At 45.4% G+C, this 63,846-nt stretch overlaps 6 protein-coding genes across 7 annotated transcripts in view; all 6 read left to right on the top strand.

Moving 5' to 3' along the window:
* The first annotated feature begins 3,223 nt into the window (after positions 1-3,223).
* Positions 3,224-9,276, top strand: LOC130384796 (uncharacterized). Of its 2 annotated transcripts, none has more exons than XM_056593147.1 (12): positions 3,224-3,804; positions 4,152-4,226; positions 4,383-4,532; positions 4,760-4,891; positions 5,675-5,752; positions 5,909-6,058; positions 6,188-6,280; positions 6,450-7,088; positions 7,230-7,334; positions 7,567-7,665; positions 8,103-8,207; positions 8,312-9,276. In XM_056593147.1, exons 1-12 carry the CDS (start codon positions 3,802-3,804, stop codon positions 8,366-8,368), a joined length of 1,686 nt encoding a protein of 561 aa, XP_056449122.1. In that variant the 5' UTR covers positions 3,224-3,801; the 3' UTR covers positions 8,369-9,276. The 2 variants fall into 2 exon arrangements, with proteins under 2 accessions (XP_056449122.1, XP_056449121.1); XM_056593146.1 differs by having other exon boundaries at positions 4,757-4,891.
* A 112-nt stretch (positions 9,277-9,388) lies between these two features.
* nelfb (negative elongation factor complex member B) lies at positions 9,389-16,842 on the top strand. The gene is made up of 13 exons (XM_056593168.1): positions 9,389-9,603; positions 10,033-10,193; positions 10,407-10,506; positions 10,930-11,160; positions 11,359-11,544; positions 11,840-11,952; positions 12,212-12,314; positions 12,923-13,018; positions 13,577-13,719; positions 14,019-14,125; positions 14,436-14,577; positions 14,915-15,023; positions 15,424-16,842. The coding sequence occupies exons 1-13, from the start codon at positions 9,502-9,504 to the stop codon at positions 15,586-15,588; spliced, it is 1,758 nt and encodes a 585-aa protein (XP_056449143.1). The 5' UTR covers positions 9,389-9,501; the 3' UTR covers positions 15,589-16,842.
* Positions 16,843-19,719: 2,877 nt separating this feature from the next.
* On the top strand, positions 19,720-21,161 carry LOC130384790 (P2Y purinoceptor 4). Its single transcript, XM_056593138.1, has 2 exons — positions 19,720-19,771; positions 19,891-21,161. Exons 1-2 carry the CDS (start codon positions 19,755-19,757, stop codon positions 20,876-20,878), a joined length of 1,005 nt encoding a protein of 334 aa, XP_056449113.1. The 5' UTR covers positions 19,720-19,754; the 3' UTR covers positions 20,879-21,161.
* A 452-nt stretch (positions 21,162-21,613) lies between these two features.
* Positions 21,614-34,695, top strand: arrdc1a (arrestin domain containing 1a). The gene is given in 9 exon segments (XM_056592818.1): positions 21,614-21,816; positions 23,850-23,960; positions 25,547-25,597; positions 26,900-27,054; positions 28,573-28,755; positions 28,994-29,108; positions 29,111-29,169; positions 29,883-30,408; positions 33,209-34,695. Coding segments are annotated over 9 exon segments (1,356 nt in total). The 5' UTR covers positions 21,614-21,698; the 3' UTR covers positions 33,247-34,695.
* Positions 34,696-34,951: 256 nt separating this feature from the next.
* Positions 34,952-51,372, top strand: ehmt1a (euchromatic histone-lysine N-methyltransferase 1a). Its single transcript, XM_056592754.1, has 23 exons — positions 34,952-35,067; positions 35,457-35,714; positions 36,048-36,135; positions 36,766-36,845; positions 37,070-37,319; positions 37,974-38,110; positions 38,554-38,697; positions 39,008-39,339; positions 39,729-39,815; positions 40,155-40,243; positions 40,690-40,796; positions 41,779-41,901; positions 42,301-42,402; positions 42,670-42,774; positions 43,300-43,454; positions 44,892-45,059; positions 45,624-45,768; positions 46,093-46,170; positions 46,551-46,666; positions 46,910-46,996; positions 48,872-48,950; positions 50,147-50,322; positions 50,714-51,372. Exons 1-23 carry the CDS (start codon positions 35,020-35,022, stop codon positions 50,898-50,900), a joined length of 3,141 nt encoding a protein of 1,046 aa, XP_056448729.1. The 5' UTR covers positions 34,952-35,019; the 3' UTR covers positions 50,901-51,372.
* Positions 51,373-52,456: 1,084 nt separating this feature from the next.
* Positions 52,457-63,846, top strand: part of cacna1ba (calcium channel, voltage-dependent, N type, alpha 1B subunit, a) — a 91,897-nt gene continuing 80,507 nt past the window's right edge. The window contains 3 exon segments of the mRNA XM_056592383.1: positions 52,457-52,728; positions 54,271-54,376; positions 56,206-56,345. Of these exon segments, the coding sequence (XP_056448358.1) occupies positions 52,466-52,728; positions 54,271-54,376; positions 56,206-56,345 (509 nt within the window). The 5' untranslated portion in view covers positions 52,457-52,465.

The following is a 63,846-nucleotide window of genomic DNA, read 5'->3' as shown; positions in this document are numbered from 1 at the left end:
AAACGAGACGCGTAAATGTATACAATATAAATACGCAACATGTCTTTCCTTCTTTCTTTCTTTCATCATGTCTCTCTTGCACAGAGAAAGTCACAAAGACCATGAAAATATATACAAGAACATCTTGAGGTGTTGGGTTCAGTGTGTGCACGTAATGGAATGGTTCCTTATGTAGTTGTTCCAATACCAATACCGGTATCGGAAATTAGCTACCAAGTCTGGAAAAACATGGACGCTCACTCTCAACTACAAGAGTACAAACTTATTAATATAACTATAAATTATGAATGTAAATTATCAAATTTTCAGTCAAACTATATAATAAAATAGAGTTTTATATTATTAATTAACTGCACATGTATTTAAATTACATCTTCGTCATTTTACAGAGGCTTTGATCCAAAGTGACTTACAATTAGTACATTCCCGTCATCGTAAGAGAACCCTTCAATAAAAACAAGTGCCAGGGTTACTAGTATACAGCTTTTAAAATAAAAAATAAATACCCAGGGGAGGAATAAATGGTATCGAAACATCTGTAGTTCCTTACTGAATGGTTGTAGTTCTGGTTAGAGGGTGATAGTTGGTGCACCCAAATGCCATTATTCAGGTCACAACCCTTTCCCAACCACTAGTTGGCACTGCTTAGATATGGTCTGCACTGTAGATCCATTTAAAACAACATTAAGATGTGCGAGATGGGAACATGCATGGGCATGTTTCCTCAAATTATTGTTTTTAGGGTTTCAGGTTCCAAGTCCTCAGAGACCAAGACCCCGGTTGGTTTTAATAGAAGCACAATCTAGGATTGGATCTTTCTTTGGTTCCAAGCTTGTGGTTCTAACCACCAGGTCATATATAGACTTGAGGCTCTGCATCACCGTTTATGAGAGGATATTCCCACATAATGTGTCTTCACTGCGTTCTCCACCATCTCCACTACCACCTCTATTCCAAGCACACTGTCCCACCACCACCACCACCACCAGCAGCACCAACAACACACCCTCCAACACCACCACTCCACCTTCCAACACCACCACCACCACACCCTACACCACCAAATTCTCAGCCTCTACCACCAACACCAGCACAACCTACTCTTCCACCACCACCTCACCCTCCACCACCTCCACCATCACCACCACCACAACCCCACCCTCCACCACCTCCACCAGCACCATCACCACCACCACAACCACACCTTCCAACACCACACCCTCCACCACCCCTTCCAGCTCCTCCTCCTTTACCACCAACACCACCACACCCTCCACAACCATCACCCCCACCTCCTCCTCCACCCCACCTCCTCCTCCACCACCACCTCCTGGCTGACAGGGAGGGTCACTTCAAAGCATGGTCTGAGTGGCGGGGCCAGTAAGGGCCCGGGACCCGACAAATGCACAAGTTGTAAAACTTAACAAGGTGTGAATGCCCTCTGAGCGGCCTGTGTCCCAGCATGCAGCAGTGGCCCTACCGAGACCCCCCGGCCTCTGAGTGAGACACAACTCATTATGTCCTGCCTTTGAAAGTGGATGAATAATAATAAAAGCAATAATAATCACCTTAATAACTCACTCAATCTACAGAATGCTAAAGATGATTCCTTTCCATTTCTTTACGACTTTTTTTCTTTTTCGCTTGAGAATATTATTGTTTTAATTAAATCAATTTGCCCTATTGATATGTATTATCCTCCTGAAAATGACTACACGGGACACCAATGCATCTGGAACAAATGTACTGGGGAAAATATTCATACTTTGTTTAGTTTTTTGGTTAGTTTATGAGTGACAGTACCATATTATAGACCCTGAAAAGACTTCAGAGAGTCTGAGACATGGTTCGACATAAGTGCTTTGAAACATGGGGCGGTTGTTTAGAAGAGAACCATTTTAGAGCAGAGCCGTCAGGTGCCTTCTTGGACATTTCTGATTTATCTACACTCTGAATTATGTTGGTGACCTCTTGACCTCCATGCCATTTGTGTTGTCCCATCGCTCTGTTCAGTCTCTCTCTCTCTCCTACTCTCTCTCTATCTACTCTCTCTATATATAGGATCTCTCTCCTCTCTCTCTCTCTCTCTCTCTCCCTCTATCTCTCTCTCTCTCTCTCTCTCTCTCTCTCTCGCTCTCTCTCTCCTCTCTCTCTCTCGCTCTCTCTCTCTCCTTCAGCCAGCCAGCCAGCCAGGCTGCAGTGTCATGCACAGTTCGGTTCGAACTCTGATACACACACAAACACTCACTTACACACACGCACGCACGCACGCACGCACGCACGCACACACACACACACACACCACCACACACACACACACCACACACACACACACACACACACACACACACACACACACACACACACACACACACACACACACACATAGAAACAAACAAGCATGTCTATACACACACAAGAAGTGTGCAACCAAACACATTCCTACACAATCTTATAGTCAAGTAACCAAGAAAGTGACACAAGTAATTACGCATCATTGAATTATATTCAGTGAAAGACAAAATAAAGAAAAATAAAAAGGATTACATTCAAACATAACAGATAGTGGCCTTTAAATCACGCATTATCTTAAAAGAAGAAAAAAAACGGTATAATCCCAAATACTTTTGCTGTTTAACTACATTAAAAGGGTGTTGTGAATATAATTATTTTTTCGTTTAGTTTACTGAATCAGTCTATGTATAATTACATTATTTGCCTTTGGACCATTTCCTAAACACAAGGAATATTATACATATTGATAAAGGCAGTAGCAAATGGCATTGTTTATTACTGTAGCGTAAACTTAAATATTCTGAAACCAAACCATCCATGTTTTGACCACGTCAATAACGCAGATGAAGTCGAGTCGAAGTTTGGCTTCAAACGAGGCAATACTGACACTCACTGGCTGAGTGTTTTGGGTATTAGTAACCTGACGACTATACTGACACCTACTGGCAGAGTGTGTTCTTGGCGTTAGTAACCTGCAACCTCGTTTGTGGCGGGAAAGAGGGAGGGACTTCCGAGGGAGGGATAACCGTTTCCGTTATAATTTTCAGATTTTTTTTAAGTCAAACTCTTCGTAAAAAGCCCTCCATATTTATTCTCCTTCTCACTGTCATTGTTGTTTTTGTTTTCATACTCTTCTTCTATGTCTCCTCATCTTTGTGCTGCCGTCTGTTTTAGTGTTTGACCCCGTGGTTTCACCGGGGACTGTAAAGTGACGCACACAGCTCACAGGAAGTAAAGAAAACAGACCGGATGCTAACCGACCATACTAAGCAGCTGCCGCCATTCTAGGATACCTTTTTTTCCTGATAGGGTTAGATATGGATTCCAAATCAATTAAATCTAAACCCAAAAAGTTAATGCGCGGAGTCTGTCGACTATGTGGAGACGACTTCAGTTCGCTTAAAGACCGCTGTGACTTAGTCCCCAGTACCGGTAAGCCATTGTTCACTCTAGCACTTGAAGACATTACGGGACCTGTATCTTCAGAAGACGACCTCACGGCTGTGTGTGTCCGCTGTAAACAACATCTCACTCGTTATTACAAACACAAAACTGATGTGGAAAGGCGGGGAACTGCCATTAGGGACATGGCAGCAAAAAGTGTGTTCACCAAAAAAAAAAGAGGTGCCCCAGCGACGGATATAGCGCCCAAGCCGCCGCGCAAAAAAACAAAGTATTCAACAAGACGTGGGGGTGCTCAGAGGCAAGTCGCTGCAACACTGAGCATTGCAACTCCTGCAGGCTCCAGGGTGCCCTGGCGCAACGACTACCCAGAAGTCTACCCTAATGGTGAGTGACGGTCAATTAGGATTCATGATTATGTTTTATTTTATTTTTTCATTGAAGGTGAGTTGACAGGTTCGAGAACATAAAAAATCTCCTAGTCCACGTTTGGATAATTTTTTTGGTATCTATTGCAATTGTTTTTACATTGCAACATTTTTCAAACGGTGTGTTAGGATTTATTCTGCACTTCCAAGAGCAAATATTTGTTGATAGTGTTATTTAAATTCCCCATTTGATTCGCTGTAGTTTAATGATTATATTCCCCCGCTATTTATATCAGAAAGACGTTGTCAATGCTCGAAGCTATTTTAAAGAAACCCTACTTTTCTCCCATGTATACATGATAATAGGATACTGACCAATCGAAGGCCATACGTTCACCCCCGAAACCGCTTCCTGTCCTTTGGTCTCTGAGGGACGTTAAGGTTTGTCTCTTTACACAGATTACTGACAATGAACAACTCAAAGGGATCAGTTTGGACCAATGAGCGTATCTTCCACTGTGCATCAACTGTACTTTAGTGTTATTATCACACTTTCTCTGCCCCTCCCTCTTCCCACTCCTTTGACATTCCCTAAAGGCTGCCGTAGGGAAGGTTTCTCAGAAGGATGCTGATGGTGCCTCCAAGGCAACATCCACCAACGTGCCAGGGGACCAACCCGCCACGGTGTCTCTGTTGACAGCGCCTCCAGAGTCCTCCATCAGCTCTCCTTCTGCACAACCTGTCCAGGTACGTCCTGTTGATAATGTGTCCAAACACATCGGTCCCCTCTACCATCTAGAAGAGGGTGGGTGGGTTTTGAACAGCCCATTGAGACCCCAGGAGGAACTAGGTCAAATCCTGTTTACTCGCCGTATAATAATATGGTTGTAGATTAGGCTATATTATTTTGTAAACCATGGGTTTACATCCTAACTGTTACTCTTTTTTTTTTTCCTTTCCCTCAACACAAGAAGCAACTGGTGACACGGAAGGATGCGGATGGTGTCTCCATGGAAACGTCCACCGCTGCACCCCAGTTCTCATCAAACACTGTGTATCTTGCGAACGCACTTCCAGAGCCACCCCTAAGCGCAGCGTCTGTCCAGGTCGGTCCTCCACCAACGCTCCTTCTATAGAGTCTGTCCGTCACTCAACACTCCCCAGAGGGCGCCTCGATCAGCATCTTGTTATTGGATGCTAGTGTTGGACGATTAGTTGAATCGGATCATCAGTATCGATGATGATCGGCGCTATTCCTGCCACATTTGGATCTTTAGGTTTTAATTCTCATCAGGTTTAAATCCTAAAACTGCTACATAGTTGACGTGGTTCTCCTTCAGCTAACAAGCTTTTCCGTTGTGCTCTAACAAAAGTGTCACTCGTTGATGTTACAAATAGATAACAAAATGACATTTTTGACCTACCACCTTTTGTCATAAATCCGAATTTTCATAAAAATTGAAAATATGAGCTCAGCTCTGAGTGCACAGGATATTACCCTTTCTTTAGCTGCGTATAAATTTCGACTAATCATGTTTCTAGAGGCGGGCATCCATCAGTGTGTACTTTGGGAACACATGCTGGGCTGGCAGTAGTAAACTGAAAACATTTCTGTATGGGTTTAGAATCAACACAATGTAGACTAGCGACTGTAGAAACATCATTCAAACATTCTGAAAGCTTCATCAATTAATGCAAATTAGTTTTCATCTGCACCATATCTCCGTAAGGAAATTGGACACAAGGGGAATTCCACAACGTAATTCCTTGATTCTGGCCAGACCCTGTTCTGTCTCCCCCCGGAAGTTCTGCTAGAACATAATAGGACTGTTGGATCCGGTATTACACATCACCCAACCGTATTTGATGCTATTGTTATCTATCAACAGGATAATGTTGACGGAACTAAGGCCACAGTGTCCACACCCAAAAAGCTTCCAGTCCTCTGGTCTCTGAGGGATGTTCAGGTTTGTCTCTTTAATACACAATGATGCCAATGAACAACACAAGCAATGGATCCGTTTGGACCAATGAGCATATCTTCTGCATCTTTTGTACTTTAGTGTAATTCTAACACTTCCTCTGCTCCCCCCTCCTCCCCACTGCCCCGTTCTTCTCTGAAGGCTGCGGTAGGAAAGGTGTTACAGAAGGACGCTGGTGGTGTCTCCCCAGCAACATCCATCGCTGAGCCAGGGACCTTGCCTGCTGGCGTGTCTCTGTTGACAGCCTCTCCAGTGTCCCCTCTAAGCGCTCCTTCTACACAATCTGTCCAGGTAGGTCCTCCATCTCTGCTCCTTCTAAAAAAGAAGTTCCCACACTGTTAACTCGGCCTCCACAGCCTTTTTGTGATTTGATGCTATTGTGACGAGCGCTACTTCTCTCCCTTGTCTACCCTATTTCAGGAGGACACGGTTGGCACCACGGCCAGGGAGTTCTCCGTGCATCCGCCACCTAAAATACACGATACCGGCACAGGTCAACGGTCAACCGCCAGGGTTAGTGTTGCAGTGGCTTGACAAACCTCTCATCTACTAATATTTGGGTTCATTAAATAAAAGTGTACTAATGCGAGCAAAGAGGATTATGTGCTCCTTCATACTATACAATTGTAATGACAACTCACACATTGTTTATGGAGAAACGTTTCCCTTTTTTGTATTGAAGATCATCGTGACTACTCCCAAATGGAAGCATTCACGAATCATCACCGGGCCGCTTGAAAGGGTAGCAGACGCCCTAGTCCGGGCCGAGCACTACAGACTTCCCAGGTGTCTCATGAAGATCCCCGGCATGGATAACATCATGATCGACGAGGTGTTGAAACGGGTGAAAGACGAAGCCATAAAACTAACGAGCGTCCGGTTTGGATCGGTGCTGCGGCAAACCACCCAGGACGCGTTGGACAAGTTTGATCTGAGCGACGTCGTGTCGGAGTGGAAAGCAAACGCACCCACCTTCCTGAAGTTCCTGGAGTGCGTCAGTTCAGCGTCTTTCGACGGACTCCCTTCCTCAGAGTCCTCGTACACCAAGACCAAAAAGGGTGCGACGGTGATGGGCGGAGCCACCCTTCTCCGCGCGCGCGTCCACCAGATGAACGCCATGCAGCACCGCAACTCGCTGCTCCTGCGCCAGGGAGGAACCAACAAACGCTGCCTGGCGAGGCTCTCGAGGCTGGGCTGTTGCGTTTCCTCAAAGAGGAAGATGGCTACGAAGAAAACCAATGTCATCCACACCGTCAATCACATCGGAGAAGGACAAGAATCGGAAGTGGTTCTGCACGAGCAAAGCATGGCCGGGGAGCAGGTGTGTAGAATGTATATGGGAGCGTGACGGACCATGCACATTTTGATGAAATGTTCTCCAAAAAAGTGCTGTACTTGGTACAAAGGCTATTTGATATCCCATATACTAGATGGATTGATAGATTGTGTACGTTCCCCAAAGGAACATTCTGCCGACGGGACACAGCCAGGGGTCCAGGAACACCCACCAAGTGAGGCAACGTCTCTGGAGGCTCTGCTGGGGCTTGAGGAGAGTGGAGGCGACCAGGTAGTTGTTATTAAGGTTATCAAAGCATAAGAGGGGAGGGGGATGTTTTTTGGCTTGTTTAGATCCAAATTATTGCTCTTTTCTGCTCTTTAACCTTCTCTCTCTTTCTTTTTTTTTTCTATGAAAAAAATCCTACTTTTAAAACGTACTTTTAACACAAAATGTCAAACTGTATTTCGCCATGGTCTATTTAATATGCCCTATGCTAATGGTATGTGTATGTTCTCCAAAGGAACATACTGGTCCACAGCAAGGGGTCCAGGAGCTGTCCGCCAGCGAGGTCACCTCCCTGGAGGCTCTGCTGGGGCTCGAGGAGGGAGGCGGGGACCAGGTAGCTCTATCTATCGATTGCGTTATCATGAATAGTGGTCATAACACAAGCGTTGATCAATTATTTGTCTGCACGGCCTGTATCCCTCAAGGGGTGTCAAGGCATAAGAAGGAAGAAGTATATTGTACATGCTGAATTGTAGCGCAATTACGTTTCCGAAAATATCACTGATGATAGAAATGAATGGAGAAACAGTAAATTGGTATACGAGGTAATTGAGGATGTCGTTTTTAGCTGTGATTTCAGTGTATCAGTAATTCCTAGAAAGTCGTAATCTTTCTTTGCTTGATGGGAGCATTGCTCCTCTTATACCAAGCGCATACAAAGCGCATTTTGATGAAATGTTCCTAGTTTAAGAAATATGAAATCGAATGCAGTAGTCGCTCAAAGGCTATTTGATGTCCCATATACTAACAGAACGTGTACGTTCCCCAAAGGAACATTCTGCCGCCGGTCCACAGCCAGGTGTCCAGGAACTCCCACCAAGTGAGGCAACGTCTCTGGAGGCTCTGCTGGGACTGGAGGAGGGCGGAGGGGACCAGGTAGCTCTCTAGACATTACTAAGGTTTCCTGAATAGTGGTCCCAACACTATTCACTCTTATGATGGTCATACAGAACATTTACCATGTTTTTTCTCATTTCCAGACCACTGTGCCCTCATCAGTCGACGAACAGGTGCATAAGAAGACCACGACAGACTAGGAGGACAACGGTTCATGCCTACCCCTATGTTTTGTCATTGTCAAGTATTGAAAATACTGGTACAGGATATCGATTTACACTTATTGAATTAAAAGGGTAGTTATTTAAAGTAGTATTGAGGATTGTTAACTATTAATAATAATATTAATAATATAAATGTATAAATGTTTAAATTAAAACATGACAATGAAATCCAATCAATTATTGACATATAGAGGTGACGATAATTGACGACTTCCTCTAATGGTCGAGTCTTCTGTCGGGAAGATAGTGCGTAACAGCGACATATTTGAAGGATGGGGTTGCTTAATGAGTGATCCCACAGCGTTGCTTGTCTTCTATAAGCATAAAGCAGGAGTTATGCAATGTTTTTTTGTTGGTATTTGACCCATTTTTCTGTGGGCGATTTGCTTTTAATAAATGAAATGAAAGGTCATTTGTTTGACAAGCCTTTAGTGTAATGGTACATGAACGATCCCCCTTTTTATTTAAGTAGAGCACATTCTAAACCGTTGTTCTAACTGTCATCATTGTGATTTCATAGATGAATAATATGATAAGGTACATTATTTGTCTGTATTATAGTATATGATGGTTTATATTATCTCGGTTAAATAGAATGCAGATGTTGAAATGAACCCGCGCGCACATTGTCGTCCTATCTTGAGAAGTGTCCTTTAGCGGAAGCGCTACGTCTGGCCTGCAGACCGCTGTGGGGAAACCCTGATAAGCCATCTGATTATTTACAAGAACATGAACCACTCAAAAGTCATGATCCACATTGGTTCAAAAAAATACATAATTTAGGATGATTCGGCATCAGTTGGACGATGGGTCGGTCTGACGAATCAGATTCGACAAAGCGAAATCTTAGCTGCGGACACCACTAATTGACGATGCATAACAAGTTGGTGCTTGCTTTTATAACCCTACTCAGGAATCATTCATATTAAAGCTTTTTTGGGAACTCTGGCCCCTTCCTTCCGTGTTTTTACGAACTGATGCCGCAGTACCCGCCCACACCGGAAACTGGTGTCACAGCAGAAAGAGCCCGAGTCCAGCGGTGTTTTTGAAGCGTATTGTTGCAACTTTTTCGATGTTTCTCGCTGTTAATTTAAATTAATCGATCAAAGATGTTTGCTGGACTGCCTGAATTGGGAATATCCAATGGCGAGGACCTCAAAGAAACGCTCACAAACTGCACAGAGCCTTTGAAAGCTATTGATCAATTCCAGGTAATGTGATCGATAATCTTTCACGATATTTATATTCCATGTTATTCTCTTACGTGCTATTCATATTTATAGTTCATGTTTGTGTGATTTAAAGTAGAATTCGCATACATGTACATAACATGCGTTTTAATTGTAAGCTCCATCTCTCTCTGCATGCATTTGCATACATAGTAATATATATTGTAGTAAATATATAAGTACTAACGTTTGTACATAATATACATATAGGTAGGCCTATACAGTCTAGTATAGTTAGTATATGGTTGTTGACTCCCAGCCGTAATGTACTGGGTTCAATCCCCAATGTCCACATGTTACCTGCCGAGCATTCAATAAGTAATAAGTCCGAAACAACAATGACAGACAAGTATCTGAATTTAAACCCAATATGTTATGCTGTCTTGATGACTTGGATGTCTGGTCTTACAGACGGAGAATGGCATTCTGCTGCCGACCCTGCAGTCCGCCCTGCCGTTCTTGGACCTTCACGGCACGCCGCGGCTTGACTTCCACCAGTCGGTGTTCGACGAACTCCGAGACAACCTAACGGAGAGAGTGGCCGTCATAGCAGAGGGAAAGGAGGAGGACCGGTATGCGGTGTAGCGCTTCGGCCCCAAGCGCAATTTTTCATGATGTTTTATCGCCATAATTCACATTCGTTATTTTTGTCTTCTTTATCTATTTTCTATATCTTGAGATGGGCAATTTTGTAACTGATCAAATTATTATTACGGTTATCCTGCTAATGAACGAAAAGAGGCGGTTGAGAGAGAAAGTACTGTAATTGTCTGTACTCTTTCCAGATTTGGGAAGCTGGAGGAGTTGTTGGAGAAGAGCTTTCCATTGGTCAAGATGCCCTCAATTCAGCCAGTGGTCATGCAGGTGCTGAAACATCTACCAAAGGCAAGTATGACTTGGTTATTTATGTCTTTGCCAAATGTTGAGATGTATTAAATTACTCATCATAGCCTGCCCTAGCCTATATTCAAAACAACAAAAACTTATAAGGAAATGGTCAAATAATATGTCTTAATAGGTCATTAAGGAGCCTGTAGGGTTCAGGTGGTCATCTTGCTCAAGGATACTTTAAGACATTTGGGATCAAATGTCTTAAAGTAAAAGTTCTTAAAGTAAAAGTTCCCCAGCCACTTTCAGCTGGGGAATACAACACCCACACACTAGACTGTGCCCCTCGATGGATGCGTTCGATCACTCCTACTATTCTACCATTTAGGGATATGGCAGACATTTCATACTCCCTTACCACCAGTCTGTCCTGCCCCCTCCTAACACTCTGCTGGTGGTGGTGGTGGTGGTGCTGTGCAGGTGCCGGAGAAGAAGCTGAAGATGGTGATGGCGGACAAGGAGCTGTACAAGGTGTGTGGCGTGGAGGTGAAGCGGCAGATCTGGCAGGACAACCAAGCGCTGTTCGGGGACGAGGTGTCACCGCTGCTCAAGCAGTACATCGTGGAGAAGGAGGGGGCGCTGTTCAGCAACGAGCTCTCGGTCCTCCACAACTTCTTCAGCCCCTCGCCCAAAGCCCGGCGCCAGGGAGAGGTGGGAACCACCGCACTCTCTCCCAGTTGTTCTAGTGTAGTTTACTGAACTATCTTCTCTCTCCCAGTTGTTCTAGTGTAGTGTACTGAACTATCTTCTCTCTCCCAGTTGTTCTAGTGTAGTTTAGCGAACCGTTTCCTCTCTACCAGATGAGCCACCTGACTGTCGTTCTTGAGGTAATGTTCTCTTACCCTAAAGGTGGTTTTGAAGCTGACCCAGATGATCGGGAAGAACGTGAAGCTGTACGACATGGTGCTGCAGTTCTTGCGCACGCTGTTCCTGCGCACGCGCAACGTGCACTACTGCACGCTGCGTGCCGAGCTGCTCATGTCCCTGCACGACCTGGACATCAGCGAGATCTGCTCTGTGGACCCCTGTCATAAGGTACTCTTCAAACCTTTATTTCAACGAAGGATTCGCTGGTTCTATCCTCTTTCCCGGGATTGTAAGTGCCAAGGGTTCCTTGAGCAAGACACTTGACGGGGTAATCGTTTTCCACAAGTTTGTTGACACACACAGACAGAAATTCTTTCGGAACAACTGTTGAAATTTGAAGTTTTTGATAGTAGATACTTTTCCAGTTTGGAATGGAATTTAGATACTTGGAATAAAAAAGAAAATCTGAGTATAAAAGATAACCCTCTGTCAATGCGTAAATCATTTTTGCTTGGATTGACAGTTCACCTGGTGCCTGGACGCCTGCATCAGGGAGAAGTTTGTGGACGTCAAACGAGCCAGAGAACTGCAGGGCTTCCTGGATGGCGTTAAGAAAGGACAGGAGCAGGTTCTAGGGTGAGTGTCTTACGAGCTGCCTGCCACTAGTAAGAAAGACTAGTGTAGTTATTTTTGCCTGTTGAACTAGATTGTGCTACAGGCAACAAATTATTTCATGGCCTCACTCCTTTCCCTTACGGTTAAAAGCAATTATTTTTTAAATGTGAATGACTTCTTCCATCATCGCCTTCAGAAGCACTAGTCTCAAATACAATTTTCCTTCCAAAATCATCAATAATGTGGCATGATTGTAATCCTTCTTTGGTTCCCCTACCAGGGACTTGTCCATGATCCTGTGCGACCCGTTTGCCTGCAACACTCTGGTTCTGAGTACAGTCCGGAACCTGCAGGAGCTCATCAGTCAGGACACCCTGCCCAGAGTAAATAAGATGTCATAGAGTACCCTTACACCTTGCCTAGAGTCAGCATGATGTCGTACAATATCTTTACACCCTGCCCAGAGTCGGTACGATGTCATACAGTACCCTTACAGCCTGGCCAGAGTCAGCATGTCATACGGTACCCTTACACCCTGCCTAGAGTAAGCATGATGTAATGCACTATGTGACATCATGCTTACACAGAGCCGGCACCTTGAAAATCACCTTGAGCCCTGGATAGGTCTTACGAGCGCGGACGGTGAAGGTTTCGGGGCGCCCTGGCGATTGCTCCCGCGCCCCCTCCCTTCTCCGTTTGTTTCGTATATTTTAATTGACTAATTAAGGGCGCCACCAGAGGGCGCCCCAAACGCTTTCGCCTAGGTCGCCTATGCCGAGCGCGGGCCCTGTGCTTACACTATACCCACTATACGCTATGCCTTATTTTCCTAGGATGAATAATCAAATCGAATCAAATATCTGCAGTTTAGGAGTCAGCAATCTCCCACAACACCCTATGCATATCCGGTGACCCCAAGTGGGGTCCCGACCCCAAAGTTGGGAATTCCTGCTGTAACTGGTCCTCTATGCGCCTCCCCTAACCTAACCAGGAGAGCCCAGACCTGCTGCTGCTGCTGAGGATGCTGTGTCTAGGACAGGGCGCATGGGACATGATTGACAGCCAGGTGTTTAAAGAGCCCCGACTGGTAAGGAATCCCAAGCTGATGTTTATACTCAGACTTGTGTTGCTGCTAAACCAAACTAGCTAATGGCGAAATGGTTGAGTGGTTTTATTAGTCAGGCAAAGTCAGTGGTTTCCAACCAATGGCATATACATATACATCTGGGATCCAGCCGTGCTACTGTGTGTTTAACTTTTGGGGGTAGGCGGCACAGAGCCTAGGTCGAACCCGAAACCTGAAAGGGAAAGGGTTGCGCCTTGTTTCCGGTTTCGCTACCGAGATATTCTATTGAAGAAAATTCTTTTCTGCGAGTGGATGAAGCCTTCAGAAGTGGATTTTAACAAATTAGTAATTTAATTCATCATGTGTATTTCTGCGTGGTGCGGGAATGAAAGTGTTCCCACCACCCTGAACACTTTTTGCTGGTCTTCGCTGCACAGCAATATAGCATACAATCTCTCTACATGTAGAGTGTGTTTTACTGTCATGCATAGAATTGCGGAAAAACTAGTTGCCGTTTCTTGCTATTTCTGGCTGAGATCGTTTGTCAACTGCTGTGTAACTTAACACTGTGCCCTCTAGGACCCGGAGGTGGTGACACGCTTCCTGCCAGCCATGATGTCGGTGGTGGTGGATGACCATACGTTCACGGTGGACCAGAGACTCCCCGGGGAGGAGAAGAACTCCCCTGCCTACCCCACAGCCCTGCCCGACTCCTTCACCAGGTGATCACCTCAACAGACATCACTGTTGGAGAGCCCATCCAAGATGTATCCAGACTAGAACACCCCTCAATGATTGATATCCCATCAGCAAGATATCGTGATACAGTATTTGCCATGACTACACTATTTGTATCACTGAATAAAAATGCAACGTGCATATATGCATGTATCCAGGGCTGCTTAATAAAGAGTTTCATATTCATCATACAAACCTCTTATGTGCAACGAATAAGTGTTGCTCTGTCTCTCTATTGGTAAACCAGAGTCAGGTGTTAAGGGTTGCTTCTGCTGGTCCCCAGGTATCTGCAGGAGAACCGTGTGGCCTGTGAGATGGGGCTCTACTTCGTCCTCCACATCACCAAACAGAGGAACAAGAACGCCCTGCAGAGGCTTCTTCCCGCTCTTGGTGAGCAAGCATTCATCCGTTCATCCGATACGCTCACCACTGATCGTCAAGGAATCATCTTCGTCATCTGTCGAGGGAAATGAGTGAGAGCCTATGGGTTTAGTGAGGCTTCTGATCGGCAAATATTGGTCGCTTGACCCACTACCGCACTTACCCTATCGGCAATATAACGACAACTGGGTGTTTCTGGATTCCCAACTGCTCTCCTATGTTAGATGTTATCTCCCTCACTCACTTTCCTGTCCATCTTCACCTTCGGAAGATGCATTTTACCTCTTAATTACATTGTTTGTGTGTGTGTGTGTTATAGTGGACACACACAATGACATGGCCTTCGGGGACATCTTCCTGCACCTGCTGAGCGGCCACCTGACCCTGCTGTCAGACGAGTTCGGATCCCAGGAGTTCTGCTCCGTCATCTTTGACCGCTTCCTCCTCACCTCCTTCTCAAGGTCTGTTTCTTGGCTACGGTTTAAATTAAGTTCTTTGAATTAGTTAAATAGCGTCTTGCTTTGTAGTCTATTTAGTCTTCAGTACTTTACGATTGAGTCATTAAGGAGACGTTCATATCCAAAAGGTGAATCATCTTTAGATCCACTTCATTAATTAGGTATGAGTTAGGGGGCATCCCGCTCAAGGATGTCTACCGTGGACGCCAGGGATCGAACCAGGAACCTTCTTTCGCCTGGGGGACAAACACCCCTAGCCTATCCTACCTCCGCTGGTCCTTTACACCTTGTCCTTATGCATACCATTTTATCAACACAATCCTCCATCCTCCTGGCCCAGTAAGGAGAACGTTCACCGCCACGCGCTGCGCATGCTGCTCCACCTCCACCACAAGGTCCTGCCCTCCCTGATGGAGACCCTCGTGAAGACTCTGGAGCCCCCCAAACAGGTGTGTGCTCTCTCTCTCTCTCTCTCTCTCTCTCTCTCTCTCTCTCTCTCTCTCTCTCTCTCTCTCTCTCTCTCTCTCTCTCTCTCTCTCTCTCTCTCTCTCCTCTCTCTCTCTCTCTCTCTCTCTCTCTCTCTCTCTCTCTCTCTCTCCTCTCTCTCTCTCTCTCTCTCTCTCTCTCTCTCTCTCTCTCTCTCTCTTCCTCTCTCTCCCGTCTGTCCATTTTATTTGCTTCATTGGCAAGACAAAAGGTGTGGCATTTTTAAAGCCTACAAAAGCAAGTTTTCTTATTAGCATTCACCTTTCTCTATCACCTTAAGTACACTGATGAAAGGGAAAGAATGTTTGTAATGTATGTAAATATAATACAAGAAAACCTTCCCTTCTCATCTTGCAACCGCAGCAGAGCAGTGAGCCAGTGAAGGAACTTTTCAATCAGCTGACGGAAAAGCTGGAGGCCCAGAAGAAGAGCCCGCCCCAGCCAGAAGAAGCCCCGCCGTCTCTGGACCTGGGCCTCCACCCAGTCACAGTTCCCACGACGACCCCGACGACCACCGCTGCGCTCTGAGAGAGGGAGAGAGAGAGAGTCCCATTGTAAATAGACCTCCATTGGACTGAACGGACATTTTGACATGTTTTCATACTCGTACTGCATTCCTGAGTTGGCCAACAGGGATTGGTTAGTTAAGCACCTAGAAGGGCTGGTGAACCATTTTTTTAAAGGAGACATATTACACCATCAGGCGTGAGTGTGATTAGCCTTACAAGCCGGTTCGAAAATCTGCCCCATCTGACATCACTAGTGGGCGTGTCCACCTAGATCTGTGCTGGATAGTTCAGTCTACCAGCCTACCTAGTGGACTGAAGTAAAAGTTGCTCATCTATCCAGCACAGATCTAGGTGGACACGCCCACTAGGGATGTCATATCGGGCAGATTTTCGAAACGGCTTGTAAGGCTAATCACACTCACACCCGGTGGTATAATATGTCTCCTTTAATTAAATGTGTGGTTTGGAATTATTATTATTATTATTTAGGGCCAAATATATTTTTCAGATGTTGTCAGGCCCATATTCTCTGCAATTGGTCTTGTTTAAAAAGCAAAAGTTGCCTTGCAAGAAAAACTCTGTAAATAAATATATTGTTGCGAAAAACCTTTTAATAATCTAACATAATTCTACCCGAATCCATTCCTTATTTTGAGCCAAGCTATCCCTTGTTTGTCTCCATCTTCTTAGGATCGTTAAGCTCCTCTTTGTTTGTCTCCTCCTCGTTAGGCTCGTTAAACTCCTTGTTTGGCTCCACCTCGTTAGGCTCGTTACGGTGCTTGCTTGGTTTCACAACGTTGGGTTTGTTAAGCTCCTCCTTGTTTGTCTCCTCGTTATGCTCGTTAAACTCTCGCTTCTCATAAATATCCTCGTTAGGTTCCTTATTTCCTCTCTTCTGCCTGCTAGCTTACTCAATCCTACAGAGGCAGTTCCTTGTGAGAGTCAACCATAAACATATATACATTGACTTCTCCGACCCATAGCTGCGTAACTAAAGTAAAATGTGTAGCTGAGGTTTTTCTGGATGAAAAGCACTAACGTTTACATTTCTTCAATGATGAGTATATACATAAAAAAAATTATATATATTTGATATAAAAAAAGGGTTGTGAGAAATCTCCCACAATGCGAAAAATAATTAAATAGAGAATCAAGAAGAAATCCTAGGCAAGATGGCGGCGAAAGATGCGACAGGATGGATAACCACAAATGTTAGTGTTTTCTTCGTTAATAAACGTTACTAAAAGAATTATGACCATCGCATAATCATTATTCCGTTTCAATGTAGTATCGACATTTTCTTTTTAACAAGCACAACCACAAAATGGCTTGTTAGCAAACTTGCTTGTGTCATGGTTAATACCCCACAATCTGAACAAGATTAAGGCTTTATCACCACCGGCATAAAGTAACAACAAAACCTGAGTTGGTTTGCAAAGAACTCCGATCATCAGGCTTCGAGTTATATACCCTAATTGTGTGGCTTCCCCCTACATGCACTTGGCCAACCACATCGCTGTAAACTACGGGGCTTGAATTTGGACACCTCTTGTGTCTCCAACTCCCGTTCCCCATTTACTTAGCATACACTTGCCCTGTATTCCCAGTTTATTACAATGTAAAGACGTATAAAAAGAAATACAGTAAAAATAAGTTACATCTTAAACATCTTAATCATTACAGTGTAAAGAAGTTACATCTTAAACGTCTTGATCTTTACAATATAAAGGAGTTCAATTTTAAACATTATAGCTGTTTCCTATGTGAGATAGAGAAATACTCCGTGAGTAAAATGCACTCGTCACCTTGTGCATTTGTTGTAACTTATGGTAGCATATGGGGGGGTCATCCCTATGTTCCCCAGAACCTATGTTCCCCGGGTGCAAAGGGTTAGGGTCAGATTTAGGGTTATGGGTTAGGGGGAGGGTTAACCCAAGACCTAACCCTAACCATAACCAATAGGAGGAGAGCCATTCTAACCAATCACAGGCGAATCAGAGACGAAAATGGCGGTACTTGCCCCTAACATCCTACGGAAAAAAGATTTGCTCACAGGGTCCTATGTTTCCCGGTCACATACAAAGCGGGGAACATAGGACCTGGGGAACATAGGTACGCTCCCCATATGGGTTAGCTGTGTTGGTTTCACGTTGCTATCGACGGTTTCCGGTTGTCCAGATTTGCGTGTCACCACTTCTACCTGCACGACAGAGATGGCAATGCAAATTTACTCTAGCCTTCCCTGTAAATAGACCTGTAGAAACAAGCGGACGTGTTTACCGCATTCTCTCAAGCCTGTGATGCCTCACAATCTGGTAATTCAATGAAATACAGGTCCACGTGACAATTTACAGCAGTTGGGGTTTATTTGAGGTATCTTGTTTATTATGAGTCCAATAAGTCTTGCCATTCATGTTGGCATGCAAATGTGCCAGCACATGAATATTCAAATACATTATACCACTGGAAGTTCCGACCAACCAGCCGCATCGGTCAACGAGAACGAAATTAACATATATAACCTATTGCTCACATCATACAATGTGTAACGCAGGTAATCACTGAGATATACATAGGTTAAGTCCTAGGCTGCTCTTCACTGTAGCCTATCTTTAATTGTTTGATTATATTGCTTGGATTAAAGAGCAGTCTACTAAATTACAAAGATTATATGTGAAGGAAATGTGTTATGTGCAAAAAATATCATACATTTATACCTAGTCTTATATTATACACCGGTTTACAAGTAGCCGGACATCGACGTTAAACTCCTCCGTTTTGGGCTCCTTCTCGTTAAACTCTTGCCTCTTGTTAATATCCTCGTAGGTTCCTTATAACCTCTCTTCTGCCTGCTAGCTAACTCAATCCTACAGATGCAGTTCCTTGTGAGAGTCAACCATAGACATATATACATTGACTGCTCCGACCCATAGTTGCGTAACAAAAGTAAAATGTGTAGCTGAGGTTTGGCAGGTATTTGTTCCTGCCAGAGACAGTGATACTTCTGATTGTGATTGTTGGATAGGTGTGGTAGAATACCATATATGAAACTGAAAAAAATGCGAAATGAAAGTTCATGTCACTTGGTAGATGTGATGTGACACCCCTCAGTAGGCTCTTTTCATAGAAGTGACAGAGGTAAACGGTTCGTATCGGCTGCTTCTTCTGGGTGAGTTCATTTACTGTTAGCCTACGACTTCGCCTACAGAATCAAGCCAGACCTTAAACCCGTACTTTATTACAGGATAGTGGAAGAATATACAATAAGCCTAAAGTAGAGGAAAAAACGACAATGAAATTAAGTACAAAATAATTATCCAACTTTAATTGGAGGGACTTTATTCCCGAGTCAGTATGCATGTACTATTGATAGTCAGTCTCCTAATTAGCAGAACCATAGGCAGCTAAAATTAACAATGAAAAATAAATAGGATAAATATAACTATGAACATCCTTACTGTACCGACAGATATATTGTGGTTTCTCTTTCTTCTGACAAATGTACTTATTGGAAGTCGCTTTGGATGTATCGTTGTAAAACTAATAGTATAATAAACGGAACTGAAAAGCATCTCTTCCCCATCAGACTTTGATCCAAATGTTAAGAACGTGCATTGGAAGTTAGGTGGCGGTGGCGCGAAACCCCAACTGTTGGTCTACTCATTGTATTTAGACATTAGGTAGGCAGGCAGGGATTTTGCTTCATATACATGTGATGAGCGGGTAGGGGCTAGGCCATGGCAAAAGTCATAAGGATGCCTACATGTACACTGCAGACACTGGGTTTCAATCCCAGAACATATTGGCTGAGGGGTGTGAACAAAAGCCTGATTGCTTGATCCAGCCAGGGAGTCTGGGTTCTCTGCTCTGCGGGGGGGGGGATTTTCCTGGCATGTTCTGCGTCAACATGACGGAAGGGTCACCCCTCAATATTACATTAAGTCATTCTTGATAGAAGTGCTACCCCTAATAAAGAGGCTATGAATTAAATACAAGTACATTTGGTGAAGTATTCCTCAAACTACTCTGCAGCAGCTTGTTTACTAAGCCAGTCTGAACACGCCACAAGGGGTCACTCAATGGCTTCTGTACCGGCAGGCCAGACGTGTGTAAGCGATGATGATCAAGAACTGCAGTGACCTGACTCTGTGCTGGGAGAAGCTGGACCAATCGGATGTCCAGTCCATGGGCCATAACTCAGGGTGGGTAAACTCAGGTCACCCTGAGGCCATACGTTTCTGCAGAAATGCCTGCTGTCTTTTTCTTCTTATGAATACTTGTAACATGCCCTGATGTCGTTGCCATTTCCTTGATATTCCAGATTTCCCAACTCCTTGATGAACATATCTGGAGGGAACAGAAGTGACGCTGGGCCTTGCCAGGTTCTACCCCAATACTTGTCTCTCTCTGTGCTCCTGTGTGTGGTCTTCCTGCTTGGCTCCCTCCTCAACGGAGCCAGCCTCTGGGTGTTCTGCTTCCGGACGCCAGAATGGAGCACCGGGACGCTGCTGCAGTTCCATCTGACGCTCAGTAACATCTTGGCCACGCCCCTCGTCCCCATGATGGCCAACCTCGCCCTGGGCAGCCACTGGCCCTACGGCCGCTTCCTGTGTCAGGCGATGATCGCCCTGCTCAGCTCCCACTTCTACGGCGGCACCGTGTTCCTCATGCTTATCAGCGTGCACCGCTACACGCTGGTGGTCCACTTCAACAAGGACGCATGCATGAAGCGTAAGCCCTTTGTGAGGAGGCTGTGCGCGGGCATGTGGTCGCTCCTCCTGATCCAGGCGATCGTCCTCGCCGTCGTGCTCCCCTCCAGCCTGGAGGAGAAGGAGGAGCATTGTCTCAGCATCCACCATGTGAAGCTCAGCGTTTCCCTCCTGTACATCACTCTGCTGCTCTTCACCCTCGGGTTCCTGCTGCCGTTCTCGGTGTCCCTCGGATGCTACTGGTGCCTGGCGAACACGCTGGCCCGTCTTCAGAACCAGTCCGCCCGAGGCCGGGCCAATCGGTACAAATCCCAGAGGAAGATAGCGGCGTGTCTGGTGACGTTCGCCGTGTGCTTCCTCCCGCTTCATGTCACCAGGACCATGGGGGTGGTCCTGAAGACGTTCTACCCCTCAGACTGTCCCGGTCTCCTGAGGGCTGAGACCGGATACTACGTGTCCTGGGTGTTGACCGGGGTGAACTGCTGTCTCGACCCCATCTTGTACGGCTTTGGCTCACACAACTTTGCGCACACCTTGTCGTTAATGAGGTTTGGTCAGCGAGTGGTCCAGCAACAAAATCCAAGCTTTTCTGCGAACTAGAAACTAGTTAGAGTCACTTATGATTTGAGATTCACTTACTTTTAGAGTCCCTTACTTTACTTTACTGAGCTGCACTTACATATTCACTTCACTTTTATATACAAGCATATTTAATCACATTCTGCTGTTGGTTAGATCCATATTTTATCCATGATTAGAAAATTTCTGTATGCTGTAATTTGTGTTTATATTGTTAGCTGTGTATAATATTATTTTAACCTTGATGTTGCTGCCTTCATTTGAGCAACTATAACAAATTAACTCTTCTGGGCACAATAAAGTTATCTGTTTCTGTATCTGTTATTGTTGGTTTGAACAGGTATGAGCAGGTTCTAGGCGGTGATACTTAAAAATACAGAATCATCAGAATTTTTACATTTATTGTATGCGTTGACCGTTGCTGAGCAATCAAACTAAGAGCAGAAATCAACGTACACCTCACTTATACCGATTATATTCGCCCACTGGCCCTTAGGGCACTACATTGATAATAATGCTAAATACAGACAGGCAGATACATTTGCTAAAAATGTCATCATTTTGTTTGGTGACAATGGTGACAATGAAGTGCAGCCGTACTGATCGGGTTGTGGTTTTGGAGAAAAATGTTAGATTCCTATCAATAACCTTTTTGTTGTTTACCTGAACTTTGGAGACTTGCGTGAAGAGTGTGGCCCTCACGTCACGCCAAGGGGTGGGGCCAGGTGACGTCAGGCCGAGGGGTGGAGCAAGGGGCAAAGTATCCAAGGCGCGTCTTTCTTGAGCGCACAGGTGACTCAGTAAGATTGGTGCCACCCGTGTCGTGGTGGCCTGCAGAAACATGGGGAAAATCCAGGAGTTTGAGATTACCTTTGACAAAAACAAAGTGGTTTATAGTCCAGGGGATTCTATCTCCGGCACCCTGAAATTCAAAGTGACCCAATCGATGCCGTGCAAAGGTGAGTTTCCATGTTGTTTCGCACCTGCAAACACCAGCGTCAAAACAAGGAAGTGCGACGACCATCCGTTTGATGGGTGGAGTGGACTGAATACAATTACCACCCAGGTTGGACGATGGGCCAGGATTCTAGTCTGTTCAATATGGCTTTTTTTTTTTTAACTTGTTCATTTGTTTTACAAAAATGTTTTCGTTTTCCGCGTCGACTATCGTATGCCTTTTCCCCAAGTCGACCTGTATAGCCGAGGTGTTTTAAGGTGTATAAGGGTACATTCGTAAACGTCCTAAACACGGGGTCCCATAACGCACAGGTGTTACATCTGACCCCGTGTGTTCCTCTCGACAGAAAAGAGCTAGCACTCGTTGTTGATATCCGCCGTCCAGTTCCACACCTTTAGTTATCATTAGGGGTTCAAAAAAGCTTTAACTTTTTTTTTTTCGTTTTAACTTGAGCAATCTGCAATGCAATATAATATGCGTAAGTTATAGACCCTTGTTGATGGTAAACATCTAGAGTAGGATGGTTTATGAAGTTGGCTTCATTAACCTGCTGAAAATGACTAGCTACAAGAGAAGGAAATGGTGAAAACGTATTTCAAAGCTGGTTGAGAGTTTGTTTAAATGTCCAAATGGGTGCTGTATTTGTAGTGACGTCAAATTAAAAAAAATAAAATGAATTGGATCATTTGCTATAGGCAGATATAGGCTGCGTTGGCTCAGTAGGTCTGGTCTGTGTACATTCCTGGTCTGGAAAAGCCGGTCTTGGGTACGTGTCGTGAAACTCATGTTCTTGACGATCTGTTTACCTCTGGTTTCATGAGCCAGGTATAGCCTAACCGTGACATGTGACCCTGACCTTTGTTACAGTTGTTCTAGCTTACGTTTTCTCCCCTCAAACCCCCACAAAATGTATAACGAGCCAATGCTGGATTTGACGAGGGTCAATTGGGATTTTCCTAAAATCGTATTCTTTCGTTGTTTGCATTGATGAGGAAGACTGAAATCAAAGCATCTCATTGGTCGCCAATCGTATGCCTTTGCCCCAAGTCGACCTGCATGTAGGCTATAATAGCCGAGGTGTTTTAAGGTGTGTAAGGGTACGTCAAGGGCTCAAACTACATGTCATTTGGATTTAATCATTTACATTTACTTTTGTAATTTTGCTTGGAACAGTCAGACACCCAGGCAGACAGACACTCACACACACACCGACACACACACACACACAGACACACGCGTGCGCACACACACACCCACACCAGAAGTTATAGTGTGAGTGGTAAAAGGGTGTTAGGGAACTGCCCAAGAAGTTTCCACTTCTTCCTTTCAGATTCCTTTTCAAGGAGTGGAGAGTAGATGACCTCACAAAACCATATCGGTCATGGCAACCTTCATGGAAATGGTTGCCAGTCAATGCTCACCTGTGCATAATGGAGTCCCATTATCCACATAGAATACAATTTTAGTTAGGCTTCATACGGTCTGAAATAACAATTCTGGATTATTATTAATCTGGGTGTATATTACTGTTATTGTTATCGTTGCACTGTCCCATGCCTGCTTGTGTCTGAGAAGGTTGTAATTTACTTGTTTACCACTAGTTATGGAATACAAATAGTATTAATGTCTCTGTTGAAACTGGTGTTATTGTGAGAGTTGGGATTTCATCATTAAACTTAATGGATAGCATGGTTTTCTGGATGGATAGGAGTTTCCTTGTTTTTATCCCTTTAATCACGGTGGAAACATCCGTTGATGTGGTTTTAAATATTTAACCATCATTTTAAACAGTATTTGACAGTACATTTACGCTCGGTTTAAGTGTTTAACCAGGGTATAAACAGGGTTTAAACAAGTGTTTAAACTAGTGTTCAAACTATTGTTTAGCCTGTGTATTAACTAGTGTTGTGCCACAGTTGTAATTACGGTTTTCCCAGTGTTTTTAACCATGGTGTTTTTTTTAGCCAATTCTTATACCAAAAGACTGTTTTTTCAGTGTTTGATACATGGTTCTAACCAGTGTGTTCCTCGCAGCCATCAAGTTAAACTGTAACGGATTCTGTGGCGTCACCACCAAGGCCAACGACACCGACTGGGCCGTGGAGGAGCAGTACTTCAACAGCACCGTGTCCGTCGCTGAGAAAGGTAGACACAGATAAAGATAAGGGGCCACGTCCATGAGGAAGGATAATGAGAGGGGAGGGGACGGTTTGATCGCCATGGGGGACTGGTCTCGGGCAAGCACAAGATCACAGACGGAGGGGAATTGGGTAAAACGTATATGTGAAGATGTGAATGGCATCTTCACTGTGTTAACATGTTTTAAAAGATTCACGTGTTCCTGTCCCTGTTAGCCCTGTAATAGTCTGCAGCTGTGGCTCATAGGTTAATTGAGCCACACCCATTCTGGTGCTCCTTAAGAGGGCTAGAGTACTAGACTGGGGAGGGAGGCTTGAGTTGTGTAAGTGACTCGACTGTTGTGGTATTGTTTTTAAGTAAAAATATGTTTTTACCAACAACATTGTGCCTCGAGGAAACTCTTTTTCACAGTATACAACTGGAGGGCAAATAAGGAACATAATAAAACACAGTAGTATACTAACAATCGCACAGATACCCTGTGGCATTCCAAAGATGCTAAGAGAAACTGTTTCTGGAAGCGGACTTGATTTCAAGTAGGATTGAGCTAGTTTGACTATCAAATACTTCCTCATTCTTCTTTCATCACCAATCCCTTTTAGTCAAATTGATGGAAACACTAGTGCAGTGGCCATTCAAAAAATGCCTGTAGAGAATAGGCTAACTGCTCGGCCTCCTGTAGTTCTACTTGCAGCGTTCTCTGCGAGCAGCTCTTTTCAGCTACTCATCCGTGGGTTCTGAGCAATTCAACCCGTAAATGTGGTTGAGTATATCGCGAACTGCCGGGGGTTACTTCGAGAAAAAAATCGCAAGGACACAAAAACACTTTACAGAGGCTCCTCTTATTATGGAGTTGGCATCAGAGCAATGTTAGAATATCCAGCCACCAAGTACAGTGACCAAGTGAACGACAGACAATGAACGCGGCTTGTGTAGGCCCGTCGCCGACGTAGTGGAAGACATGCTGGAGTCTGTCGGAAGCCCCCCCCCCACCCACTTCTGCCAGGAGCACCACTTGTTGTTTGTTTTGTTCAAAGTTTGTTCAAATTGAATGTGTGTCGTCTGTCAAAATAAGTCGACACTGCACTTCATTGGATCCCCACCAATGCACACACCCAGTGGGAAGTAGATCAGATGAATGGTTCGAGAGAAATGCAGGGGGACATATATTCATTCATTCAATCATTCCCAAATACATACATGCATACAGAGGTTCCTCTATTAAATAGTAGATTAGGGGACAGAAGGCGGTTAGGGGTCTTCTTGCTCAACATGACTACAGGTAAACTGTGGACAATGGGATTCGGGCCAAATCCCATTTTGCTGCGAGTCAAACGCCCTATTATTAAACCCAAAATCATACTTGGGAAGAAAACATGTCCGGAATAGTGTGCATGTGTGTGTGTGTGTGTGTGTGTGTGTGTGTGTATGTGTTTGCGTGCGAGGTCACCACGGGAACACTGTGGTCTCTGTCCCAGCCCAAAGGTGAATCCCGTCGTCACGGTAACCGGGACCAACAACAATACTCCCCATTGTTTAACCCTGAGACAGCTAAACAGATGCTGGCGTCTGTTTTCTTCCATCTGTCCCAGGAACGCTGAAACCCGGAGACCAGAGCTTCCCCTTCAAGTTCCTCATCCCCGGTAAGAGCAACTACCACCTGTCACATTCCTCCCCCCTCCGTCTGCCCTCTCCCTGGTGCTCAAAGCCCCTGATCTTTCTGGTCCATTGGACATGTTGTGGCATGTTACCCCCGACACAAACACATACACGCAGTGGTTTAGAAAAGCCTTTCCAAAATAATGTGCATTAATATTGTCAGCCATGGCTTGGTTATTGTGAAGGAGCGTACTCCAAATAACGACTATTAGAAGCTCACCTTTTGGTTTTTATATTACTCAACCATCACTATAAACACAAACAGTCTGAATCGTGTTACAGTATAGAACCTTACACATTCCTTGTTAGAAATATCACTGACCCTCTTTTACAAAAAATCCCATCATCTCTCTCTGTCTCTGTCTCTCTCATTGCCAAATCACAAGATACAACAAGATGCAACATAATAATAACTGCACAAACTCCTTTCACGCACAAATTTTGTCTCTCACTTACTCACACGGGTTAGGTTTACTTTTTTCACTCACTGATCGTGATCAAACAGCACTGCGTGTTTAGTTTTTAAAACACATCAAACCTGTTCTGCTGTTCAGAAGGGAGCAGAATCGACTCATGGTTTCACCCTGCGCCTGTGAGCGCCTGTGAGCGACCTGTCACCTGGCATTCAATGTTTCAGGACAAAATGGACAGACCAACGGAGGATATCTATAGACGATTGTTTGTCTGCTCCTGTAGTCGTACCATGGTTTAAAAAGCCCAGCCCATTGTCATGCAAACAGTTATGAATGTTCTATTGTTCTCAACTTTATCATGCAAGCTCATTTCACAAAGGCACTTACCGAACCTCAAACCAACATCTGAGCAGGGCAAAACCGGTTCCCTTCGCTGTGACGTGCGATATCGGCTCACTCTCTCTTCAAGTTTTGCTTTCCAACTATTCGTACTACTGTAATACTAACTACTAATGTTATGTAATAAAGTTGTTGTTTTTCCCATAATAATTGGATAGTTCTTTCTGTAGTGTGGCAAATACATGTTAAAGGTTTTTGGAGGTACTAACCTATGTTATGTCAATTATTTTCATTGATTCCTTAATATTTAAAAAATAAGCACGTAACAAATGGTTTGATAATATACTATATGTAATAATTAAATGTTTTTTATTTTGCCACTACCTGACCCGGTGTGTGACAATATAGTTTTTGTTTCCTTGGTGCTTATCGTGGACAGGGGTTAGCAAACTTCGGAAAACAAGCACAGCACCAGGTCTAACCCTATCAACTTTATTTAGTATTTGAACCTCTTATCTTTTTGTGTGTCCATAGCCGTTGCGCCAACGTCTTTCGAGGGGACCTACGGGAAAATCATTTACCGTGTGAGGGCGTTTGTTGACACCCCGCGGTTCACTAAGGACTTCAAGACCGAGAAGCCATTTTACCTCCTGACCCTCCTCAACCTCAACGATGTGCCGGAAATCCGGGTGAGCAAAGACCACAGCCCTGGGTGTACCGCGGTTTGATTGTTAGTGTGATATGTTGTCTTCAAAAGTGATGTAATCTATTGTTGAACTTCAATGACGTAGTTGCTTGTCATTAAAGGTCAGCACTATGGGTTGCTCAATCAAATCCATGACGTTGTAATGCGGGATCATGAGAAACTATCTGACTCGGAAATGATGGTCACTGACGGGTTCAAGTATCAAAGATGTATTCACGTTAAGATTAGTCTCCTTTTGTCATTGCATGCAAATTAAAGTGCGGAGAGTAACATATCAATGACTTGCCAGCTTGCCATTTAGATGAGCCACCTACCCAAACAGCTATAGATAATGTTTTGTTGGGTGATGGGATGGGACTGCTCCCTAACCAAGAATGACAAGTGTGACATAATTCACACATTCATACCAACAGCCCAAATATGTCCTTGCCAATTAGAGAGGCTACTTGCTCAGGCTAGGAAGGGATCCTGAGCGTAGGGAGGCGTCCGTGTCTTTGGCAATTAGAAAGGCTTCTTCCTCATCTTTTGCGTCTTTTCTCCTGAGCCTTGGGAGACGTCCGGCTCATGCATCATGCGTCAATTCTAGAGAAACGAGCGGCCCAGGTAATCGAGAAACCCAGACACCCAAGGCCACAAAAACAAGTGTAATTCCCGCACATAGCAACAAGAGGTCAGCACCAAGCCACAAACCAAGTTGCAATGCAAACACATAGCCGCAAGGGATCAGCACACAGTACACATGCGAATCAGCACACAGTACACATACGGGTAACCAGGAGGCGGGTGTTCAGCACCATATTTAGCCATTCAGAGCACGTTACTGAGTCCACGCCTGCCCAGTATTAAAGTCACAACACATAACCCAGGGGGCCAGAACGCTCCAGGTAACGCATCCATCAGATGCGTTACCTGGAGTGTATCTCCACGCGTGCTTAATGCAATTCCTCTCCTTTTGCTTCATAGCTATCATAGCGAACCAAATAAAGTGAGTTACAAGCGACCCTGACTCTGCAAACTTTTTCCAAAAAGAACACTGCACAAGGCAACTCTAAGTTTTATCTACCACTATATATCTCAATCAAATCTTGAATAAATCAGGCTCATAAAGTACTCCTAAATCATGGCTCAAAACATTTGTGTTAGTAAGTATGACTACACTGGCTTGTTTTATTAATTACCTATTAAACTTTTATATGACATTGTTCTTTTAATGATTGTCTTTGCACTGTGAATAGCCTTTGTCATAAATACTTGATACGTTTAATTCAGTGATTTAGGGCATGATCCTATCTGAAGTGACGTATACAGAAGTCGTATACATTACATTTAAGAGAGGGTTGGAGAATCTTGCTCAAGGATGCGTGTAGGGACATTTGGGATTGAACCCCGAAAAACCTCAGCTGGGGTGTGACTATCACACCTCCCATCCCCTTTTAATGATTGCCCCCTGAATGTCCCCTCTCTCTGTCTGTTGTCTAATAAATCAGCCCTTCATTCTCAGGGGCCCAACGTGTCCGCGGTGACTCGGGAGTTCACCTACCTCCTGGTGAAGTCTGGCAGCATAGTGCTGAAGGCGGAGAGTGACATGAGAGGCTACACGCCCGGCCAGGTCATCAAACTCGCCGTCAACATCCACAACCAGTCCGGCAAGACCACCAGCATGGTGGTGGCTAGCCTCATGCAGGTAACATTCAACCTCCCTCTTGCCTACCTACCCATGGCCATTGTACATGATCCAGGTTTATGTACAATCAATAGTAGCACATACTCTTTGTATCTATATTTGTTGGATGTGAACAATAAGGAGTGAAATCCAACTCGCCTTAATCGCTAAACGAATCCTTAAATGTATTGTGTACGGGTTTGGTGGTGTTTGATTTACCCACCCTTGTGTCCCCCCCTCCCCCCCTGCCCCCAAACAGAAAGTGAGCTATGAGACCAAGAAGCCCACCCATGACCTGCGGGCGATAGCAGAGGTGGAGGGCTCTCCGGTGAAACCGGGGAAGGAGGCGGACTGGACGGAGCAGATGATCGTCCCACCGCTCCCCAGTCCTCCCTGGTCGGCTGTGACCTCATCAAGATCGAATATTACATTAAAGTAAGAAACCAAGCAGAACCCTAACCTTTTTCAGGTCATTGTTAAGTCCAGTCTCTGTGTAGTGTTGGGTCAGTATGAAGGCTAGTCCCTGCGGTTCAGGTCAGTATTAAGTCTAGTCTGTGTGGTTTCTGGTCAGTATTAAGTCTAGTCTGTGTGGTTTCAGGTCAGCATTAAGGCTAGTCTGTGTGGTTTCTGGTCAGTATTAAGTCTAGTCTGTGTGGTTTCAGGTCAGTATTAAGTCCTAGTCTGTGTGGTTTCAGGTCAGTATTAAGTCTAGTCTGTCTGGTTTCAGGTCAGTATTAAGTCTAGTCTGTGTGGTTTCAGGTCAGTATTAAGGCTAGTCTGTGTGGTTTCAGATCAGTATTAAGTCTAGTCTGTGTGGTTTCAGGTCAGTATTAAGTCTAGTCTGTGTGGTTTCAGGTCAGTATTAAGTCTAGTCTGTGTGGTTTCAGGTCAGTATTAAGTCTAGTCTGTGTGGTTTCAGGTCAGTATTAAGTCTAGTCTGTGTGGTTTCAGGTCAGTATTAAGTCTAGTCTGTGTGGTTTCAGATCAGTATTAAGGCTAGTCTGTGTGGTTTCAGGTCAGTATTAAGGCTAGTCTGTGTGGTTTCAGGTCAGTATTAAGTCTAGTCTGTGTGGTTTCAGAATAGGTCAGTATTAAGGCTAGTCTGTGTGGTTTTAGGTCAGTATTAAGTCTAGTCTGTGTGGTTTCAGGTCAATATCAAGTCTCCAGAGGTCACCCTGGTGTTGCCCATTCACATCGGCAACGTTTCGCTGGACAAGAAGGGGACCTCCAAACCCACCACCACTGACTCCACCTCCACCCCCAGCGCCACCCCCACCTCCACCCACAGCGCCACCCCCACCTCCACCACAGACGGAGAGCCCAACCTTCCCCCGCCCACCGCCCCAAAGCCTGCCCCTCGCCCCAACCTGAGGAACCGAGCATCCCTCCATGTCCCCGCCAGCGCACCTCCCGACGACGGGGGGCAGGGGGCCACGGGTGGGGGGTGGCCCCCGTACGGCGAGGCCCTTCCCGCCAAGAGCTACTCCCAGATGGGGTACCTGAGCCCCCACACGCCCGTGTCCCCCAATTCGTTCAGCTACGCCCCCGGACTCACCTTCCCCCAGAACAACAGGCACAGCTGTGGACCCATCTTCTCTGAGGGCAACGCTAACATGCCGTCCCCTTCTCCTCTCATCCTGCCCCCGGATTATCAGTCTGCCTCCTACCCTAATGGTTAGTACCCAATCGGTCGGGGTCGGCGTGGTTACACTACGAGAGGGGATTTTTAAATTGTATTATGTCTACGATTCGGCCGAATAACTTCACGCTACAAACAAATAAGCGGCAGCATACGGCCAGCATACGGAGTTGTGGTTTCCACACCAGCCGTGTTCCAACTGTTCCGCACAGTGTATCCTCAAACAGTTAAAGGTATTTGTTATTTCTGCCGCTAGGGGCCTCTCAATCAAAGCAATAACAAAATAAATGGTTAGATGACTTGAAGTAATGTGGGTGGTTGTCTTCACCACCATTGCTGGTGAAAATCAATCTGACGCGATAACAAAATCATGTTCACCGACGACTCAATGTATTAAAGTTGTATTTGCGTAACGATCATTCACTTTAACGTCATTTAATACTGATGTAAGGTTACACCGCATAACATAATGATTATATACAGCTGTAGATAATGTCACGTGGGGAATTAATCCTGGGGAAGAAAAGTTCTGTTAACCGTGGTCATCACAGACAAAAAATTACTTTATGAACATGTTGAACCTTGTTACTGTTAACTTTATTAAGTTACTGTAAGCATTACCGTGTTCCCCGTCCATTTTGATTACACTGATTTTAGTTGTTTTTTTAAGCAGGAAAGATATAGGATATTCTATAGATATTAACTCTGAATTACTGCGATGTGAGGCATGGAATTAAAGACTTGATCATGGCTATGAGTCCTGTCTGTTTTGCAGTGTTTACCTGCCAAGGAGACGGTCGGTCAACAGCACTCTAAAGAGCCGTCATTGTGTCAATAATTATACACAATTTGAAAATTACAAAGTACCTTTCCCTAAACAATAGCCGAACTTAACCGGAGATGTCTCAGGCTTCAAATGGTTCCAAATAGATTAAAATGGCTGTTCAGACGTATATGCTGCTGGTAGCTCTACAACAGAAGAGAGCAGGAAAAGAACTGCAGAACTGCAACCGCAGTCATGGATTGGTGTGGCTGTAACACACATAGACTGTATGTAACAAAGATTCAGCAAACTTTCCACATGTGTACTTTGGTGGAAACTTTCGCACACCTTTTATCACAACAACGCTTAGCAAAAAAAAAAGTAGTCTGCGCTAAAAAAAGTCAACAGAAACCACAGAGATGGTTCTCTTGTAGAGATGCAAAACATAACTAATAAATAACCGTCAGTAAAGTGCAGCGCAGTAAGCTAGATCGGAATTGAAATGTATCAATAAATGAGGTCTCCAGGGATACAAATGTTTTTGTGTGTTTCCCCGGAGGTTAGAGGGCAAAGGACATATGACGCCATTGACATGTGCCAAAATGTAAAGGCCCGTGACCATGACTAAAACTATGGGATTCCTAAGGTTTGAACATAGTTAAAATAATTGGGGATAAAGGGTAAGATATTTGACCGAGGAAATGTTACATGACATACCTTTTTTAACTAAGCAAACATGTTAACGTTGTCAGTAACGTAGTACAAGTAGCTTCCTTTTGCCGCTTTTCCACTGCATGGTACCAGCTCGACACGACTCGACTCGACTCAGCTCGCCTTTTTTGCGTTTCCACCGCGATCTAGTACCTCAAGTGGCTGCTTTTTCTAGTACCGCCTCGCTCTAGGTTCCAAGCGCTGAGCCGATGCTAAAAGGTGACGTCGGCAGACGGCCGGCCACTGATTGGCCAGAGAGTGTGACGAAGTCACGAGAGCGACATGGCAATCATGCTGGTAACAGCCATAGCAGCGCCGCAGCCAACATATTCCACTTCTTCAACATGCCAGCTAATAATACGAACACGAATACCATCGCATCGATGTTCTCCATTGTTGTTATGTGGGTTCTGTCCATGTGTGGGTTACGTAGGTGTTGTTTGCGTCGCGTACAAAAATACATCACGGCCCTTTCGCGCAGACGACCCCGCCCACGTCCCGGAGGTACTATTTGCGGTGGAAAAGGACCCGCGCTGCTACCGTGTCGAGTCGTGTCGAGTCGTGTCGTGTCGAGTCGAGCTACATGTGCGGTGGAAAAGCGGCATTAATAAACTATTCCTACATAGTAAGACTTAATCGTTTCAAATAAATATTCTAAGCTTGATATCTTCACTCTCCAAGAGCTTTTTCCATCAGTAAATACAACACTAATGTTATTTTCTTTTCAATTGAGGTCAGAATACGGCCTCTGGGCAGCCCTACTCTCATAGCTCTGTTCGCTCTAAAGAAATGACCTTGACCTCATGGCTGGCTACTACGGGCATGGATGGGCCTAGAACCCACACAATGTTATGTGTACTGTAGTCAAATAAGCCATAAATCCTCATTAATATGTCAAATATTTCTCGCTATTTCTGGCTCACGCTCTCTCCGTCTCTCTATCTCTCGCTCTTAAGTTGGATTGAATGATCACCTTTTCTGTATTTGACCACACTATAATTATTAAATCATGAGACAGAAGGCATGTAGTCGTGCACATATATCTTTTTATAGATAATGTTTACTGTGATCATCTCCTGAGCCACTCCCTTCAGTTGTTTCAAGTCAGGGACTCGTCGTTTATGTCATGTGACCCACAGTTTAAAACAACAGCTTTTACAGTGTGTAGCTTGTGTGTTTACTTGGCTAACAAGAGTGTTAATAACCTGCTAGGTAAAGTGAAGGCTTGGGATGGTTATGTTATGAGCGGGAATAAATGACGATGTGAAACTGTGCCTATGCAGCTCTATCGGCCACTGAGAGGAGTCGGTGGCCGATGAGGACTGAGAGCACAATTTGAAAAGCTTTTTTTCTGTTTGCAGAGGCCCCACCTTCCTACAACCAGAGTTTCAACACATGAGCCAATGGCAGCGATGCAGGGAGTGGTCTCAAGCACACGAGCCAATGGCAGCGAGGCAGAGAAAATCATGCGCAAAGAAACTGTTTGAGACGTTTTAAACATTTTGGAGATTAAGAATTCCCACTTTTTTATTTTTTTGAGCCCAGCAAACTATAAGTAAAAACACAAATGGTTCTTTTATATACAAATAATGCAAAACTTTTCAAAGTTGCTAAATGTTTTATAGCAGTTTTTGTTAATATACAGTTGGTGTGAAGTCTTTTGAGACAGTTGAGACTCGTCCTGCACCCCAAAACTACTTTATTTTACACAATCTTAGCACTTTAAGTTGAGTGTCGTGTTTAAGTTCTCTTGCATGAGAAAATGCGGAACATGAGGACTTTCTCAAGGCAACATTTAACTTTCCTAAACGCCACACTCATAAGCCCAATTCAGATAATGCTATGTCGATTTAAAATCCTATCTGTTATACGTTTTAGTAGGTCAAATGCAAACAAAAAATAGTAACTGCTGTTGGGATGTGGTGGGATGGAGGTGAAATAATAATCGGCATTTCAGTGTGTCTTGTATTTGGCTTTGTTATGTTTGATTGATTGATGCTGGTGACAGGACTTCAAACAATTGAAATGTGATTCAACTATAGCTGTATAGCCTGTTAATGCTGATAAGAAATCTAAATGTTAATTGATTCTTTCAGTACAAATCAAACACTACAGATAATATTCTATGTACTTCCTGAAAGTAATATGACCAAGTCATTTTAGTTTTACTTGCATCAATTTACTGAATGTATGCGAATATGTTGTGATGCTGGTTTTAACCCTTTTCCCCGTTTTAAGATGTACTGCAGAGATCTTGGTTTTTTTCTGTTATCCTCCTTTAATTGAACTTCAGTGGATTTCACTTTGGAGTTTCCTTTCGTGTTCGAGCCTATTGCTCATGGAATGACGTTCATACTGTTTTGGTTATTTATTTGTGAGTGTTTATTTTCCAAGCATGCTATCAAGTGTTTCTAATAAATCTAAGATGTTCTTGATTTAAAATGATTCAAACTCTTATTTAAGGTCTGTTCCCTCTGCTTATGTCTGGAATCTTGAGTTAGGTTACTTTAACAATGTCTTGATTTCTATACGTAAAACATCAGCTTTGAGTTATGAATGTTTTGGTGATAACTTTATCTTTCCATGGGGCCATAGTAGGCCTGCATCATCCACTTTCTGGTTATTGTAATTGTTTTACATTTGGCTAAATAGGCTCTCTTGTCAAAAGGAAATCGAATAATGGTGCACAGATCACATTTACCACTTGGTGACACAAAAATGAATTTCATAATAAATCCAGTGCAAAGAATTAGAACTTGCACTTTAACTGAAAATATTAAGGTATGTGGGGTGGACATAACTACTTTTTACAGTATTATGTTTAGTTTATTTGAGAGAAAGGACCTTGCAAATTAACAAATACACAATGTATAACAATGTCAGAATGACATTAAAAAAAAATATATATACATATATGAGTAAAAATACAGAAAAATGATTTGTTCTATTTCTGATTGATTACGGCAATGCATTGCAACCATTGAAACAAAAGTAAGACGCACTTCCACCTGTTGCCGCATGGTGTCACTCAACCTGAACCCAGCTCCGTACTCTTGGAGCGAGTACTCCCGCAGCGTTCCACCAATCACAAGTTGCAGCCTCGTCACATGACATGAGCCCTGTATGAGTGGAAGCAACGTTATGGCACAGCCTCGTTGGTTATGAGTTCCGCATGTCAAGTCTTCCTTTAATAAACTACATTCCTATGAGTGTGTTGAAGGTAAAACCAAAAGCTTTTACACCGGGCCTTGCCCAGATAATCACTTATTTTACTTTCCTCTGGTTCTGCACGATTTACAGACTCCCGCGTGTGTGTATGTGTGTTCTCTCTGCGGGGGCCATTGTTTTTGTTTACTTTGTTTGCAACTTTATACCACTTTATTTGAATGCATATTTGTCTAGATGGACCGCGCGTAATTGAGCTACATGATTTTCTGCTTAAGTTACTTTGAAAAGTGAAATGTTACAGCTCTACTCATGGGCCGAATGCAGCGAACACTGACCAACTTCCATGGAAAAAGTTTAAATCGATGATCAGATAGTATCGTATAAATAAAACATAAATAATCATTCCCAGGTAGGATAAAAACAACCATTCTCCTCCAACAGATGGACCGAGGAGCTGTAAGCGATGGATCTGCAGCAACCGGACGCCGATCGTCTGAACCTACCAGCAAAGGCAAGGGGATGAAGGACCACAGATCTCAACTCCCCAGCAAGATTTCCACTTTCCACAACTCGTTCACCGGCAGCAATGATGGTTTAAGCGGCAGAAAGGCGGCCGCATCCACTGCGAGAACACAGGGGAGTCCCCAAAGTCTGTATTTCAGATCGCTGGCCAGATCTTCCAGTCAAGCTGAGAACCAGGTGGGGTGTTAACATTGTTGACCACAAAATGTTAGTTCGCTCTATGGATCCGATGGAAATTCTTTCCATTGCACGTTTTACTTTATTGTATTCTGTTTTGTAGCCATGAATAGGTAATTGTTGTACGTCTATTTAGTGTGTGTGTGTGTGTGTGTGTGTGTGTGTGTGTGTGTGTGTGTGTGTGTGTGTGTGTGTGTGTGTGTGTGTGAAGACCGTGTTTCAATGTTATCTGCTTGAGAATAAACACTGTGACTTACACTTCCTTCCAAACTCATGAAAAAAGTGTCGTGCTGTCTCTCTTCATGACCCTGTCTATCTCTCTCTCTGAGTCAGACCAGAGACAAGTTGTCGGCCCATCCCTCCTCTGTGAAACAGAACCAGAAGGCCATGGACCAGACCTCCAGCAGCAAGACTCAGTCAGGTAGCAGGATCTTATGTGCTCTATTAAATAAACAAAGCAACATGCAATCTCTGGGATATCTTCTGTGTCTGTGCTAGTGAAGCCCCACCATGGTGCGTGATTGATCTTCTTACAGACAGTACTCTTCTTGCATACAAAATTACAATTTGTGACCAAATCTATGCACCACGTTGTGCTTCTATCTGAAGCCCCACTCAAACTTTACCTCACGCTCCCCGTTGCACTGCTGCCTGCAATTGGTCAACAATCCCATTTGAATGATTGCGTCTGTTGTCTTCTGATGAGTCTCCACGCAACTCGTCATTAAGTCTACAATCCAGACGCCACGTTGACTATATTTTACCTCGTTGAAACAACTGTCTTCAAAAGCAGTTGGACAGCATATGCGATCATGATGATTTCAGGGGTCTAAGACTTTCTTTTAGTTTGTCCGTGGGAGTTAGTCTGCCATGGTTAATGATAGATAGTGAGTCTGGAGTAGACCCTCCAGGTTACTTAGTCCTTTCGGTTAGTCTTTTTTGTGTCTGATAGTTAATCTGATTCTAAGTCTGTCTTTAGTTAGGTATAAGCTTGTCAGCTCGTGTGTTCGTGAGCCTGTTGTTGCTGACTATCTGTTGTTGTGTGACATAGTGAAGAGGAAGAAGAGGAAGATGGGGATGTACAACCTGGTTCCCAAGAAGAAAACCCGGGTTCTAAAGCAGCCGGAGAAGGTTGGTCCATACGTTTTTATCTCTGCGGTTACGGAGTTCACACTACAATACTGCCAATGAAAATGAGAACAACCATCTTTAGAACCTAGAAATACAACATTTTGAACCAAGTCAAATTCTGTGGTATAATCCTAGAAATGGAGGATTGTATTCATAATCTGTAATTCATTTATATTGCATGAAAGTCTGTAAGGCCGTATTAACTCCATATTCTCCTGAGGTAGAAAGACGAAGAGGAGGAGGAAGAGGAGGAGGAAGAAGAAGAGGATGAGGCATCGACAACGGACACCAGCTTGGTTCCAGACACTGAAAGTGTGGAGGGGGACCCGGCGAGTACCCTAACCCCAGGACCCCCCAGCCCGCTGGGGCAGGAGGGGGACGCTGAGCAGCCCCGGAGCAATGAGTACACAGAACTGGCTTTGGACTCTCTGGACCTGAAGGCCCAAGAGGAGCTCCTCTCCCCCCAACTCACAGGTAATAAGCCCTCCCCTTATCTCAGGAAGCCCCTCCCATCTATCTGGTGACTCCTCCCAGCTCTTATCAAGACTCCTCCCCCGTCCTACCCAGATTTTCTGATCTAGCAGTGCTATGATTTACCCTTCATTCATCTTAGCCGACAATTTTACAGTGAACTCTCGATGCATGACGTTCAGGTTGCTCTAGCCATTACACCAGGGGTCACCAACCTTTTTGAACCTGAGAGCTACTTCGTAGGTACTGAGTCATACGAAGGGCACCGAGTTTGATACACTTCTGAAATAACAACTTTGCTCAGTTTACCTTTTAGTTTATTATTAATGTTTAATGATCATCATCTTTATGTGAAGACACTGATCATGTTAATGATTTCTCACAATTATTATCAACAATGACTTAAAAAAGGTGGGAAAGAGTTGTTCAATAATGAGTTGTGCTATGTTTAGAACAGGCCTGCGGGCGCCTCATTTGGTGCTAGCGGGCGACCTGGTGCCCGCGGGCGCTGTGTTGGTGACCCCCTGCATTACACTATCCCGGGCTGGTCGCGGTAGTTTCAAAATAAAAGCGTAGGTTTTAGGATGCTCTGATGCCTGTGTTTGAACCCTGCCGCCGTTTCTGTTCCTGCTGACAAATCTCTCTTGTCGCGTGCAGTGGATGCAGACCTGGGGGGGGGCGACCTGGCAGAAGAGCATCCACTGTGCTGCTGTCGGATTGAGACCCCCTCCAGCAAAGAGGGCACCTCCGCGGGGGAACAGACCTGCATGGCCATCGAGAGCTCAGACGGGATGGTAGGGGACATGCAGAAAACCGGATTTATAGGAGAAGATGTTCTGATATTTACTTCTTAATGCATGCATGGATCGGCCTGTCTGTGCTGAAGGGCAAGGCACTAGAAGCTGACCGGGAGACTTTGATTCACATTTATTTATATTTTAAACTTGTTGCTAATCTTCTATTACTAAAACGCTGCATGCTTCATCTTTCTGTTTTAGTTTTTTTATTATTATAAAAAAAAAACATTTGTTGTTTACCAATTTACCACAAGAGTTCAAGAATGAAACAAATTTAAATAAAATAATAATTCAACATTTAAAAACATGCGAGTAAAGAGGCGAGGAGAGATCGCTGTTTCGTTTTTTTTCATGTCCTCGCCTCATCTTCATCGTCTCGTCATCTTCTCGAAAGTGTGGACTCCTGATGTCTTCACTTCCTGTCACCTGTCACTCTGCAGATGAGTCGCTGCCAGCGGCGCGTGCTGAAACAGGAAATGATGCGTCCGTCCAGCAAGGTGCACCTCATGGTCCTGTGCGAGGACCACCGGGGGGGTATGGTGAAGCACCAGTGCTGCCCGGGGTGTGGACTCTTCTGCCGGGCGGTGAGGCCACACAGGGACTGGGGAGTGGACAGACAGACAGACGCACAAATAGAAAAAGACGCAGACGGACAGAATCAGATGTATCGACAGAGACGTACAGACGGACAGACTTCCAATAATTCCCATCAATAAGACTGAATTAACTACTGACATTACATAACATTTGTCTTGCTTACTATTGATATGACATGATGTAATTAATAGCGAGGTATAGATATATGTTGGTACTTCAGCTGTACATTGTTATCTGGGTCAGTCCTCTCGCTGACCCCTCCTCCCCCTTTAACCCCGCCCCCCCCCCCCTCCCCAGGGTTCATTCCAGGAGTGCCGACCTTACGGCAGCATCTCCCACCGCTTCCACCACGGCTGCGCCTCGGTGCTCAAAGGCCGCCTCTTCTGCCCGCACTGCGGCGAGAACCCCGGCACCACCCACGAGGTCACCGTCTCCACGGCAACCGCCAGCGCCCCGCCCAACCCCCACGGGACCCCTGTGCCCAGAGCGGTGGAGCGCTGCCCGCCCCTGTTGCCCGCTGCCTCCCCCGCTGCCGCCGCCGTCGCCATCGCCACGACGACCAGATCCCCCGCGCTACGGGCCAAGAAGACCAGCGAGCCGTGGAGGACGAGGGGCCGGGCGCCGGACGGGTAAGGACCTGTGTGTGTGTGTGTGTGTGTGTGTGTGTGTGTGTGTGTGTGTGTGTGTGTGTGTGTGTGTGTGTGTGTGTGTGTGTGTGTGTGTGTGTGTGTGTGTGTGTGTGTGTGTGTGTGTGTGTGTGTGTGTGTGTGTGTTAAGAAAATTCTGTATTGCTAATTATTTGCTTGTATATACTGTATGCATACTTTCATGCACATATATTTGTTTATGTTCTATGATCACTATCAACAGAAGGAGCCTACAGGCATGTGACGACCTCAGGCATCTGTGGTTGTACCTGCCTTGAATACTTGTATATACCACCCCTTGACACACATCAGAAGGCAAAGGAACCGCTAACAAACAATCTGTTGTACCTTGGGACGTAATGTGTCTGCAGGAAGGGGGGTGAGGCGGGTCTCGGTGGGGGAGGCGGAGCACGGAAAGACCCCCTGGAGGGCATCCGGCCGGCCCTGGACGATGACAGGTGAGTCGGCAGTCAGTCCTTTCAGATCACGTGACTTAATCATCCCAAGGGCCAGTGGCTGTCACAGCTGCTCACCTCAATAGAAAGGAATAAACAAGAAATATATAAAAAATGTATATATACATACTCGTGCACGCACATAATAACAAGCTGTGAAGTGACTCTAATGCTAGGATATTGGCCATTAAATTGAAATATGACATTGAGTTCACATTGAGTGTAAGTCAGGTGGGTAAGGTGAATACTGCAACTAAGTGGAGTTACAGGTACAGAGAGCAGGTGTGAGCTCTGCCATGAACTACGGACTCAACGGATCTGATTTGGTTTCACTTTCCTCAGCTTGAAACATCAGAAGGTGAAGTTGGCTTCGAGGATGCTGTACATCTCTGCCAAGGAAGGAGATCTTCAGAAAGTCATCCATCTCCTTGGTAGGTTCACTTAAGTGGGTGTGTGTGTTTGGGAAGGGGGGGAGATAGAAATATAACAAAAATATTACAATATAATTTATACGATACATATAGTTGTATATATGATGAGTATATTATAATATATATATATATACATAATAGTATATTATAGTAAAAAAATATTATACTTGGCTGGTCTGAACTATTCTATTGGGTGTCTTTAACTCAATCTCTCAACAGTTTGAGATGATTATGATCACATTTACATTTAAGGGCATTTACCAGACGCTTTTATCCAAAGTGACGGTTAATGCACACATTCACACACCGACGGCGGAGTCAACCACCTCAACACACAGCTAGGAGGAGCCGGGGGATCGAACTAGCAACCTCCGGGTGACCAGACAAACCCACTCTACCTCCTGAGCTCTGCTCACCTCTGATGATTAATGTTGTGATGTCCTCAGTGGACGGTAAGGACCCCAACCTGCCGCTGGAGGAGGATCACATGCGCACGCCGCTCCACGCCGCGGCCGCCGAGGGCCACCAGGAGGTCTGCCACATGCTGCTCCAGGTACCACGGCCTTTAACCACCTTTTGAAGTCATCTGCGCCCCAGCCGTCGTACCAGGTTATAACAGAACCTCTGGGCGGAGACGGCACAGAGCCCGGCCCGTAAGCGGTGCAGAGTTACACCTCGTTTCCTGTTTGTAGCGGAGATGTTCCACCGAAAAAGGAACTCCTTGGGTCGAGTGGATGAAGGCTTTCAGAAGGGGATATGAATTAGTGTGTTTCTAAAGTGGCCAGGCTGCATGGTGGTGATTTCAAAACTTTACAGAGCGTTTCCTTTTATACAGTTTACCATTGCCAACCGAGTGTTTGCTCCCCAACGCACGCTTACAGTTCATCGCCTCCAGAAACGTCTTAACAAATATGTCAAAACAAATGGAAATTGTAAGAAAGTGAAACGTTGCCTCACCCAGAATTGAGCGAGCCTGGCATGACTACAGATTTATATCTAAAGTCTGTTTTGTAAGATGACATTTTACCTTACAGTGTTTGGCTTACTTTTTTTTTTTTTATAGTTTGTGTTGGAAGATTTGATCCTGGCTACAGGTGTTTGCACTGGTCCTCCTTTATGAGCATTACAAATCAATCCATTTATTTTTAACCTTTTTGAACAAGGACCAGTCTTGCACACTGGATGAGTGATAACTAGGCGAGAGTATAACCATGGGAAAAGCTACAGGACCCAAGATGCAGCCCTAAAGTCTTCAAGTACGTCCAGAAGAATCAGGGATTCCTAGAGACCGAAAGGAGGGAGGAGTGGCTAGCCAGCAATAGTTTGACCATATAAGGTGAAGACAAGGGATCAAACTAGAGAAGAACTATAATACACTGAAAGGAGAGATCTAACAACGTCAGCAGGTAAACTATGTAAGCAAACCACAACGTGTGTGTGTGTGTGTGTGTGTGTGTGTGTGTGTGTGTGTGTGTGTGTGTGTGTGTGTGTGTGTGTGTGTGTGTGTGTGTGTGTGTGTGTGTGTGCTCTCGCAGGCTCGAGCTAACCTGGAGATGTTTGACGACAAGCTGAAGACGCCCCTGATGTGCGCGGCGGAGAACAACCGTGTGGAGGCGGTCAAGTACCTGCTCTCAGCTGGCTCAGCCGTCTGTAATAAGGTACCAGTAATGAGGCACTCGCAAGACTCCCCCTCTGTTGTTCGTCGCGCGCCTTCGACTCCCCTCAAAGTGTGACTCTTCTTCACATCCTACTTTGTGTGTGTCTTACCACCGGTTTCATCACCCTCCAGTTTGCTTTTGATCCGAGCCAGTTGCAAGTCGCGTGACAAAAGCAACGTCCACCTATACTTCTGGTGATGCCCGAAAAAAGTTGTTCAATTAAAAAAATCCTTTCAAATTTCTAACGTAAGTTCGTCCAACGCATGATTGAACACGTCTCTGGGGAAATGCGCGTCTGAGGGGGTTTGGTGTTTGAGTTGCCGGTGGTGTAGCTGAAGGATTTGGCGTAGCTCGTTGTCTTTTGCTGACGGCGTGATCTGCGTCGCCCTCGCCCCGCAGGACATCCAGGGCTCCACCTGTCTTCACCTGGCGGCAAAACTGGGACACGACGATGTCGTTCAACTGCTGCTCACCAAGGCTGCGAAGTACATCAACTGTCAGGTAGACACACATTGGCACACACGCACACACCACCACCACCACGGCATGGGCACACACTAAAAAGTGTCTTCAAAGTTTAACACTTTTGAACTTTAATCTGTGATGAATAAACACCAGAAAAAGGTGAGGAGCATCGAAAGGCAGCCGCTCAGCACAGTCGCTGCTGCTGTACCATTGGGAAAACAATGGTAAAGTAGGTGTAACACTGTTCTGTGTGTCCCCTGATTGCTGATGCAGCATAACATTGTGTGTGCATGTGTTTTATAGGACATTGGGGGATGGACTCCCATCACATGGGCCATCGAGCACAAGCACCACTCACTGGTCCATCTACTGGTCACCAAAGGAGCTGACGTTAACATCAGAGACAAGGTACACACTAACTCACAAACGCATTCACTCACTCACTCACTCACTCACTCGGTCTCTAACATACTCTCTCACTCACTCTCAAACACTCAGTGTATTCACAGTGTACACTCACGAGTGTATTCTGGTCTGTGATGGTCTTGTGTATGAGAGTGTATTCTGGTCTGTGATGGTCTTGTGTATGAGGGTGTATTGTGGTGTGTGATGGTCTTATGTATCAGTGATGAGAATGTATTCTGGTCTGTGATGGTCTTGTGAATGAGTGATGAGAGTGTATTCTGGTCTGTGATGGTCTTGTATAAGTGATGAGTGTATTCTGGTCTGTGATGGTCTTATGTATCAGTGATGAGTGTATTCTGGTCTGTGATGGTCTTGTGTAAGTGATGAGTGTATTCTGGTCTGTGATGGTCTTGTATAAGTGATGAGTGTATTCTGGTCTGTGATGGTCTTGTATAAGTGATGAGTGTATTCTGGTCTGTGATGGTCTTGTGTATGAGTGATGAGAGTGAGTCTGTGCCGGTTCCCTAGGAGGAGAACGTGTGTCTGCACTGGGCGGCCCTGAGCGGCTGTGAGGACGTGGCCCAGAACCTGCTGGACGCCCGCAGCTACCTCCACGCCGCCAACATCCACGGGGACACGCCCCTTCACGTCGCCGCCCGCCAGAACCACCTGGAATGTGTCATGTACGTACTGCTACTGTGTTGTATGCAAGAGACTCTAGACCAGGGGTTCTCAAAGTTTTGAAAACTGAGGGCCAATTTAGGAACCCAAAATTTGACTGAGGGCCACTAAAGGAAAAAAATAATTGGCGGGAAACGCCGTCAGCATCCCAGTGGTCAAAAAAAACATTGCACTGTGGACCTCCGGGTGGGAGGTCAAGTGAGGTCTAAATCACGAAACTGAGGTTCAGCCTTTCTAAGTAATGTACAGTCGGATTAACACTAACAAATGTAAAAGGATTTAATTGAAAGCTAGAGAGAGTCGACTTTTCTCTTTATATTTATTTATATTTGTTTAAATTAATATTGATATAATAATAAAAATAAACCTTTTATTTTTTTATTTTTTACTTGCATAATTATGTATGTCATTGCGGGCCGCCAAGAATGATTCCGCGGCCCGCCATTGGCCCGCGTGCCGCACTTTGAGAACCAATGCTCTAGACTCACTAGTTCACCTGGACCCCGCATAGCTTCCCTCCTTACCCCCCCCCCCCCCTCCCCAATATTCCTCCTCCTCCCTAACTCTCCTCAAACACCCCTCTAACACATATTGTATGTTGTACGTCCTGGGACTTATTGTACACATTTATAGTATGTTGTCGTCCTGCCATTTGTTGTACGTCCTGGCACTTGTGGTAATGCACTTATTGAATCCTGTATGTCCCGGCACTTATTGTAATGCACTTATTGTATGATGTACGTCCTGGCACTTATTGTACACACTTATCGTATGTTGTACGTCCTGGCACTTAATGTACGCACTTATTGTATGTTGTCGTCCTGGCACTTAAAAATAGTCCTTAGCATCTTGTCCTAGCTATCTTTATTGCATACAGGGAATGGGTGAATCTATTGACTGTAAGTGCTTGCCACTTGTTCTATGAATATCCTTAATTTATCGAAAGCATTATATTGTTGTTTCGCTCTCTTCTGACAAATTTATAACGTATACATTTGTGAAACTTACTTTTTGTAAGTCGCTTTGAATAAAAGCGTCTGCCCAATACCCTAAATGTATGCACAATGATTCGTTAGGTTTCCCACTTTTATCCCAAGAGACCGGCAGTGAACGTAGACTGATCGTTAAGTTGGAAATCAACCACCCTGACTACTCTCATGTTATTAACATTACCAGTCAAGATAAAATTGAAAGGCTTAATACAGCAACATTAAGGTCCAACATTGAGGCTGAGAACGCTCAAAAGAGCGCAATACAACTTGTAGCAAATACAATAATTAAAACATTAAACCACAAAAGATTAGCAAGTTCCTAAACGACGGAAAGAAATACAATCCTCCCATTATTCCGCGCATATCTCTTTGAAAGAACGCCCTTCCTGATCTTCACCTTCCACCTTTTGCTAATCGTCTGACCCCGTGCCGACCCTCTGGCGGCAGGCTGTTCCTGGCGCGCGGCGGGGACGTGACCCTGAGGAACCGCGACGGTGAGACGGCGCTGGACTGCTGCGCGTACGGATCCAAGGTGTGGTCGGCACTGGCAACCAACAAGAAGCTGACGGACGCACGCAGACAGAGTGACGGACGCAGGGAGACGCTGCTCAGCAGGTGAGTGTGTTTGTGTGTGTGTGTGTGTGTGTGTGTGTGTTTTTAAGCAGCGACGATGCGTTGGTCCACTGCCAGCCAAAAGGTTGTAGACATCCTGTGGGCAGAACCTGGAGGTATCCTTGAGCACGACTCCCCCTAACCCCTACCTGCATCTCGATCTGGCATCACTTTCACTTTGTATTCAAGAGCTCAGATGACTCATTACTCATCAGCTCACATTTTTTTTGTATACACGTCAAGGGTATATAAAGAAAAAAAATCGTCCAATGTTTACTATATGTATTTGTAAAAGCCTGCTAGCTTTTCTCCATTTCAGTATTGAGAGTTAGTGTTCATTTGAAGACGGAGCGGTTTACCTTATATAGTCTAGGTGTCCTTCATGGACCGGCCCGTGAAGACACAGGAAAGTGGTTCTTACTATAAGCGAAGGGAATGAGAAATGAGAAAGGGCTGCGGCTGCTATAAGGAATGTCGCCTGCGTGCTTATTGACACACTAGTGGGTGGAGACACTGAGCCGGTCCGCTAACCACATTCTCCTCCATCCCCCCCCCCCCCCCCTCCAGGGACATCTCGCGGGGCTACGAGGCGCTTGCCATCAGCTGTGTGAACGAGGTGGACGCAGAGCCCTGCCCCTCGGACTATAAATACGTCTCGGACAGCTGTGTCACCTCCCCACTCCACGCCGACACGGACATCACGCACCTTCAGGTGAGCACCCACCCAACCACACACCCGGCCACACCCCCACACACACACACCCTAGTTTGGGTGTCAGACTCCCAGTCGACCGGTTCTGGGGGTGCAATCCCCCCGAAGATCCATAATCAGTCACTTTGGCTAAAACTTCAGTCCAACATGCTTTAGCAGGGTTGTGTTCTGGTTTAATTAGGGGTGTGTGTGTGTGTGTGTGTGTGTGTGTGTGTGTGTGTGTGTGTGTGTGTGTGTGTGTGTGTGTGTGTGTGTGTGTGTGTGTGTGTGTGTGTGTGTGTGTGTGTGTGTGTGTGTGTGTGTGTGTGGTCCTGTCTCTTGCAGCACTGCTCCTGTCCAGAGGACTGTGGGTCAGGCACCTGCATGTGTGGGCAGCTCAGCCTGTGCTGCTGGTACGACAACGTGAGTCAAACGCCTGGAGACGGACGGAACATTTATCATGGGTCGCATTCAGACGCACACCACGAAACGACAGTTCTCCACACATACACACACACACACACACACACCATGCTACACAACAGTACTTGACACACACCAGGACACACAACAGTACTCAACACACACAGTTGGCTTCACGACAGTACTTAACACATATCAAGCCGCACAACATAATAGTTTAACACTCCAAGCAACACTTCATGAGACAGCCCCAGATACACAACACTTCTACGGTCTTAAACACAACCAAACTTCAGCCGTGGTTTTCCCGTCAGAGTAAATGAATGAACGAATCCTAATTAGTAATACTGTGAGACTAATATGGTCGTGTCCCGGTGCAGGAGGGTCGCCTGCCGCTGGATGCCAGCCAGCGTGAGCCCCCGGTTCTGTTTGAGTGTAACCAGGCCTGCTCCTGCTGGAGAACCTGCCGGAACCGCGTGGTCCAGAATGGACTCAGGTGATTGGACGATGGGGGGAACCACATGACGAGCGCCTTCATCTCACTGTTGCAACAGTGGACCTTGTTTAGAGATCCTATGTTGTTATCGGGGGAGTTTAGGTTATTTTGTGTTAAATTAGAAGAAATTAAGAGTTTAATGCACCAAAAAAAATGTGCTTCATTCTGCTTGATTAAATTAATAAGTTATGGGGCTTTTATTTTGAAGTATCATTGACACTTAATTGTGCTTTTATTGTGAAGGGTGCGTCTGCAGCTGTACAGGACACAGAAGATGGGCTGGGGGGTCCAGGCTCTGCAGGACATTCCTCAGGGAGCATTCATCTGCGAGTAAGAGACACACGCACAAATATGCACAAACAAACAGATACACAATACATACTTTAACGTACGCCAAGCTACACACCAGGGGCCGTATTCACAAAGGATCTTAGGGCTAAAAGTAGGTCCTAACTGGCGAATTTAGGAGTAACTCCTAAAAATAATGGGCGTGTCACTCTTAAATTTAGGACTCCTAACTTTTTTCACTAAGAGCAATTCACAAAGTATTTTAGGACTAAAAGTAGCACCTAAGTCTAGGAGAGCTTAAAAGTCCTCAAGAGGACTCCTAACTCAGTAAGACCTATTCACAAAGAATCTTAAAATGCCTGCGAGACGAAATGTTAGGGTATTCAATTTATTGTGGAGTTAATGCGCGATGCAATAACATCCCCGACTAACAGGAATAATCCGATTAGTCCCGATATAAAATGTTATAAAAATTATAAATTATAAAAAAATATATATAACTTATAAAAAATAAAAATAATTGCGCCATCAAAAGACGTGTTCGTCAATAGGAAGAAAGTGCATTCCATCAACACGCAGGTTGTTTTTGATGCAAATGTTAACATAGCCTACTGGATGTTGTTGCAAAGTGGCCTGGATCTTCAGCTACCCATGATTCGCGCATTTTAATGGTGAGCGGTCTGAGGCAGCTTTTTGAGATGTAGCCTACCAGTTGGGTGTCACTTGCTGGGTGACAGTGACTCTATCCATGCAAGACGTGGCTCTAGACACCCTACCTCAATCCACAACCGGGAGCACAGTTAAAGTATAACATGTAAGTGATTACGCAGATTACGTAATAGTCCTATGCGTAAAACACATCGTATTGGCTCTTTGCGAGCACACAAACATACACGAAATGTTGTGGAGAGAGGAATTGGGCAGATGAAACGTCGGTTTCATGTCCTCCACGGCGAAATACGCCTCACCCCAGAGAGGGCAAGCACAGTAATCACTGTGTGTGCCATTCTACACAACCTCTGCAAGCGGAGGAACATTCCACAGCCAGACGATGATGATGATGATGATGATGATGATGGCGTCAACATCAACATTACAAGGAATTTGGCCGTGTGGAACCGAGTGGACAGGCATTTAGGGATCACTTTGAAAACACATTTTAGGTAAACACCTTGGCACAAATCAGTCAACACTTGGGTAGTTCGTAACATTTATTTTCTTTTAGATTTTACGTATTTTTATTGTTTGCTTTCTCTCTCTCTTGAACGCGCAGGCTACAACGTCATTATCGTGGTCTGCACAAAATTGTCATCATGCGTGTATTCTGCTAACTGCACTATAACTACTTAATAGGAATTCATTTCTAGCCTAGGCTATTTCCTTGTTTTTCGGTGATTCAGTGGGCTCGTCTGAACAACCAATCACCGAACTGACCGCTTCTAAACTCGTGCACGAGAATTGACGTAATCCATAGCAACGGCGCGTCACTCTTAGTTCACTCTTTGTGATTTATCCTTAGTAAGAGTAGGTCTCAGCGGCTTTGTGAATAACTTTTAAGAAAAAACTCCTACGTAAAATGTTTTAGCGCGAGTTAGGAGCACTCCTAGCGGTAAGATAAAATGCTTTGTGAATACGGCCCCAGTACTTTAAGTTTACAGGTACAATCTAAGTACCAAGTTACGACCGGTGGGTTGACCATGTGGGTTGGGGTTGTTTTGATGACCGGTGGGTTTTCATAGCAACTAGTGGTTCATCCTGATGACCGGTGAGTTGTCCTGACAACTAGTGGGTTGTTCTGATGACCGGTGGGTTATCCGGGCAACTAGTGGGTTGTTCTGATGACCGTCTGGTTGTCCCGGCAACTAGTGGGATGTCCTCCCCTGGGTCGTCCTGACGCTCTCGTCTCTCCTCTCTCAGGTACGTCGGGGAGATCGTCACGGATGCAGAGGCGGACAAGAGAGAGAACGACTCCTTCCTGTTCACCCTGGACAACAAGGTGAGGTCACGTTACCAAGCAGGTCGGCCATCCACCTGGGAAGGTTAAGGTATTGTCAGATAACACCAGGCCGGAAGCACACAGAGACAACAACAACAACAATGACGTGGGAACCCTATTGCCGTTTGCCCGGTGTGCTGACAGACCCTCGGATACAAAGAGGAGTCGTTACCCAGCTGGCTCCACTCATTAGTGCTGCTCAATGTTGATGACACAGATGTTTATGGCTAAAGATAATTGGATGCTGATGCACTCATTTGCCTTCCCTCCGGTCTGAATAGAACACCCTATATGCATATCGGTGGGTCGGATGCACGCACAGGGATCAATGCCCTCAGAATGTTTGCCAGTCAAGCTCCTGGGGTTGTATGACAGATCCGAGCACAAATGCATCTTGGTAGCATTTACACCTGTTTTTTGTTTTTTTTGCATTTTGGCAATATCCGATTTGTATCCCATTGCCCAAAAGGCATGTTAATGCCAGGTGTCAAGAGCGTCTTAAGAAATGGATTCAACCATGTTAGACTTTACTTGGGTTACATGGCAATGTAACCTGTAACCTGATGTGTATTACGGTATTGTCGTTTGACAATGTAATCTGTACGTTCGGTTTTTTTATTTTATGTTGAAAGTTTAAGTTGAATCTTTCCCAGGCAGAAATGTTTTGCTAATTGGTCATTATGTCGGTCTCCAGTTGTTTTGCATTGAAGCATTGATAAAAAAATGATTCAATCCAGTTATCTGTATCTCAGTAGCGAATGTTTAGGATTATATCATCGCTCTCCCCTACTGCACCCTGTGATGAACATATCCTGTTCTGTCAGGAGGGGGCGATGTGGAGCTAATTTGACACACGCACACACCCCGACGCACACACACAACCAAGGGCACACATTGAACTATATTTAAATGACCTGTCCTGGTCCTCTGATGGACACACTGACCAAGGCTGCTGGCCTGCTGCCTACAGACTCTATCCGTCCCTCTGTCGGTCTCTTGGCTCACGGTATCCCATTTGTCTCACATCTGTCTCTGTCTGTCTGTCTGTTTGTCTATCTGTCTGTCTGTCTCTGTATGGTCCCCCTCACGGCCCCCTTTCTTCCTGTCTGTATATCTGTCTGTCTGCTCTTCCTCTCTGCCCCCCTTCCCCCTTTCTTTCTATCTCTCTCACTCTCTCCCTTTCTCTCTGCGTGCAGGTGGGGGAGGTCCACTGTATCGACGCGCGTCGCTACGGTAACGTGGGGCGCTTCGTGAACCACCTGTGTGACCCCAACGTGGTGGCGGTGCGCGTCTTCACCTCCCACCAGGACCTTCGCTTCCCTCGCATCGCCTTCTTCTCCTGCCGACCAATCAGAGCCGGCGAGCAGATTGGGTGAGTGACACTATATGTTATCTGTATCAGTATGATGTATCATATGGTTTGTTGGCTGGTGCTGCATTGCATCTTGGGGCTGTGAAGCATTTCCCCACAGAGGTAGCTTTTAAACTGCATTTGCATCGAGCTTTCATGGTTACCCCAAAGATTGGTGAGCTTTCCTTCATATATGACATGAATTTCTAATGTGACCGCGAGGTGACCACAGTCCATATTGCCATATACATAGATCTTCCTATTAACTATTTGACTATTTCATTTCTTATCAGAAAAGTTCATTCACTTTGAGATGCATGTCATTAATGATCCGAATCGGGGTTGGGCGCAATTTTAAGAAGATGTATTTGAATAATTCTCATAAACGAATTGGGTTGTGGTCTCTTGACAGGTTCGACTACGGCGACCATTACTGGAGGATCAAGCGTCGCTTCTTCAGCTGCCAGTGTGGCTCCCTGCAGTGTCGCCACTCCTCCTCCTCCTCTTCCTCCTCCTCATCCGCCGCCACTCAGAGAGGGCGGGGCTCGGACGCCACAACTCATCGCCTCTTTGGCGACGGCAACCAGATGGAGAACTGACCGCTTAACCTGCGCTAGTGAATCTCTCTCTCTCCGTCTCTCAGCGGAAGAAATTAATCATGTTATGAAGAGGAGATCGATGGGTCTGTTGATTTATTATCTGTTGAAGCAAAAAACATGAGCATTAACATTGGCTTTTAACTGTATTTTTCATGTCCGTCTAATAAGTCGACATGTGTGTTTTTTTAACCATACTTTTAACTCGGTATTCAATTGTTTCCGGGTGCAGTACATTGAAGCGCATTAGAAATCTGTTCTATGACATAGAAAGCTTACTAAAATGATGTGAATGCGATCATGGGTCATCTAGTGATCGGAAGAGACTACCTTTGCATTTCCCATAGCAATAAGACACTGTTTATACAAGTTGTTGTATAAACTGTAGTCATTTCTGATCTTATTGAAGCTGGTTTTGTTTATAAAGCAATTAAATGCACTTTATAAATGCCTCCCTATGGTTGTCTCCTGGTGTTAATTTTTTCCTTGTCATTCTTATCTTATTTTAAGCATCTTTAAGTATTGAATAAACCCAGCCTTGGCTGAGCACTCATCATAGAAGAGACGATAAATTAAATGAATGTGGACCACTGTGTGTCATTTGAATGTAATGTTGGCATTTGAAATTTGGGTGGTTTATTTTACTTTAATTAGGTATTTCATAATGCGGCCAATAGGCTGCATAGACACAAGCCTCACCTTCACCTTCTAATCACCCCCAGACACACGCACACGCACAATGTCTCGGCTGCTATGGATACAGAGAGGGTACAGGTGCAGCCACTGGCTGGCTTGTCAATGGTCACGTGGTCGCTTCCAAAGGAGAGAGAGAGAAAGTGGTTTCACACCGACACAGATTTAGCGGAAGAAGGGTTGCGGAAAGACGAACCTGTATTTTAACTCTCCGGGAATAAATTAAACGAGGCGGGATTAAAAAAAAAACTAAGGTGTGTCTCATGTGCAACACGAGAGAGGGCGACTTTTTTTAATTTTTAAATCGCAGTCGATAAGTCGAGGCGTGAACCCGAAAGGATTCTGCATGTATTTTCTCTGGGTGTTGTGCGGAAGAGTGCTGTAGATGCAGCCGTCGTGTTGCTCTGTTGTTCACGCATGATGGGAAATGCTGCCACAGAGCCGTGCGTGGTGAATTGTCAGTGTTGGTGAGGCTTCGCCGGGGCAGCGGCGGTGCGTGCGGTAGACCCCATCCTTCCATCCATCCAACCAACCAGCAAACAGCCAAAACAACACCAAGGGAATATGATGCACCATAAAATTGGGAAATATAAACTTTGTGCGCGGGGCTCAGCGTCTTCTCAGCGGCTGGGACATTGAAAGCATGGACAGCTACAACAAGAACAGCGAGGAGATACAACACGAATGTTAAGGAGTGAAGAACATGCCCGGTGTTTTGATTGTGTGAATATTCTGCTGGACATTACGCACACCCTCAGGGCATTACGCACACCCAGAGGAACCTGTAGCCGGGACGCCTGTCTGTGTTGTGATGCGTCTCTCTTTCCTTGCTAGTCTCAGTTTTGATTTCTACAGCAGCACCGCGCTATCCTACCATGGCTCGCTTCGAGGACGAGCCTTCCAGCCGGTATGGGGGGGGTTGTCCCCCGGGGCTCGGCCGCGGAGGGGGTCGCCAGCCGGGCCCTCCGCCACCAGGGCCGCGGGTGTACAAGCAGTCCATGGCACAGAGAGCCCGGACCATGGCTATATACAACCCAATCCCGGTGAAACAGAGCTTCCTCACCGTAAACCGCTCCCTTTTCATCTTCAGTGAGGATAATTTCATCCGAAAATACGCCAAAAAGATTACCGAGTGGCCATATCCTTTCTTATCCTAACTGCCGGCCGCTTGTTTGATAATTGTTACATTATTTTATATGGGTGACCACTATCTAAGCTACCTATTCGAGATCCTACATGTTTGAAGTTGAGTTACTTCCGCTGAAAGCCAAAAAATCATATTTTGAAAGTTGAATCACCATATAAAGCGCGCAAGGTACTTTGGATTACAACATATTGTTTATTTTTTTTGCACTTTAAAAACGGTATTTTCATTGGGTGTAAAACCTCACTGGTAACCGTCCCGGCGCTGTCCATGGTGCTCAACTCGGCTTCCCCCCCCCACCCCCCGTCTCCTCCAGGCGGCAATGCTCTGTCGTTAAACTAATCAGCCAATAGGATCAATTGGATCTATTAGCCGTGGTTCCCCCCTGTTGCGTGTTTTTGTGCGTGTGTGTTCACTACGTATAGACCTACATGAAGCGGTGAGTGAAGGCCACCTGTGGAGCTCCATGTGCACCTCCATGTAGGCCTCCCACACTCGGTCTAACACAATGTAGGCCTCTTTTCACATTAGTCAAGATAAGCGCCAAACTCACATGTGTGTTATTGTTTTGAGAGGACGACACACGCGGGTTCTTCGTAATTAATTAACATTGAAAATGAGGTAAGCTATTTATTTTTGAAACATTTTTTTGACCTATTTGTTGAAAGTCTCTGTTCACCCTGACTGCAAAATCAAATGCTCTGCCAATTCAAATTGAAAAAATCGAGTATTTTCCAGAAGGCTACTTATTGCTAAAGCTAGCGAGCTAGTCGTGTGTTTCGGGGAGGCCTGGAGGAAAGGGTGGCATTTTTTGTTTGGGTAAAATGTATAGCTTAGCTCTCTTGCTGGTTTTTCCAAAGTTACCTACCCCATCTTTAAGTTGCATATTGCGCCCCATTAGCTAGGCCACTGGTTTGATACACACACACACACACACACACACACACACACACACACACACACACACACACACACACACACACACACACACACACACACACACACACACACACACACACACACACACACACGCGCGAGCGCGCACGCACGAACACACTTGCACAATGCCCACTCACACGCACACATGCGCGTACAAACCCCAACACTCCCCCTAGGGGATCCCGGGGTGGTGGTTTTATTAAACAACAGCAGGACTGCAGAGAGAGAATGTACGTGTGGTGATTGTGTGTTTGTGTAGTGAGCATTTACATGTATTGTCCTTGTTCTATTGAGGATACATTTTCAAAAGTTGTTTATGATGCTATCATTTTCAGTTGTTTTCAAACAACCTTGCTATAATGCTGTAAAGCGGCAATTCTTTTTTCAATTAAAAATCCATATTCTAACTGTTAAAAAAGGGGCATATTTTACCAGCAGGTGGACACCCCCACTTGTGATGTCACCAAAGGAAAGATTATGAAATCGCTTGTGATGGCGAATCAAGAGGTGATCACATGTAGTGGTAAAATAGGGCCCCGTTAACATGCACATACCAGCACACTGTGTTTCCTGGGGACTTCCTTAACGGCGTCTCACTCCGTTTGAGTACATGATCCTGGCCACCATCATCGCTAACTGCATCGTTCTGGCCCTGGAGCAGCACCTGCCTGCCTGTGACAAGACGCCCTTGTCAGAACGCCTGGTCAGTCGACTCCACACTAGCTCTATATTTCTCCATATGTCTTTCTCTCTCTATTACCTTCACTCTCTCTCTCTCTCTCACTCTCGCTCTCTCTCTCTCTCTCTCTCTCTCTCTCTCTCTCTCTCTCTCTCTCTCTCTCTCTCTCTCTCTCTCTCTCTCTCCCTCAATCCCTCTGTGTGTCTCTCTTCTCTATACCCTTCTTTCTCCCTATATTTGTTTCTTCATCGATCCACCCAGCCTCCGTGGGGTAACCCGGGAACTGGAGTAAACGTAATGATACATAACATAATGAGTATGCTAATGAGTATGCTAATTATCTTAACGACTGTAATCTAGTGTCTGCGGGTTTCCCTCTCAATGTAAACAAACTGTTTGTGAATGTCTTCCTCTTCCTCTCTCTCATACCCCTCTGTCTCTCTTCTCTTTCTCTCTTACTGTCCCTCCATCTCTCTCTCTCAGCCTTTATCCATTGCTCTTTCTCTCTCTCTCTCTCTCTCTCTCTCTCTCTCTCTCTCTCTCTCTCTCTCTCTCTCTCTCTCTCTCTCTCTCTCTCTCTCTCTCCTCCTCTTTCACTGTTGTCCTATTCTTATCTAGTTAAACTAATGTAGACAGGAAGTCTGTGATAATGACAGGAAGTGAGAGGGTGAAGGGAACCTTATAGGATATAGGAGGCGGTGCATTATGTAAGAAATGTTAGAAATATTGGAACAAAACCCAGATAGGGTTGAAATTGGGATAAAATCGGAATAGATAATCTTTTTATAAGCTGGTGTCATGGTATTGATCGTACGAGCAGATCTCTGTTGTATGGCTCAGTGGGCGACAGAACCCCTGCTGTGACAGCTTTGATCCATCCTACACATGGTTCCACCTCCCCCTACCTCCCCCTCCCTCACCTCGCCGACACCCCATCCAGTGTGTAAGCCTCCGAAGGGTCTTGTCATAATGACTAAGCGCTACAAGAATCCCCCTCTCATCAAGGCAGTCAGCTCCACTGAGCGTGTTTCTCAGGCAGGGAACACTTTGGTAGACTTCAGGTAGTTTGTGTAGTAGCTATATGATATCAGCGTGTGCAAATAGTTTAGTCAAAAATATTCAGCAAAATAATTCAAGAAAGCATCTGCATGGATGTTCATAGATGGTCATTACAATTACAATTAGGGCATTTGGCAGACGCTTTTATCCAAAGCGAGTTACATCGGTTAATACATTGACATACCGACAGCAGAGTCAACCATGCAAGGCGACAGCCAGCTCGTCAGGAGCAGTTAGGATTAAGTGTCTTGCTCAGGGACACATCAAGACTCAGCTACCACACCCTGGAGATGGGGATCGAACTAGCAACCTTTCGGTTACAAAACAACTGCTCTACCTCCTGAGCTAAGCCTGACCACAGAGGTGGTCATAGAGGTCAAATATGTTCGGACCTGGTTCTGACTGGCAGATGTCCTGAAGCGGTTCTGTTGTTTATAAAGTTGCTCTTTAATGAAAAAAACGTAATCCACGTTTGATAGGATAGAAATGTCTTGTTTTTAAATGTCTGAATTGTGAATTGAGTGTGTGGTAATGATTCAAGAGAAACTGTGCACCTTCAAGTCGACCAGGAGGACTGTGTTCTCGTATCCCGCCTGCACTTCTTATCGCTATTGGGCTTGTCGTGTTATTGTGTACCCATTTATTTTATGGTTGTAAGCTCTCACAGCTGCAGATATGTCAAGGTGCTTATATATTATCATGGCTTTGATGATGATGATGATGATGATGATGATGATGATGATGATGATGATGATGATGATGAAGCTGAGTCTGTCTGTCTTTCTGTCCCCCAGGATGACACAGAGCCCTACTTTATTGGAATATTTTGCTTCGAGGCGGGCATCAAGATCATTGCTCTGGGCTTTGCCTTCCACAAAGGATCCTACCTGAGGAACGGCTGGAACGTCATGGACTTTGTGGTGGTGCTAACCGGGTGAGTAGCGCTTGCTCGTGATAGCGGGTATCTATTATGGGATTAAGGCTTGTATGGATGCTAACTCATGTTAGCTGCTAGGAACTAACTACCAGCTCTGAATAGTAGGGTGGGGGGGAAACAAGTTTGTGTTGTTTTTTTTGTGCGAGTGTGTTTGTGTTTGTATGTGTGTGTGTGTGTGTGTGTGTGTGTGTGTGTGTGTGTGTGTGGTGCGTGACTGTGTGTGCGTCTGTCTGTGTGTGTGTGTTGATTGTATTCATAACGGCTGCAGCAGAGCAGATTCAGCGTACAGCCTTCTTTGTGGGTCACAGATACTGTTGTTTACATAGATATGGGCTGAATCTAAATAGATCCTTTTGCATTGGCTACAGAGTGACTCTACCCAAAAACAAAACACAGGTTTTCTTTGCGTCAATTCTCCCTCATGTAAATGTACAAACCGAAAAAAAACAAACAAGACTCATGAAGGAGCAACTGTGTCTCTAATGGCTGTCTGTCTCTAGTTACTTGAGGGACAGAAAGCCATCAGAGACAGAGTAGAGTAGAGTCTAGCAGCTAGGGAAGGGATGAGGAACGATGAGAGGACACACACACACACACACAGAAGGGAAGTGGGAGAGACGAGAGGGGTGAGAGAAGATAGGAGGAGTGTGGATGGGGGGGGGGGGGGGAAGGGGAGGGGAAGAGAGATGAGAGGAAGGAAGGTGGGAGGGGCGGCCTCGCGGTAGGGGATCGGCAGGCGAGGCACTTTGGTAGGCACCCAAGGGACCCCTACCACCCCAGGGCCCCCCCAGGGCCCCACACAGCACCTAGTGGCTCTTGAGTTATTTTAGCCTCGTCTACAGGGGTTTACATCAGTTGTATCTGGGAGACAAACAGGTGGTTCCCCCCCCCTGCCACCACCTCGTCATTGTCCTGACCTCCATGTTTTTTCTCCTCTCCCCTCTCTCCTCTCCAGCCACTCGACTCTCCTCTCTCCTCCCTCCCCTCCTCTCCAGCCACCAGTCAATCCTCTCTACTCTCTCCTCTCATCTCCTATCATCTCTTCTCTCTCCTTTCTCCTCTCCCGTGACTAGCTAGTCACTCCTCGCCTCTCTCCCATCTCCTCTTGCTTCTCCGGCCGCTAGTCACGACCATTTCCTCTCTCCCTTCTCCTCTCTCCTCTCCAGTCAATAGTTGCTGCTCTCTCCTCTTTCCCCTCCAGAAATTAGTCAGACTCTCTCATCTCCCCTTCCTTTCCCCTCTCTCCACACACCTCTCTCCTGTCCTTCCCCTGCGCTCCCCTCTCTCCCTCCTTTCTTCTCTACTGTCACTGTCTTTGCTCTCTCCTCCTCTCTCCTATAGCCTCTCTCTCTCTCTCCACTCTGGACACTAGTCGCTCTCGCTTCTAACAACCTGAGGCCTGCTGTTTGAGCTCATGGCTGAGATGGGAAAAACCAAAGGGTGTGTTAGAGGCGATTTAGAATAAGAATGAATAAAAGACTTCACCGGTCAACTCCAAATCTCTCTCTCTCTCTTCCTCAACCCTTTCTCTCCCTCCCTCTTACCATATTCGCTGCATTGTTTCTTCTCGGCCTGCACCCACGTAGGCTGCATGCGTGCCTGGCTGCCTGTGTGTGCGTGCGTACGAGCACTTCCTGTGTCCCCGAGGCAGGGGGGGTATTGAGGGCTTGTCAGAGTGCTGCCACCGCCGCTGCTGTTGTATCGTCTTACACCGCATGGAGAAGGGAGGGGCCCCTGCGAGGCAGGGAGGGCTTGATTACATTGTGAGCGGGGGGGTGATTGGAGGACGGAGCCGGTGGTGGACAGCGTTCTGCTCTTCTTATCGCCTCCAGCGCTCTCCGCACAACCCATTCCGGCTACGATGGCCGGGTCTGCGTCTGTGCTCGGTTCTGGGTGTGCAGCAGTGGACGTGGTGTTTGTGTGTGCATGAAGGTTTTGGGTGTGGCGACGCGGTAATGGTTTGGGTGAGGCCACAACTACATACACAAAACCTGCACACACACACACACACACACACACACACACACACACACACACACACACACACACACACACACACACACACACACACACACACACACACACACACACACACACACACACACACACACACACACACACTCGGGCAGCAAATCACTGGCATCAGGCGTCCATTTCCTACAGGATGTGCTCCTCACAAGACGCTCCATTTAGCCATTAGCACTGATTAGTAAGAACACACACATTAACACATATACACACAAACACACACACACACACACACACACAGACACACACACACACACACACATACACACACACAATATGGTCATCGCCCAACCTCAATAACTATGACGTATGTGGACGTATGACTGACCAACGAGGCGTGTCTCATTCTAACGCCATTACCCAATAACGTCCATCGATTCCTGGGACCCCTGGCCCCTGGTGTGTGTGTGTGTGTGTGTGGGTCATCTGTCATTCGGTGGTGGAGCGGTTGGTGTAGCGCTACACATATGTCCATCTGCTACAAGACCCAGGGAGACACTAATTCAACCATATATTTGTCACCCCTGGTGCTCCAGTCCAGATCAATACAAGCTATTGATCCCATCGCAGAGGGAATAGAGGTCCTCCTCTTCATAGCAGCGATGTGGGGAAGGAGGTCCTGGGACTATGATAAACATACACTGTTTCATTTTCGATTTCCGATTGGAAACAAGTCTTGTGGAGAGTGTCGTGTGTGTGTTTTTGAAAACCAACTCTTTCAGGAAAAAACATCGAAGCTCTCTTCTTCTCGACTCAGTTTGCACATTTCATGTTCATTTATCCCATTAAGTTGCTGAATCAATTAAGTACTTTCTTATTGTATCTTATTGCTCCTTATCTCCTCTCATCTCATCTTCTTGAGTATGATTCTATAATACTATTGACGCAAAGCCGCTCAACGTTTCTGAGATGTCTGTCGCTGTTTGCGATGTCATGGTTTGATGTCATAGATTGTTGCTGTGCGATGTGTGTGTTGGATGTGCTCTGTGTTTGTGTGTGGAGCTGCTGGAGTCGTCACTGTCATTTAAAAGAGCATCAGTCAATACTGCAGAGTTGATGTCATTATTACAATCTTAAAGAGGGTCAATGCCAATTTATACTCTTGGTTGGTTTGCCTTGGATGTTTACATTTGTTGGTAACAGTGGGTAAATTGGATTTAAAAAAACAAATATATGGTTTTAGTTTAACTGTATTTAAAAAAAAAGTTGTAACTGTTCAGGCAATTGAAACAACCCATTGCTTATCATGAAAAATCTTAAAAAAAGTCTTATTTTCAAATCTGTGTTTACTATAGCTGTGGAAGTCGACCATCATCTTCTTTTAAAACCTCATTCCAGCAGAAATTCGCAAGCAATTAGCTTTAATCCAAAAGAGAGTACTGTTTTTGAGTGTTATTGTGTAGGTGTGTTGGTTCTGTGTGTGTGTGTGTGTGTGTGTGTGTGTGTGTGTGTGTGTGTGTGTGTGTGTGTGTGTGTGTGTGTGTGTGTGTGTGTGTGTGTGTGTGTGTGTGTGTGTGTGTGTGTGTGTGCGTTTATTGGTTTTCTGTGGTTGCATTTCCTCCAGCAATCTGGATGCCTGTGTTCCCATCTCTTCTCCACCCCAGGGGGGGGGGGGGGTATACTCTGTGGCCACATCCTCTACAACAGACCCCCCATGCCAGTATCCATGTAGCTCAGCTGGAAAATCCTCCACACCCTGTCAAGGTCCATGTAGCCCAGCTTCAGCATCCCTTTGCTTCAGAAAAAGGTTCTCAGGACCCAAAACATATAGATCTATATCCGTGGGACCCCAGCACCACACACCACAAAGAACCCCGGGCACACTGGAAACACAGATCCTCTGCTGGTTCAAGCATGCTCTTTCTGAGCGTTCTCAAGCTGCAGCCCCACCTCCAGCTGGATTTGTGTGCCGTCCCATTTGTTTAAGAAATGACGGGCCCTCCTTTTTATAAATATATGTAGCTGTAGCCGCCGGCGGTGTTGTCAGCTCGTGCGTTGGGATCCACTCTTGCCTGGCTAAGGTAACCTCAACACTCCCCGGCTCTGATGGAAAAATCCATTCCCCCGCACTTGGTAAAAAAACGGACTCTTCCATCCTAATGTGTGCTGCCATGGGAGAGGTGCCGCCCTGAATAAAGGCCTAAGCAGTTCTATGTTTTTGGCTTACGATGTTCTGGAAAGTTGAAGGTTGCTGGTTGGTTTCCCGATGCCAACCAAGTAAAGAGAGAGAACCTTGAGCAAGATGCCTATCCCTTTTGTGTGTGTGTGTGTGTGTGTGTGTGTGTGTGTGTGTGTGTGTGTGTGTGTGTGTGTGTGTGTGTGTGTGTGTGTGTGTGTGTGTGTGTGTGTGTGTGTGTGTGTGTGTGTGTGTGTTTTTGCAGGTGCAAGAAAGTAAACACACATAGGGGCACACTAATCGGTTGATTAGGGTGCTGACTCCCAGCTGAGAGGTTCTAGATTTTAACCCCTATGTCTAAAGTCTAACATGTAGGCCTTGTATGCACAAGATGCCCCCTAACCTCTACCGGCTCCTTAGTGACTCCTTAGTGACATAGCCATATTCATTGCAAGTAACTTTGCATGAGAGTGTCTGCTTGATCACTAAATATCAAATAGCATTGTACCGGAACAAATCTGAACCAGCCAAATTGTGTAGTTGTGCCTCAGGAAGTCCCACTGTGTATGATGGTTTAATGTGCACGTCCTCTGTAGCATGTAGTGGGTACGGTCAGGCCACTCCATGACTCCCTGCAGCTGAGGGCCATATCCTTAGCGACCAGAATATTGATATTACAATAACAGGGATGCCTACGTGTTGTGTAAAAGCTTTGTGATTTGTAGAGAAGAATCTCCCCTCTCTCTGTATGTCGCTCTCTGTCGCTCTCTGTCGCTCTGTCTCTCCCTGTCTCTCCCTGTCTCTCCCTGTCTCTCTCTGTCTCTCTGTTCCTGGTCTCTCTGATCGCTCTGTTCTCTCACTCTCTCTCTCTCTCTCTCTCTCTCTCTCTCTCTCACTCTCTCACTCTCTCACTCTCTCACTCTCTCACTCTCTCACTCTCTCCCAGCAATAAAAGCAGCTTCTTTACCATAAGCATACCAGTGACAGGAGGGAGGAGAAAGGGGTTGAGGTTGATTTTTGTCATCCAAAATTCAGATTTTGGCTGATTAATTTCTTGCTTTATTTACAACAACATGTGGGTTGGAATTATGTTGAAAAGGAGATTTTTTTTTAAAAGATGACAAATGTAACATGTATTGTGGATGACCCATTGTACCATGCTGAGTCCATTCCATACCTGTGCTAAAGGGCCGAGCTATCGGTGTCCCGGCTTGCTGTGATGGTGCTCAGGTATTCAACGCTCAGCCTCTGCCATATAGGTGCTGAGGTTGTTTATAACGAGGAATACACTGGAACTCTGGACCCCTAGAGCCAAGCCAGGGGCCACTCCGCAGCCAACACACACACACATACACACACACGCACACACGCACGCACGCACGCACACACGCACGCACGCACGCACGCACGCACGCAAGCACGCACGCACGCACGCAAGCACGCACGCACGCACGCACGCACGCAAGCACGCACACACACACACACGCTTGTCTGCGACGTACGAGTGGGTAGGCGTACAGTAGGGCCCCTTCCTCCTCTTCCTCCTCTTCCTCCTCTTCCTAGTTTGTCGTCTCGTCAACAGTGGAGGAAACAGATGAATGATTGATGAGGCTTCAGTGTGGATGAATAAGAGCAGTTGGATGGGTAATGATTGAGGGAGGGGGACCAGATGCAGCCGATCTATTTTCCCCTATCACACATTCCATACATTATCCTAGAAGTATTTATATCTTAAGCTACATAATGATTACTAATGAAGCTGTAATGCCCAGCCATCTCTACATTATCCCATGAAGGGGGCATTTGAATCTCCTCTTTTAGGGCTCTCATAAACTAATGGATGTACATTATGGTTCCGATATCGATGTGCTTCTAGCCTGAGGCATTACTGAGTCAGGGAAACTCCTCAATGAAGTTTAATCAGCATCTTTAACATGGCCACCGGAAGGTAACAAACACACACACACACACACACACACACACACACACACACACACACACACACACACTACTGATGGGACAATACCTTTGTGTTACCCTGTGTGTGTGTTTCTGTGTTTGTGTGTCTGTATTTGTTTGTAAGTCTGTGTGTGTGTGTGTGTGTGTGTTTACTTGGATGTGTGTTTTTTTCATGTGTTCGTTCTCAAAATGTGAGCATGTATTGCATGAGCACGGAGTCAGAATGTAAGCATGATTAGCATGTGTGCGAGGCCTAAATTTGTGAATGTTAGGGTTGTGATGAGAATGGCCATGGTGGCATAGTTAATCAAATGAATCAGTGGAATAAAGTGGATGGATCAGAGGGCAGATCTTAGAACTACTTATTGACAGACATACAGTCAGTCAGATAGACAGACAGAGAGACAAACAAGCGGGCAAACAGACGGACGGATAGACATAAAGGCAGACAGACAGACAGACAGACAGACAGACAGACAGACAGACAGACAGACAGACAGACAGACAGACAGACAGACAGACAGATAGAGACACTCAGACGGCTGGAGAGACAGAAAGACGGACAGACAGTTTGAGTGACACTCAAACTGATCGAAGTACATCGAGGTTGTCGTGTTGTTCTGAGGAAACATCAGCAACAAGCTTGTTCTCCATATCTGTTGGTGATGCCTGCTCATTAGTTTAGAGTTAGCGATATTCTGGAAGCGATCCAATTCAACCAGGTTTGTAGATTTAAAATACTCTTAGCGGTTAAGATAAGGGCATTTGAGTACACTTTTCTTTGTTTAATTCATCCTCCCAAATGTTTTCCCTTTCTTATTCTTTAAACACAGTTCTTATTTGGTTTTCTTCCCTTGCTAAGCCCATTGTATTGCTTTTTCTTCCTTCTTTACTTGTTGCACAAAAATAGTAATATTTGATTGTACCAAAGAAAGCTCTCTTTTTGTGTTATGTGCATGTGTGTGTGTGTATGTGTGTGTTTGTTTGTGTGCATGTGTGTGTTTATGTGCATGCAAATGTGCTTGTGTGTGTGTGCCTGTATGTTTGTGTGGGTGTGTTTGTGTGTGTATGTGTGTGTGTGTGTGTTTGGTGCTACGGTATGACCTTACTGTAAGACCCGGGTCTATCACCGATGCGTTTAGAGCGGGTTGACCTCTGACACTGAGCTCCTTACACTCAGGTGTTATCGGTGGCCCCAACAGTGATTAGTCTTAGCCCTTTAGCTTGTTCTCTAAGCTCACTGGGTGCTCCCGGGTACTCATAGGCTGACCCATGGATTTTAGGGTAACACTACTGTGCTCTTGAGCAATACACGGGCTGCAGAGATGTAGAGGAGGGAGAAGGGCTGAGATAGAGGAGTGGAGATGAGAGGAGGAGTGGTGAGGAGAGGAGGAC

The sequence above is a fragment of the Gadus chalcogrammus genome, chromosome 6 (genome assembly GCF_026213295.1).
Source record: "Gadus chalcogrammus isolate NIFS_2021 chromosome 6, NIFS_Gcha_1.0, whole genome shotgun sequence".
In the NCBI taxonomy this organism is placed as follows: Eukaryota; Metazoa; Chordata; class Actinopteri; order Gadiformes; family Gadidae; genus Gadus; species Gadus chalcogrammus.
The sequence above is the reverse complement of the archived record's forward strand: the minus strand, read 5'-3'. Positions and strand labels throughout refer to the sequence as shown.

Excerpts from the sequence above, each read along its gene's own strand:
- LOC130384796 (XM_056593146.1), top strand. Across the intron at positions 4,892-5,674 it reads TAAGCGCAGCGTCTGTCCAG|GATAATGTTGACGGAACTAA; the intron begins GTCGGTCCTCCA and ends ATCTATCAACAG. Across the intron at positions 8,208-8,311 it reads AGGAGGGCGGAGGGGACCAG|ACCACTGTGCCCTCATCAGT; the intron begins GTAGCTCTCTAG and ends TCTCATTTCCAG.
- nelfb (XM_056593168.1), top strand. The coding sequence starts at position 9,502 with ATGTTTGCTGGACTGCCTGAATTGGGAATATCCAATGGCGAGGACCTC. Across the intron at positions 10,194-10,406 it reads GAGGGAAAGGAGGAGGACCG|ATTTGGGAAGCTGGAGGAGT; the intron begins GTATGCGGTGTA and ends TACTCTTTCCAG. Across the intron at positions 14,578-14,914 it reads CTCCTCACCTCCTTCTCAAG|TAAGGAGAACGTTCACCGCC; the intron begins GTCTGTTTCTTG and ends CTCCTGGCCCAG.
- ehmt1a (XM_056592754.1), top strand. The coding sequence starts at position 35,020 with ATGTCAAGTCTTCCTTTAATAAACTACATTCCTATGAGTGTGTTGAAG. Across the intron at positions 36,846-37,069 it reads TTCTAAAGCAGCCGGAGAAG|AAAGACGAAGAGGAGGAGGA; the intron begins GTTGGTCCATAC and ends CTCCTGAGGTAG. Across the intron at positions 50,323-50,713 it reads AGAGCCGGCGAGCAGATTGG|GTTCGACTACGGCGACCATT; the intron begins GTGAGTGACACT and ends GTCTCTTGACAG.